Below are 72,089 nucleotides of genomic sequence, written 5' to 3' on the forward strand. Positions count from 1 at the left end.
ATTGACCCCCAAAACTGACTCGACTTACCCACGGGTCAATGTCAGTATTGTATCTTAATTCGTAAAGGAAGGAACCATCTCCTGGTGAAAAGCAAGAGTATAATATGCGCAGCACCGACCCCCTCTAGTCTCTCATCCATCCAGTTTTAAGAGAAAGCACAAGGAGTTATGTCTGCTGGAATTTTATAAGGTCTTTGACACTGTTTTGCTTGGCTTCATCCTTTAGGTCCTTTATCATATGCCCCTAAATTTTACCCTCGCCTTATCCACGGGTCATAGCAAAATCCATATGTTTGGCCCCAAAACTCACCCTCACTTATAGATGAGGTCGACTTATAGTCGCATATATAAGGTAGTCATCCATTGACCAGCTTTCTCTTCTCCATTAACCTGATCATCATTTACAGCATCAGTTATCTTCTCAGGACTTCAGCTGAACCTTTTTGCATGTACAGTTGGCCCTCCTTATCGACAGATTTTTTATCCACGGATTCAAGCATCCACGGCTTGAAAATATTCCCCAAAATATATAAATACCAATAAGCAAATTTGGATTTTGCCGTTTTACTGTGCCATGAAATATAATGGGACTTGAGCATCCACCGATTTTGTTTTCCACGGGAGATTCTGGAACCAAAACCCAGGGGATACCAAGGGCCCACTGTACTATTTGATTTGTTTTTTGTTTGTTTGCAAGATTTCTGTCTCAGCAACAATAATTTGCACTAAATGCATCTGAGGAAGTAGACTTTGGTCTACGAAAGCTCATGCACATGCCAAGATAGCCAGAATAACCACTGTGATGTGAGCAGGACAAGGAGACAAAAACCCTTGCTTACCTACTGCAAACCACTTACAAATCTACAACCAAAACCTGTTTTATATTCTGCAAAGCCCTGTCAATATCTCTCCCGCTGATAATGTTTTGTATGCAAAAGAGCCTTGAGATTTTCCTCCTATTAATGTTTAATGGTAACTGGATATAGGAAAACTGTTATGCACATATTTGGCTTTCTCCATAGGCTAAAGACTCCGGCGTCAAGTGTAACCGCAAGCATAAAACCTTCCTAAATGCTTTCTTGGAAAAGAACGCATTCCTGAAATAGAGCATTAATGAGAATTCTGGGTAGCAAGGACTATGGCAGTAAATCAGAGGGAGACTGGAATATGAAGGGAGGATTAAATGTCCATTAACCGGTGACATCATTGATAATGAAGCTGATGCAGTGAAGAAATGTAGCTTGAAGAAAGTATCGATGAATCCGGTTGGGCCTCTCGGAGCAAGCCTTTACCTCAAGGTAGAAAGGGGGAAAGGAGAAATAAAAACAATTAGTTAGTAGCCTTAGAATAGGGAAGGTGCATTTCAAGGAAGAGATGATGATATTAATAATGATATGATGATGAAATAATAAAATAATAATCTTTTTTTTATCCCGCCTACTTCGACTAGGGCCGAAGTGGCTTACAGTAAAACAGTCCAATACAACAATAAAATAAAAATACACAACTACACCCCTCCTTAAAATAACGATTAAATCACAATACATTAAAGGATTCATACTAAAAAAATTGTCAACTAAAACCAGAAGGATGGGGGGTGAGATAATTGATGGAATAGACTGCACAATAGTCAATTCAATGGGTGCTGAAAACTATGATTATTATTATTATTATTATTATTATTATTATTATTATTCCAGAAAGGCCTGCTGGACAAGTAGTTTTGGGATTTTCAACCCAAGTATTGCAGGAAAGAAAGTAAATGGACACAATTGTATGGGTTTTTCGTTCTTGGTTAGTTAAATGTGGTATGGTGGTATGAACATTGGACTATGACCCTGGAGACCAGGATTTGAATCCCAGTTTGCCCATGTAATCCGGCTAGTCACACTCTCTCAGCCTCAGAGGAGGCCAATAGCAAACCTCCTTTGAAGAAACCTGGCATGAAAACCCCACAACAGATTGGCCTTAAAATTCACCATAAGCTGGAAATGACTTGAAAGCATACAACAAAACAATAATGGTAAGTGTGGTTCAACAATGGAACCAATGACCTAGTTGTGGTGTCTCTGTCTTTGGATATTTTGCAAATATTGGAAATAGGATATTGGATATTGGGAATGCTCTAGTTGCGGTTACTTCAATGGTGTGTGTGTGTTTGACTTGATGTGTTATTGGGACCTCTTCCAGCTCTATGATTCAATCACTATTTTTGTAGTCCTTGATCCCTATGTTTCAAGATCCTCCCTTTCCTTTGGGTGCAATTGAATGTGGATCCATCACAATTGCCCACCCCTAGTACAAATGCTGGGTTTCCTTTAGAAATGTCTCTGCTGAGTTGATGTCACAGCCAGTGTTGTGTTCAAGTCTCTGACTCCAAGTCTCAAGATGAGTCTGGAAACCAACTTTTAACAGAAAAAAAGGAGGTGGGTGGCATTTCTCACAGGGGAACAGCAAGTGTTTTGAGCAGTGGGCTTGAGGGGTTGAAGTCGGCTTGGCAGCCTGTCTGGGCACCACAGTTCAAAAGGATGTTGAGACGCTGGAGCGTGTCCAGAAGAGGGCAACCAAAATGGTGAAGGATCTGGAAACCATGCCTTATGAGGAGAGACTTAGAGAGCTGGGGATGTTTAGCTTGGAGAAGAGAAGGTTAAGAGGTGACATGATAGCCTTGTTTAAATACTTGAAGGGATGTCATATTGAGGATGGAACAAGCTTGTTTTCTGCTGCTCCAGAGAATAGGACTCAAAACAATGGATGCAAGCCAGAGGAAACAAGATTTTACCTCAACATTGGGAAGAACTTCCTGACAGTAAGGGCTGTTCGACAGTGGAATATGCTCCCTTGGAGGGTGGTGGAGTGTCCTTCTTTGGAAGCTTTTGAACAGAGGCTGGATGGCCATCTGTCAGGGATGCTTTCACTGAGAGTTCCTGCATGGCAGAAAGGGGTTGGACTGGATGGTCCTTGGGGTCTCTTCCAACTCTTTGATTCTATAATTCTAGTGGTTTTTTTTTTAATTTGAGGTTTTTTCCACATTCACGGTCCTTCACCCTTAACCTCAGTGAATATGGATGGACCACTGTAAAGTCTAAGGGTATGGACTATATGGGGAGAGAGTGTGTCAGAGAGCCTGGACATATAGGGCTTTTCAGGGGATAACCTGCAGTTTGGATTGTGCCTGGAAACAAACCAGGAGAGCTATGCATGGGACTGGGAGCAGAGCATGGGAGTGGGGAGCAATAGGAAAGGCAAAATGCGAACATAATGCAAACCCAAGTTACTGTAAATTAAAATGCAGGAAATACAAAGAATTATTTATGTGTCTCACAGGAAAACAAAATGACCCTGTCAGTACTAGAAGGCAATAACATGGGTGGGAGGAAAGCAAAGAGCAGGCCAGAGCAGTTGCCTATCTAGCAGCTATTATCTCTGCTCCCAATTCCCACAGCCCACTCATAAAACGGCCTGAGATTCTAGGTTCAGTTTTATTGCAACCAGTTGCTGCAAACGCTGGGATGGGCAGAACCCTTCTTTTGAAACAAGAAGTCCAAATTGCTGAGCTTCTGATAAAGTCGCCACACATTTTGCTAAAAAGACAGACCTTGTCATTCATCCCATGGCTACGTGTGCGCATATTTCTCAACGCCCACAACGCACAGATCTTTTGGAATCATATAGCTGTGTTACAATGTATTATGGTTAGTTGAATAAAACATGTAGTTCTTCCCGAGATATTCTAATAAACAACATAGCAACAGCCTGTAGGTTGTACCCAGATTTACAACTGTGATCACTGTCTGTGAACAAAGAGAAAAAAATCTTTTCCTGAACCATGTGGTGCACCAGATTGTTCCATCGTTCTTGCCAATGTTACAAAAGAAGGGGGAAACTGAGAGGTCCATGCAGCGTCTTGTTGTTGCGTTACTTGCGAGCTTCTTCTGCGATGCTCTAAATGTCAAAGGAAATGGTAAAGAAAAGCAAAGGCTTAAAGCAAAGTACTAGTCCCAACAACAATAAGCTCACTGAAGCAACAGGTTTTATCTAAATGCAGGGCCTCATTCACACTAACAAACCGATTTTCGTGCTGGATCGTTTCAAATCGACGAAGCGATTCAACACCGAATAGATGTTCAGACTTTGATTGCCGCGATCGATCCTGTTGGTTTCAATTTAACCCACTTCATATTCACATTAACAATTGGATCAATTCAAAATGGACTCCCTATGTGTGACATCTCAGGGATGGTTGCGTCATAAGGAACCAAATCCAATCGACAATGTGTTTGCACTTGCGTTGAATCGAATCATTTAAAAAGATGTCGTGAATGCCTCAGATTTCACTGGGTTGAGCACTGGCCCCCGGCAAACTGCATCAGAGAAATTGGGCGCCAGTGCAAGCAAGGACCCTTTAAAGTGGTTCAAACTGGTTTGAAAACCAGTTTATTATGTAGTGTGAATGCAGCCCTGGTTTACTATTTGGGAACTGATTCAATAGATCTACTTTAGTTGAGATTAGCCATTACATTTCCAGACCCTTCAACATTTCACAGATGAAGACCTGGACATGTGTGGATAGGAGCTTTATCACATTACCACAGTACACTGGTATGCTGGTGTGAAAGCACCGGCAGCAAGCCCGCTGTACTGCATGATGCTATATGCGTCTTGGTGTCATACTGTTGTACCATTGTGGCAAATCCACATTTTTGCATGTTGCAAAACGTTAATGGCTATCTCTTGTGCTTTAAAACAGTAGTTTTTTGGATGTTGAACTCTGATCCCGCTTTCTCCCATGAGAATCCTATGACTGGGTGGGATGTGGATGGTTTGGGAGTGTGGCGGTCAGCTAGGACCTCCTTGGGAATTCCCCAGGAGATATGAGCTGGTGATACACAGATGTCTGGTTACTGTGCCAGCAAGATCACGTTGGTATGTTTAAATCCCCACAATGGCAAAACACCGTAACACTATAACACTAAAACAGCACAACAGCAAAGCACTCCCTGAAACACTAAAGTATGCACTGTAGTTTATTTTTAAAGGAAGTTCATAGAGGCATTCTATGATGTGGCGGCTTAGTGGTTAAGATACCAGTTCTGACTATCGGAAGGTTGAAAGATTGGCAGTTCAAGGCCCGAGTGCCGCATGATGGGGTGATCCCCCGTCACTAGTCCCAGCTTCTGCCAACCTAGCAATTCAAAAGCATGCAAGTGCAAGTAGATAAATAGGTACGACTTTGGTGGGAAGATAACAGCGTTTGGTGCAGTCATGCTGGCCACATGACCACCAGAGCAGTCCTTGGACAACACTGGCTTTTCGGCTCAGTAACAGAGATGAGCACCAAGACTAGACATTCATGTCAAGGGACTACCTTTACCTTTATAGAGCCATTCTAACGAAAAGGCGAGGACATACTGTTTCACCCACACATGACGTAAACAAATGGCGGGGGCAACGTGGTCATCTTTTCTTGTTCAATCTCTTGTGATGAAACATAGGTGCTGTTATGACATCTTTCTGGTATGCTGGCATGCTGGCATATTGGGGGGGGGAGAGAGATAAAGACCAGTCATGAAGCTAAGGGGCAGAATAAGGATGAAGGCTGTGATGCCATACTCTGCCTGTACTGTGGAAGAGAAATCTCTGCGTGGAGTGTTTTAAGATTACCGCAGAAATTATGCAAGGTGCAGCACAATTTGTTTCCACCCCATGAATCTCTGCAGCGGATCTGGAGAGTATCAACACACCAGAAAAGTCTAAGCCACATCAAGAAGGCAACCGCTGTTAATGGGGAGGAACACACAACCTAGGAAAGTTTGCAGTAGTTTGCTTTTACTTGAGCCTAATGGGAAGAGCAAGGCCCTGTCCCTTTGCCTCCCTCTGAGTTAATAAACTACTTTTGCACTTTGAACTCTGTTTGCATCAAGTAAAATAAGCTTAGGAGAAAGCGGGAAATTGGGAGAAGGAGAACGAAACAGAGATATTTTAAAGGCAGCTGAAAAAATGGGATGGCAGAAGATTAATTTATTTTGCTTTATTGTAATCAATCTTAAATGTAAGATAAATCAAATTGATCCATTGCTGACAGTTTCATAACACAACTGCTTCAGAGTCCAGTATAGAACTGGCTATTTCAAGCTAAATGTGTATGTGTGTGTGTGTGTGTGTGTGTGTATATATATATATATCAAGCTAAATGTATAAAAATATACCAGGCAGAGAAAATTCTGATTTAAGAATTTTTACAGCAGAATCCTTTATCTTCTTTCCTGAAAGTAAACCCTATTGTACTAAATGGGATATCGGGGTAAATAGATATAGAAGTACACTACTGATTAATTAATTATATTAGTTTGAATCAATATGATGGTTAATCCGATGTTCATACGCACATGAGCATGAAAAGCAGAATCCCAAAACACATTTATAGGCCCTAACAGGTATTTCCACCTGCATGAGAGAAAAGAAGGGATGCCCTTGTAAGACATTTGCTTATTTTCAGTTTTGAACAGCTATTTTAAAAGAAGTGTGTGCTTTATACAGAGGTGTGCGTGTGTATTGAGAATCTGATTCTACATTATTAACTGTGATCATTTTAGTTGATTACAACTACTTTTAACAGATGAATCCATCTAAATACAGACTGCAGTCCTAAAAGTAAAGAGAGGGGATGTCTGGTTGATGGAAATATGGCTTTCTGTGTTCAAAGGAGGAACATCCCATGTGCAGCCATCTATGTAGTATGTCTGTGCAAACCTATATAATACCTCCCTAATACGAGGCATCTCCAGCTACTCACTCTTTAAGGTCACTGGGCATGGATGGATGGATGGTTGTGCGGAAATGGTATGGGGGGAAGAAATACTGCCTCGCCTACACCTTTTGGCTTCTACAAAGAAGCCGAGCCAGATGCCCAAACAAATGACTGCGGTGCCCACTTCCTCGGCTGTGACACAGGAAATGGTGGGAGAAAGAATTAATCACAAGCATGGTGCGAAAAATCTCGCTGGAGCCAAGCTGTGCTTGACTCAAAACAACTGGAGGCCCTTGTTGTTTTACTTTCCGGAGCCATGACTGTGTGTCCCCATCTGCAGATGGCAAGAAGGGCAGCCAGGGATGAATAACAAGGACCATTGCTCCCAGAGAAAGAGATAAATACCCACCAGGAGCCCAAAGGTATGCATTCTGCAAGTGGTCAAATGATTGGATTATCCTTAGGTATGGAAGGGGGGAAAATGGCAGAGGTGGAGAAAGACGAGATTGAAGTGGAGGTTCCTGGAAGCTCACACGGGTCCAAAGCGCACTGCGGAAATACTCCAGTTTGAGACCACTTTAGCTGCCCTGGCTCAGTGCTAGGGAATCCTGGGAATTGTAGTTCACTGAATGCAAGAGGAAGCAGCCAGAGCAGTAAAAGTGGAATAGCAGCACTATAAGAGGGTAGTGTGGTAATGCCATTGTTGCTGGTTATTACCTGTTTATTGCCGGGATAAGTCCTCTTTAGTCGCGACGCGTGTGAAAATCTTCATCGCGATTGCATGGTTTTCATGGGCAGATGTCCATTTAAACCCCTGCTTTCCCCCATGTGATAAAGTCCAGGGTTGCCTTAGGTTTGCTGTAAGTTGGAAACGACTTGAAGGCATACCACTACTAACCATCACAACAACAACAACAACAACAACAAGCACCTTCACCTTACTTCTGGCCTCTCCGTATGAAATAACCCTCTGACCAGAATTTCAAACATGTCTGTGTTTTAATAATATATAATATTAATATGTATATTTATATGTACCATTTTTGTATGCTTTTAATCGTAGTCCTGTTTAATGTTGCGAGTCCCAGTTTTGGGAAAAGGGTGAAATATAAATTCATAGTGAAAAAAGGACTGGCTTCCAATACTACTCTACACTTAAATTTGTCCAGACGCTAATTGTATGAACCGAGATAAGAGCGATCAAAATAAATTAAGGTAGATTTTAAATACATAGAAGGACTGTTTTAAAAAAGAAATACTTTTGAATCGAAGAAAATAACATTTAAATAGCAAAGGTTTATACAAAGTGGATGAACATAGGAAGTGTGTAGATTTGGAAAACGAAATTGGATGACTCTATTGTATGTTGTTGTTTTGTATATTACTTATTGCAATAATAATAATGATAACAATAATAAACATGTTATGTTAAAATACTTTACATGTTTATACGTTAACATTACATTTTTCACACTTTCTGCTCAAGCAGTTTAATAAACTTTGGCCTGTTACAGACAGCTGAAATAAAGCTGCTTCGAGTCACAGTGGAGGTATGGTGTTTCAATGATGCATGCATCCTAAGAGTCCAGAAGCCGCACCAAAGCCACGCTCCAGTGGAGCGTGGCTTTGGTGCGACTTCTGGACTCTTAGGATACATGCATCATTGAAACACCATACCCCCACTGTGACTCGAAGCAGCTTTATTTCGGCCGTCTGTAACAGGCCTTTATTTTAGGGAGCCTTCTTTGAAAATACAAGGAATAGATTAAGGAAAGCTGAGTGCTTCCTTCTAAGGACACAAACTACTAATGTATGTATATTGCAATCTCACCCTTGTGTAGCATTTCCCATTTGTTCCTGGCAGGGAGGAAGAATGCTGACTTTTCTACTTGGATACTACTATATGGAGTAAGTTTACTAATGCATTCAGAATCCCAACATTGCACATGATCATAACATGAAACGGCACTGAGGTGATGAATGGTCAAATCTGTATTGAGATCTGTTGCAAAATACATCCAATAATACAGCAAGATATAGCTCCTGGAAGCAGGATCTCATGCCCTTCCCTAGGACTCTATTAGCCTCAGGGACAAGGAGTTGGTTTCCAGATACAAGACTAAGGTCCAAAACACACTTCAAGTGCCCTGGCTCAGAGGCAGGGGATTCTGGGAACTGTAGTTCAGTGAGACATTACTTAGCCTTCTCTGTCAGAGAGAGCTCTGGTGCCACAATAAACTTCAACTCCCAGGATGATTCCTTAGCACTGAGGCAGGGCAGTTAAGGCGGCCTCCCTCAAACAGGGCTATTGCTACAGTGCAGATCGATCATCTATCTATGGATCATCAATAATCTACCGAACATCATCCATCTGCTTCTCTGTCTGTCGATCTATATTCAATCATCTACCAAACTTCTATCTATCTAATCAACAACCTGCCAAATATATATCCAATCTATAATCTATAATCTCTATCTCTGCCATCCACTTTCCTTGCTCTGTTCCCTTGTTATTTTGTTGCTGAGGGAGGGAGGGGAGGGAGGCGTGCGCCGCCTACGTCATCGCCCTCCGACGTCACCGCCTCCCCATCGCACGCAAGCGCTGACGTCACCCTCCTCCTCCGCCCCGCCCCCGCGCTCCTCGGAACTCCTTGCGCTGCCGCATCACCTCCTCAGCGCCGCCCTCTTTTCCTCCCCTTCTCTCGGTCTCCTTCCGCGGAGGGGATTCTCTTCTGGTATCCCTCCGCGCCTTCCTAAAATGGCGGGAGGGAGGGCGGAGGAGGGAGGTCCCGCCTCTCCGCGCCCCTCTGCTCTCCCTCCTCCCGCCATGTTTGGAGGAGGAAGGGAGGCCGGCGCATTGGGCGCAAGGCAACGCGGAGGAGCCGCCCCCGTTTGCCGGCGAGCCGCAAGAGCAGCAGCCTCTCCGCCGCGTCCTCCTCCTCCTCTTTCTCCGGCCGAGAGGATGGAGCTCTGGAAGGAGGCCTCCGCCGCTGCCGCCGCCTCTCCTCCTGGCTTCTCCTTCTCCTCGTAGGCGAGCGAGGCTGTCCCCGTCCCCTCAGAGCGAGGGGAGGGGAAGAGCATGAGCGGCTGCCCCGTCCTTCCCCGGACCAGGACCAGGAGGAGAGGAGGAGGAGGTGGCGGAGGAGACCCAGACGCCGAGGAACCGCCGCCGCCTCCGCCGCCTCGGAGGAGCCATGGTGCCCTTCGCGCCGCCCGACGAGGGCGCAGAGGAACCCCCGCCGCCGCCGCCGCCGCCTCTTCCTCCTCCTCCGCCTCCTCAGCCCCAAGAGGAGCCCTTCTGCCCCCCGATCCTCCTCCCAGACGCAGCCGGCGGCAGCGCCCTCATGGAGACCTCCTCCGGAGGAAGCAACGGAGAGGTGGGTCTCAGGGGGAAGGGAAGGGAAGGGACGGAGTGGGGAACCTGAGGGGAAAAAGGGGTTAATGGGACATCCGAGCTAAAAAAGGAAGCACCTGAGGTAAAAAAAGGTGGTCCTGGGGTAAAAAGGGGGTAAAGTTGGGGACCTGAGGGTAAAAAGGATGCCACTGAGGTAAAAAAGGGGTTAATGGGACATCTGAGGTAATAAAGGATGTTCCTGAGGTAAAAAAGTGAACTCTTGAGGTAAAAAAAAGGGGGGGGAGGTAAAGTGTGGGACCTGAGGTAAACGGACACTTTTGAGGTAAAAAGATGGTAAAGTGGGGAACCTGAGGTTAAAAAAGACACCCCTGAGGTAAAAAAGTGGGGTAATGGAACACCTGAGGTAAAAAAGGATGCTTCTGAGGTTAAAAAAAGGGGGGAAATTGGAAACCTGAGGTAAAAAAAGGATGCTTCTAAGGTAAAAAAGTGGGGTAATGGGACATGTGAGGTCAGAAAAGGATGCTCTTGAGGTAAAAGGGGTTAAAGTGGGGAGCCTGAGGTTAAAAAGGATGCCTCTTGAGGTAAAAGAGGGGGAAGTGGGGCACCTGGGATAAAAGCAGGAGGTAAAGTGAGGGAACTGAGGTTAAAAAAAGGGATGCTTCTGAGGTAAAAGGGGGTAAAGTGGGGGAACTGAGACTAAAAAAAGGACACTGAGGTTAAAAGTGGGGTACATGAGTTAAAAAATAAGAACTCTCCAGAGGTAACAATGGGGGAAAGGGGGAACTGAGGTCCAGAAAGGGTGCTTCTGACTGTGGGTGGGCCACTGGCCTCCATGGAGACCCTCCAGAGTTGGAAGAAGAAGGAGCCATGTTCCCAAAAGGGGAATCCGGAGTTTGTGGCCCCTGGGGTGGTGTGCCTTTGTGGTTGTGTGCCTTCAAGTTGTCTCCATCATGGAGTTTCCTTGGCAAGATGTGTCCAGAGGAGGTTTGCCATTGCCTTCCCCTGAGGCTGAGAGCCTGCGACTCGCCCAAGGTCCTCCAATGGGTTTCATGGCCAAGCGGAGAATCGAACCCCCGTCTCCAGGGTTGTAGTCCAACACTCAAACAACTATGGCTCTCCGTTTCTGACTAAGGGCAACCCTATGATGGGGCTTTCTGGGCAAGGTTTGTTCAGATGGTGGTGGTTTTTGAGGCTGGAAGAGTGTGACTCGCCAAAGGTTACCCAACCCTGGTCTCCAGAGCCGCAAATCTGATGCTCAAACCACTATGCCAGGCTGCTGGTAGGTAGGACTCTTGACTGTTGGAAAGGAATCTGACCTTCCTCAGCAAGGAGGCAACATTAAGGACAACCTTCTTCCAAGAAGGCCTCCACCAAAAGCATCTAAGGAAGCTTTCCAAGTTGTTCGCTCAGGTTTTCATTATAGTTATTCCCAAACGCTTGGCTCCAGGTTTTCTTGAAGGACCGAATAATCCCAAAAGCTTATCCAGAAACTTGGAACATCTTGCATGTTTGGTGGGAATGCGGGCCAAGGGTTTCTATGGCTGCTACAGTACTAGGTTCTGCAACTGTGGACTGAAGTCTAGGAAAGCTGATGCTGCCAACTCTTTTCTTTCAGTTAGTCTCAAAGCTGCTCCAAGGTCTCCCTACATACTTCTTGCTGAGGTTGAGCTCCCTCCGACCCCAGAAACAGTTTTGGGGTTTCTAGTGACACTTCTTCATATCCACTCCACTTTTGACTTCCACTTGGTCCTTCCGCTTGCCCTTGGCCTTCTCTTGTTCTTTCTCTCTCTCCAAAAATTATAATCTAGTCTTTAATGTCATTCTTCTGAGGACGGGGGCCTTGGAGATGATGTCTCTTCCAGGGAGTTGCCATGTGTCAGGATCAATCTGAGGGCAGTTAACAACAACAGCATATCTAACCCTGATATCTTGTGCCATCTTTAGACAAGTCTTCTCTAAATCCAGTGGTTCACCCAACTGGCCCTGCTCCCCTCCTAACTGTCCTTAACCAGAGAGAGCTGAGGATCTTGTCTTGCTACTTAAGGACTGGATTCCAAGCTGACCTTCAACAGATGCAGTAAAATCATAAGAACAGCTCTCCGTTCTTCTCTTACATCTTTGTCTGACTTCCTCTCTCTGCATCCAGTTCAGGCCTGTGTTCTTCAACTATAGACACCTTAAACATTTGAACCCCTCTCCCCTCAGTTCCTATTATCACTCCATTTAAAAGTCTTCTCCTTTGTTTTTTAACTCTATATATTCAGCCTGTTTCCTAAATAAATCTAGTTCTGAACTGTTGCCAGCTGCCTTCCGTCCATCCATCCATCCTTCCTTATTCATCCCAATCCATCCTGTCTTAACAGCCGCTTTCCAAGTTGTTTGCTCTGTTTTTCATTACAGTTATTCCCAAACCCTTGGCTCCAGGTTTTCTTGAAGGACCGAATAATCCCAAAAGCTTATCCAGAAATTTGGAACATCTTGCCTGTTTGGTGGGAATGCGGGCCAAGGGTTTTTATGGCTGCTACTAAGTCCTGGAACTTGCATCCAAGTGTGGCTAAACTGGGTTTATCTCTGTCACTGTTCCTTCAATACATGAAAACTTCTATATTGTGATATCGTTTGAGAAATTAACTGTCTATAAGGGAAGGGCTTTTCATAGGTTGCTGTGCTATTCTTATTACCCCCCCCCCCCATGGATACATTTTTGTATTTGATGGAGGGGCTTTCTGTTTTATTTTTTGTAAGTCGCATTGAGTCTTTGTTCTGAGGAGACAATGAAATATGATTATTAGTAGTGGTGATTATTGATGATAATAACAACACTACTAATGCACCTGTCCTAGCATATATCCTCACCACTATAGCAGTTTGGTACCAGTTAGGCTTTTGCACTGCAGAATTAAAGCAGTTTGACATGACTTTAACAACCATGATTTTATCCTACAGAACCTTGGGATTTGTAGTTTGGTGTAGTATTTAGCCTGGTCTGTTGGAGAGCTCTGGTGCCTCACCAAACTACAGATACAAATAGGATAGAGTTGTGGCAGTTAAAGCCATGTCATGCTGCCTTAATTCTGCAGTGTGGATGCACTCTTGGGGTTTGTAGTTTGGTGATGGGCTTTGAATTCTCTGCTGCAGTTCAGTGGAGTTCTCTAACAGAGGATTGTAAGTAGCTCATCTGACTACAAATTCCCCGATTCCTTAGAATGGAGCCATGGCAGTTACAGTGTCATCAGACTGCAATAATGGTTCAGTATAGCTACACTCTTAATACTTGCTGCTTTGCACACGTGTGCACATGCAACAAGGCACTGTCCCATATTATTTCTGTCTTAGGATCAAGATGTTCCCGTTTCTTGGGATTTCACAATGTGTACAAAAATTACCACTTTCTCAGTCTTGATGAGAGTAGTCCCAGCCAAACAGAGGCCCTAAGAGCACACCTTATTCTCTCATTTAACAGTTGTTAGTTTCAAGGGTAAGATCATTTATTTTACTGTAGCAGCAACTTATTTTCTGTACTGTGAGCACAGAGGGAAGCAAACTGTTTCTCTCCACTGTTTGTGCACCTGCAAAAGTGAATTCCTTTACTCTGAATTTATAATATACTGCCACTCTGAGTCACTGTGGTTTTTACCCATTTTCTTAAACCTCCCAAGGCCTTTGAATCCTTCAAAGAGTTAAGTACTTTCCCCTCCTGTTCTTGGGCCTGAGGTGTCCTCTAACTGTTCCTAATGACCTGGGCATTCCAGCCATATTCCAAGTATCAGTCCTTCAAGGTGAGGCTAGACATTCCATTTGAAAAATAGGAGGTGTCTTGAGTCTGTCAACCCCGTGATTTGATAGTGGACACAAGGACTGCTCTCTAAGTTTAAAACAAACATGAAGGATTATTGATGATGACCCTTTCTGGAGTCCTTTTCTTCGAAAGATAAACTGGTTTTGGTCTATATCAGGGTGAACAAGTTCAGCCCTCCAAATGTTGTTGGATGACAACTCTTATTGATCCTAGCCTACATAACAAGTTGTATACAAAGGGATCTTGTAGCACCTTTGAGACTAACAGAAAGAGGTTGGTAGCATGAGCTTTCGCAGAGTTGAGCCTACTTCCTCAGATGCATGTATGCCTGAATAGCAAGTTGTGAAGATTGCTTGGAACTACAATCCAGCAACATTTGGAGGACACATTTTGCCCACCCTTGTCTAGACGGTCCTGATTTGCTACTCTCGGCTAACTCAAACAACATTTTTTGTAGCTATTCATTTCATGTTTATCCTGTTAGGCTTTAGTAGATGTTAAGGTCCATATGAATTTATTAGTTTGTCTCCCATTCAGGCACTGTGTAGACCCGGACCTACTTAATTTCAGCAATGCTTATGTCTCATGTATCTACATGCAGGTTGTATTTGGAGCAGGGCTGGAGAGCTTGAGCTTCTACGGTGGTTTGGATTACACCTACCAAAATCATTTGCTATATTAGCTGAGGGCTTCTGGGAGCTGAAGATCAGAGCATCAAGTGGGAGAGGAGCAAAGGTCCCCAACCCTTATACAGAGGCCCCACACGTCCTTTAGGACTACAGTGAACTGCTCACAGTTTCTGCCTGCCATTGTTCCATCTTCACGTCTAAAAGCCATCTGCACTTGAGGCTTTACTCATCCCTTGGAGGGTTTGGGAACTTATGTAGTTACTGTTTCTAGGCCAAAGAGAAGCTGACAAACTCTTGGCCTCTCAAGGGCTCATTTATTATGAAAACAAATGGTGCAGGCTTAAGATAGAGAGAGATTCAGGGAAGTGGAACCTGATAAATTGTATGCATTGTGACATCTGTAAGTCGGCATGCCCACCTTCTCCAATGTATTGCCCAGATGTTAGATTGCCAGGATGTATTTTATTGCCAGGATGTTAGAAAATGCCATTTGGTGCCTGGATCTTCTTTATTTGCTTCTGGCCAGTTGTTCCAGTATTTGTCAGAATGGCTTTTGTTCCGTTGTTGCAAGCTGACTATTGACTGGTTTCCCTGCCCCTGACATCACCAGAGGTTTCATTAAACAAACATACCAGATGTATCCATTACTTACAGTTCCCTAACACTGTCCGGGAAGAGCTTTTTTAAAAGGTATCCAGATGTTTCATGACAAAACTAAGCAATAACCCCAGGAAGAAGTTTATATTTTCTTACTGATCAGTTTTCTTGGCGCTTTCCTAATTCTAGAGTTATTGTTGCTGGAAGTGGAGTGCATTGTACGACTGAAGGAAATTCACACTGTGAAAATGGTCCTATGCTAGAGTAGGGTGCTTTATGATATTTACAGATCTATGCTGTAATGATATAAACATGACTTTGCAGTAGACCTTAGGTTTCTGGAAACGCTGAGTGAGAGTTGGATGTGAAATATTGTAAATATGCCTTAAATGCCAATTTGCATGCTCTGTCAATGAAAGATCTAATCTAAACAACTGTTTCAGAAACTGGTTTGACTTGCCTCTGGTTGTATTGGGTTGTTTTTTTAAACATACTAATAGTCTACATCTCTTAGAGGGATCCTTTTACAGTTAGAGATTATTGTACTTCTATACTGTGAATGTATGAGGGAATTAGGTGGAAGTTTAATACTTCTTGCCTAAGCACAACCTGATCCTGGACATCTTACTTGGAAGTGCAAGAGCCCTACAGAATCCAGTGGTATTTCATTTCAAAGTAGGTATATATGTTGAATTGAAGTCTGTGGGACTGAAAGCAGCCTAAATGTGTGCAGGATTGTAACTTCAGTCTTCTAGATTGCCTCAGTTTGTGTGTCCATAGAAAGCGGTTCCTTAAGCACTGTAATTACGGTGCAGTTCTTTATTATAGCTGCATGCACTTCAAAATATTTCCGTGACTGAATACCTAATCATGGTTTATATGCCTGAGTAATTTAGGAAAATACTATAATAAAATTGCATTATTGGTTACCCAAATAAAAACATTCTGTTACCTCTAATGTGCCGAAGATTGATATTTATACTCAGAGGTGTTAAAATATAACACAGCAAGACTAGCAACAAATTCTTAATTTTTGAATTATTCCAACAAACCTCTGTGCAAGTTAATCCTCTGTTACTTTTCATTCAGAGTATTGCAGAATTGCCTAACCTTTACACAGTCCTGTTTGAGTCGAACTGTTTTCTAAAGCTGCAATCCTATGCATGCTTATTCAGGAGTAAGCCCCAGTAAACCAAAACACACTGCAGAAGTAATCCAGTGTGAGACTGCTTTAACTGCCCTGGCTCAGAGCTAAGGAACGTAGTTGTGTATGACATTTAGCCTTCTGTGTCAGAGAGCTCTGGTGCCACAATAAACAACAGTTGCCAGGATTCCCTAGCACTGAGCCAGGGCAGTTAAAGTAGTCTAAAGCTGGATTATTTCTGCAGTGCGTTTTGGACCTAGGTGAGTCTTGGGTCCAAACTGTTAAGGAAAAAGCAACATGGGTTATACAGTAAATGAAATAAAACATGTATGTGAGAGTCAGGGTGACTCAGCAGAAGCCAATTGAGAACCACACAGGTGTAAATGGTAATACAATTAACAAGTCCTGAATGCCAAGGACAAGAAATGTAAAGTGGATGATTGGACACACCTGACAATTGTTAAGTGGTCAAGGCTGAGATGATGAAATTAATTGTAGGATGAATCAAGAGAGCCAATGAGAATGATGTACACGCCTACTGGGTGGAAACAGACAACAGTGGGTGGTACCATGCATTGACTATAATAATGACTATGCATCCCAATGTATTTTGTGGGTTGTAGTAGTGGTGGATAGTGAGGAGTATAGTATTGTTGTATTGGAGTTGTGTTGGATAGTTTTGGAGCTGTATATAGTAGAATAAAGTAGATCTTTTATATAAGACTACTGAGTTGTCTGGTGTCTTGGGTGAAGCTACAAGAACCAGCTGGATCCTGAAGAAGGGTGAAGACTTCTGTGGAAGCAAGAGTGAGAAGGCTTGGAGAGTTTGTCAGGGTCTTCAGCCTATTCTCTGTAACTCTTGCTAAGCTATAACCACTGGCCAAAACTGGTCAGCGCGGTGCACAACCAGGTGGTGAGTTCGAGCCAGAGGTGAAGAGCTACAACTCCCATCATCCCTGACACAAACTGCACATTATGTAAATGGGTACAGGAATAAGCTGCCAAGCAGCAGTTGTTTCCCTGTCCCCCTGTTCCAGTGAAGGAAGGGAGAAAGCGCAATGTGGCATTTCATGCTTCTGACTCTTCCTCATTGCTCTAATTTGGTTACCTTGTTCTGTCCTGAAAGCAGAAATAGTGGAGGTGAACCATGGGGTTGCTGTAGGTCAGCAGGCCATTTGAAGTCATGCACATGCACACAGAGGGGAATTTTGCATCAAGAAAGGCTAGCCAACCTTTCAGCTCGCCTGCAACATCCTAAGCCTTGTTAGTAACTGCTTCCTGTCTCTCTCCTACTTGGGGAACCACAGATAGAGCAGTGCTGCTCAAGCTATCAGATGTGGGGACCAGCAAGTCCCTCCTCCCCAGTGGGTCAGGGACTGATAACACATTTGTGCTCATTTGCTGCAATTCTTTATTTCTTTTCCTCTTTCCCGGAAGCTCTCCAGGGACTGGCAGCAAATTACTGCAGTTGCATCTGCATTGCAGAAATAATGTCGTTTGACCCAGCTTTAACTGCCCTGGCTTAATGCTATGGAATTCTGGGACTTGTAGTTTTGTGAGATACTTAGCCTTCTCTATGTGAGAGCTCTGGTGCCAGAGCAGACTACAGATCCCAGGATTCCATAGCACTGAGCCATGGCTGTTAAAGTGGTGTCGAACTGCATTATTTCTACAGTGCAAAAGAAGCCTGGGACTGGCAGCAGCCTATGGTCCACCATTTTGAGCTAGAGGGCCAAAGTCTAAGAACCACTGATGCCTCCTGTCGCTGGCTTCAGCTTTGGTCTCTTCAGAAGCTTTGGTTCATTCAGAAGAAGTCAAGGAAATCACTTTTATTGCTGAAATCCAAGGTGTGGCCTTTCTTGTGTATGGATCCTGGTATTTCCTTGGATAATGTTTAAAAAGTTTTTGTCATTACTTGTGTTTGACTCCTGGCATTTCATGCTAAATGTTTTTAAAAGTTTCCGAAAAGGCTAAAATCAGTTGTTTAAAAACCAGGGGGTTATGGGTATGTTGACTGATGCCATATGCGTTGTTACTGCTTATGTCACATATGAAACTTGTTATCTAGGTTCTGAATACTTTCCAAATGGCTGGACATGTTTTGAAATTAAAGTGACTATAAAAAATATTGGTAATGTAGAAAAGATTTCTTGTTTTGGTTTCTAGCTTAAAGTTCTGCAGATTCACATTCATCCATAATGTCTTCCTTATCCATTCTCAAAACATTATTAGATAATTAATGGAAGTTTGGCATTTTGTTGTGTGTTTGATATGTGAATACTGTTACACACTTGGTTCTTCTTGTAATATCTTGGATATATTATAATTTAAGTAGCGAATTGTGCTGTATGGTTTGTGATCTTGTTGCTATTTCTTAACCATAGATTCAGATTTCCACTATCAGAATAGCAGATTTGTCCATGGGAAACTGTTGCTTTACTCTTTGAAGTTCATGAGGAAATCAAATGCCAGAATAACACAGTAGCCTGGAATGGAATTACTCAGCCATAACAAAAAGGATGTTTACTTAGGACAATGCTGTTGGATTTGGAGACAGCAAATATTGTCATGAATATGAATTGAACCTTGCTCTTTCTGCTGCTTTGCCAGCTCAGTGCCTCTTTTGTGTGTGCGCTTATTGTTGAATTGGTGAGAAAGAAAAGTGCATCCTTAGTTTAGCAACTGGATTGCCACATTCCTCATAGTGATGAAATCAATACTTTAAGTTGCTTTTTTATGGTTGACTTTGTTTACATTTATATTGTGAAACCTGTTTTCATTAATCTAGGTTGTCAAGTCACTAAGTACAGAATACATTTTTGGTGAACATCCCTATTGAAGGACATGTACTTTCTAAAGTGTACTGTGTGTATGTATATAAGCGAACTGCTAAGTATCATAGATAGTGTCAAACTGAATATGCAAGTAGTAGATACAGTTGGCCCTCCACATTTGCGGCTGTGACTTCTGCGGATTTGATTATTTGTGGTTTTAATTAATATGTTCCCTCTCGGACTCTCTAGGCCCTCCAGCGCAACTCTGCCAGAAGTTGACAACAGAGTTGTGCTGGAGAACCTAGGAGTTCCTAGTCAAAACACCTCTCTAGGCATTTGTAGGTCCTCCAACATGAATCTGTGACCAACCTCTGGCAGATGTTGGCCGTAGAGTTGCACTGGAGCACCTGCACATTCCTAGAAAGGCGTTGGGTCAAAATAATAAGTGTTCTTTTATTTGTGGTTTTTCCACATTCATGGGGGTCCTTCACCCTTAACCCCAGGAAATGTGGAGGGAACACTGTACTGTATTTTGGAGATTCATGTGTGTGCTAGAGATGTTCATCTGGTTTCTCTGCTACTAGTGATATTTGGGGGTTTGAGGGGGGGAAATCTTAAATGGAAATAAAAGCTTGTTCTTACTTGTTTCCGTTGCACTTTCAAGTAGAGATGAGAACATTGGATTAGCTATTGTATATCATCCTGAACTTGTTTATGGCTGATACTTCTCATGCGCATACACATTTACTGGATCACTCATGACGAGGCCTTGAAATTGAATGTGTGAAATTATTCCACACAAAGCTGTTATCTTTGAGGTGAAGTTAAAGGTAGTCATCAATCTGATATGCTTCATTTATTCAAACAGCCCAGTTATCATTATCCTAACTTCCCATCACCAGGTGTGACATGGCTTGTTGTGGGAAGCTTCAGATCCTGCAGTGTGTTTTGGGGGGGAAACCTGGAGCAGCACCACTAGTGTAATGTGAAGGGTGGGGTTATAAATGATACCGTATATATGGGGGACTTGTTTCTTTAAGAGAGGCTTATATGGCAATAGCAACTCCCTCTCCAGAAGGTTTGCTTTGTTCAGTGGGTCCTGTCTTTGGGTCAGCCTTTACGTTCCTGTTTGCTTTGTTTGTCGCTTTCACTCTTACATGCTCAACTAGTGGGGTTATGGCATGCTGCAGTACTGTACTTAACTGCTTTGGAATTTAAGGTACAAGAAAAATCCACCAATGTGCCCGTGTTTTTGAGTGACACGAGGGAGTGATCTGTGGTCTGAATTTCCATTCTTTGGGCGGTGGGTATAGGTCATAAGTGTCCTTTAAAGTTTTCCCCCCTCTTCTTCATGGGCTCTCTCTCAAAACATAATTTAATGGAAAGACTTTCTGAAGCATCTTCTGGTTTGCTTCCTCTGCTACTGGAAGAAGAAAGGGGACGTTCGTTGCATTGCTTATGTGTAAGCGAACACCTGAAAGACACTTATGCTAGCAATGAAGCTAAGGTTGGTAGGTTGGGTAAATCCCACCCCACAGACCTCTGATAATGAAAAGATAGATCAGGGGAAATACTGTATCTCAGCAATGGAAAATGCTGAAGGATTCTTGAACCACTAATGAGAGGCAAACTATACACCTCTTCATCTGCCAGAGTGTTGCTGCAGGTTTTGGCCTTTTAAAATGATGGGAAGCAACACAGAAAACTTTCTGCTGTTGATGCAGAATGTTCCTTCTTAGCTTTTTTTAAAACTCTGCCACTTTTAAAAACCTTCTTCCCCCCAAAAAACACACACACTTTAAAACAATCACTATCCCGAATAGTAAGTAATGCATGATGATTATTGGCAAATTAGCAGCTGAAAAGTACTTGTTCTGCCAGACCAATTCCATGTGTGTTAGACAGAGCAATTAAAAAGTAATGACTAAAAATAATAAGACTTTTGATTAGCTGCTAGTGCTTTCTGGCTGGCTTATTATTTGAATTTAGTAAATACTTAATTGCTTTATGTGAGCTGAAAAATACAAGAGACTTTTGAAACCTACTGTTTTATTGATAGAAACCACTTAATTTGCCCTTTTCTTTGATTGAAGAGTTCTGTTGAAAAGGATGTAATCAAGTGGTAGACTCGGTTTACAAGAAAACTCTGCATTGTCTGTGTTTTTAGTAATTTACTGCATTTTTAGATTATAAAGTCTTAATAAGGAAACCAGGGTTGGTGGCTCTCTAACACAAAAGGAAGTGAACACGCGGAACCTCCTTCAATGGGAATTAATTTCTAAAGCTTTTGAAGTAACCCAGTTCCATTAATGGTATTAAAGATAGGCAAGCTGCACATTTGTTGGGGAGAATGCAAAGATCTAGGCTCAGACTTGATGTTATAAGTGTTCCCAGTACTATTGGTAGTTTGTAATGTGGATGCCTTTTGCATGCACTCACCTTGAGTCTTAGGAAGTACAACTCACGCCTGCTTGGCTCCTTTCTGTTACAAGTGTGGTAGGTCTGTGGCTCTTTGCTGAATTTGGCTCTTAGCTGCTGTGTAACCTGCTTTAGGTTGAGTGACTTAAAAGAAAGTCAGATATGTTCTAACTTTCATTCATGCAGCAATTCTTGGTTGCAATTGAATTTTATTGTCTTATTTATTGTCAACCACCCTAAGAGCTCTTCTATAGAGCACCCTATAAATACTGATGTTAAGCAACACATCTATTTGTGGGATTCATTTCTCAGGATGTGGTTGCTGGGTATTTGCGTGTGAGTGCACTGTAAGATGGTGGAGATGTTATGATAAGGACTTGTTACTGAAAAGTATGGTAATTAATACAGCATAATTAATTTAATTAAATTTAATAATTATCTTGCCTTGTGTTTATCAGGTTTTTCAAGTTCTTGGTTAGTACAGTCTAGCCTTGTTTGTAAGGTGCAGTAGTTCAACCAAATTTAGTCGCTTGGTAGTTTGGGAGAAAAAGTTGAAGATGTCATCTGTGTAGCGTAACTTAGTGAGACCTTTAATTAAATGAAACCAATATTAGTAGAATTGTATTTGGGGGCATGCCTAACTTATACTCCTAGGTGAATACCTAGTCTTGAAACAGGTGCATGCATGTTTCTTAAACATGAAGATGCCAGTTACAGATGCAGGCAAAATGTCAGGAATAAGTTCTTCCAGAACACGGGCACATAGCCTAAAAACCCTAAAAAAATATTGTGATTCCTTGTAGTTTGAGCCATATATGCCTGTAAGAAGAAAAGCCCTCCTTCCAACCACCATCTTGAGGGGGAGAGAGGCCTGTTATGTTTTTGTTTTACTTTGTATTGTACTTCCTGTTGTACACCGCTTTGATCTAATTTGGAAAAGCAGTATATACATAAACATTATTATTATTATTATTATTATTATTATTTAAGCAGAGAGTTCCACTTCTCAAAATGATGTTTGTTTTTTCACATTTATGAACACTGTCCTTAGGATGGCATTTAAATCAGGGCAATTTAAAATAATTGGTACAACATTATTTTCAAATCAGTTTCCAGCTCTATCTCCTTTATTTGCTCATGAGGAATATTTATTTGTTTGATATTACATAGAGCTGGACCAAGAGGAGTCCTCCAGATCCTAACATCCTTTACTATTAGCTGTGTTTGCTAGGACTGATAGCAACTGCACCCCTGACAATTTAAAATGCCTTTATACTATAGTTTAAAATGTTTAATTATTACTATAATTTAAAATGCTTAATGGAAACCCATTGGGTGACCTTAGGTGAGTCGCACACTCTCAGTCCTAGAAAACCCTGAGATAGGGCCACCAAGTGAGGCACCAGTCGGTGGCAGCGACTGAATCTAGTTGGATGTTTCCTGCCCTTGTGGCCAAGTGAAGTGCCACTTGGCAGCAGTGGTCAAATCTGCTTAGATGCTTTCCTCCCTTCCCAGCTATGAGGGCTACTTTCTTAAAAGAGCAGAAACTGTGGGAAGCATTTGGGATGTCTGTTTATTACAGGGACCTTCTGTGAGCAGAGTTGCAGGAACTGAAGTCCTCCCCAGCTTCCCCCTCTTCTCTTTCCCCCTGAGGTGGAGAAAGGGCTCCTTGAGTTAAAACTCAGAGGGCACTGGATGTGTGCTTTCCCTCCATCCCTCACTCACTATATGTATGTACAGGTGCCCCTCCTAACTTGCGGATCTGAGATCCATGACTTCGACTATGCGCGGAGGGGCGAACTAATGGTGCGCATCCCTTGGCCGCACCCAATTCAAGCCCTTGAATACACACAAGCCTCCGTTTTTGCAGGGTGTGTGTATGTCAAGAATGGATCCCCTACGCAAACGAAGGGCCAACTGTATACACAAATTCCGACATTCCAAAATCAGTAAAAAAAAATATATATATATACAGTGGTACCCCGGGATACGAAATACCCACGTTACGAAATTTCCGGGTTACGAAAAAAATCCATTGAAAATAATTGTTCCGGGTTACGAAGGTTATTTCGGGTTACGAAAAAAATTTTGGTGCTTTTCGGCGCTTTTTCGCACGAAATCGCGGCTTTTCCCCATTAGCGCCTATGGCATTTCGGCTTGCGAATGCTTTTCGGGTTACGAAAGCGGCGGCGGAACGAATTAATTTCGTAACCCGAGGCACCACTGTCTGAAATACAGAACACTTCTGGTTCCAAGCATTTTGAATTAAGGGAGGTTCAATGAGATTTGGCCTTTAGTAACAGGAAGCTTGAGTAGATATTGCTTTCAAAATTCTAAAACATATCAGTAGCATTCTGCCTAGACTAAACATGGGAGGATTACAGACTATCGCTTGAAGTTTAGATTTGATCTTTAGAAATGGCACTAGGCAGTTGCCTCCTCTTGATGTTAACTGGAAATGCTGGACTTTCTACTCTTTTCCATTCATTTTTCCACAGTACAGTATTGCTCAGTATTACATAGCATTAAATTGTCATGGCTGGAAATGTGTTCTCTTATTGTCTGAATACATACACAGAATATCATGTGACCGTATCGCCTTTGGTTGGAAACTTGCAGTGCTCCGTGATCAAAATATTGTACAGATAGATACAATCTCTCCTAATCTGGAGCCAATAACTGTGACATTTTAGGTTCTTGATTAAAATAAACTAGTATGCGACAAAGTATATTATATAGTGACATTTTTGTACAAATTTGACATCTTCTTTCATTTATATAAAACAAATGCCTGATTTGTTAATATATTCTGAACAAGGTTTTATATGGTGATGCAATGCGTTATCTATGAATTGGGATACTCCACAGAAAGAGCTAATTTTAGGGCTACTTAAAGAAATGGGTATCAGCTTTTCAGATTTCGGTTTGATTAGAGAACATTGGATTACCAATAATAATGTATTGGAAGTATATTGTGTGGTTATTTGTGTTTCTAATTTCACCTCATTACTATTTTCTTCTTGCAGCTAAATGGCATTAAAATGGTAGACGAACCTATGGAAGAGGGAGAACCGTATTCCTATAATGTAAGTACTTCTATAATAAACCATAATTGTTCATAATGCCGGGAGCTGCTATAAATTAGTTTAAAATAGTTTAATCTAATTGTCATTTGTGAAGTTTATATACCCCAAACAATGCAAAGTAGTCTAGCTGGAGCAGGAGAGACCAGTCATTGCTTTCTTCTTCCTCTGCCTTTCCCCTTACGTGAATCCACAGGAGAAGATCCAGCAGGAACAGACGCCTGATGTTATCTTTGCCACCTTATGGGCAAGGCTGGGACCCAAGCCATGAACTGCTTGGTAAATAATCACCAGCACCTTGAATTAAAACATGTGTATATGGGATGTTAGTGCAACTAGAAGAAAAACTGGTTGGAAGTGATGATGATGATGCCTCACATCCATGACGAAGTGGGTAGCGGCATTTTCCAATTTGTAGCATCTGCATTGTCTTCAGGAGTGCAGTTAAGAAAGCAATTACGAAGGCAATGTGCAATTAAGAAAGCAAGTTCATAAAAGAATAGGTTAACATTGCAAGGCCTTCAGGAGGGAGAGTGGCTGACACAGCAAATAGAGTTATTATAAAGTTGTAACTGGTACCTGGATATCAGGAATAACTCTTAGATTCCAAACCTCTTCTGGTGTGGAGCTTGACAAATTTAGCTCCTGGAAAACTCAGCAAAAACTACTAATATCGCATATTATTTATCTGGATCCAACACCAGTCTGTGAGCTCTTTTTCAGGTGACCATTCTTTCAAATACTAATTTAGGAGAGACTGAGCATTTGAATGTTTAATGTCAACATAGAACTGGATATCATCAGCATTTGTAAAGGCTTGAAGGAATCATCCTCAGACCCTGGGCACTTTAATAGCTTTTGGGAAAGAAATTGGAATACATGGCTGTCCTGCAGCTTTAGTGAAAAGCAACTTTAAAGTGTGTGTGTGTGTGTGTGTGTGTGTGTGTGTGTATATAATCATAAAGTGCACTTTGAATTGTCTCTGGAAACATCAATTAACCTGTTATGTATATCATAAAACTGGTCCTAGTAAATAGTTTTGCTGTTCCTTGGGCTTTCTGAAGTTTTTGTATGCTCCTCAAGTAAAGCCTCATGTAGAGTATGTTACATTTCCAGCCGCAGGGTGTTGCAATAGGTCATGTAGTCCAACATCAGGGCAGCACAAATGGTCTGGAATGGCTTACAAGAGGTAATAAATATCCTGAAAGAAGGTTGGAATCCCCCTCCTCCATGAAAGAACTAGACAAGATCCTGAAGAGTAAAGATATACAACTGAGCACTAAAATTAGAAGAGTCCAAGGCATTGTATTCCCCATCACTGTGTACTAGACAGGGTTGCCATGAGTTGAGGTCGACTCGAGGGCAGCTAACAGCAACAAGAAACATAAGCGTCTTGGAGGGCTGAATTTGAGAGCTAAAAGGGACAGAAGATTATGGAAAGTAAACCTGGCAGGCTTGCTGTGTCACTTTTTGTGGAAAGGTATATTCTGCCAGTTGTGACTTCTGCTGTTACTGCAGTGTTGTGACATTGTAACATGGGGCAAGAAGGACAGGATTAGATTTCACATATTGATTTGAACTAAATAGGCCACTTGTCTTGCTGCAGAGTGTGAGCTTTTACATCCCATTTTAAAGCTTAATTTTAAAATGGAAGAAATCCTTGCTTCATCTTGCCCTTCTGAATTTGTTAAAAAAAAATCCCGAGACTTCATTTAATCTGTAGTGTAATCTACATGTAGTAACAGTACATGGCAAGGCAAACTACTTAAAGCAGGGCTGGGCAGATTTCAACCTTGGTTTTGACTAGAGTCATGAGATCTACCAATCTTGTGCGGAAGACATGCGCTTAAAGAACTCTGAACCCAGGACCTCACAGTGTTTCCATATAAAATCTACTCTTGATTCCCGCAGCCATTTTTAACTTCAGCTTCCTAATGTAGGGTGGCAGGGAATCATTTTCCTGTTGCAATAGTTAAATGATTGTGAGTCAGAAAACCTTGCTGATATACTGCTAGATCCAGATACTCCCTTCTACCCACTCCAGACTACAGAAAGACTGGTGTTTTTGTTAAGAGCTCAGCTGGATACAGTTCTTCAAACAAAATGTCTTGGCTTGATAGCTCACCTTTGGCTGCTGTGATGGTTGTATGGCCTTGTGTCATGCCAGTACTGCAGCCACAAGGTTGTGAGTTCAATCCTAGGGCTTCAGGGTTGACTCAGCCTTCCATTCTTTCGTAGGTCGGTAAAATGAGTACCCAGCTTGTTGGGGGCAATTGGCTTATAGATTGTAAACTGCTTAGAGAGTGCTGAGTTCACAATTAAGCTGTATAGAAATGTAAATTCTGTTGTTGTTGTTGTTGTTCTTGGCTTTATGTGAGGGTGGGTGAAGAAGAAGAAAAGAACAGTAGTGGGACCCTTTTGAATATCCAAAGCTAAATTGCTGCCACGTTCTGAGCTACACCTGTCTGCTCTTGATTTATGCTACTAATGTTCCCAGTTGTGAAGTCAGGTTGCCGCAACAGAGAAATTAAAGGAAGCTGATCAGACTTGTTAATAGAGGAACGTAGGTCTAGGAATAGGAAGTGGAAAGGTAAGAAAGACTTGGAAGGCTGTAGCAGGTCCAAAAGCCAAGGGGGAGGAGTGCTGAGTCTGAAGCAACAATTGAGTAAGAGCACTATACAGTTACCCAGCACCTGTTTCCTCTCTCCCTCGTAGTTCTGCTCTGCTTATGCCACTACTGCCCACGCTAAACAGCTGTTGAGCTTCCAAGTTCTTCTGTTACTCTGTGTGCTGCTACTCAGTATTTAGGATTCACTGGCTGTAGCTTTCCAAATTAGTGAATGTACTGAGGAATATAATTCAGTTACATGTGGGGTCTAGAGTGACTCAGCAAGCAAGTGTTTAGAGTTGTATTATAGGAGAGAGATTATATCATTTTCACTGACAATTGCATGAAAACTGTTTTCATCAAGTTCCTATTTAATTACGATGGTGTCAGTTTCCACAGAAACCAGTTGTGATGTCAGAGAAGAGTAGTTTAAGATGTGTCTTGAATATAGAAACAGGATGTGGTCGAATCTGCTTTCTGTAAATGTTCACATTTATTAAAATTTGACAATAGCATTGTTGAACGTCTTGTGTGTGGCATCAGTTAAAGACTTCATTAGTACTGATTGATATAGCTTCTGTTTTTTCCTGTCACTAGGCAACGTGAATGCCTTTTTTTCCTTAAGGGAGGCATGCATTTTTAATATGTATGAGAAAAGTACTTAGATGCCTTCTAATCTTATGTGAGAGGAGGAATAAGAGGCTCTGACGTAAGTGTTTTTATACACTGGGAATTTTGACCTTTATAGTGTTTATATCATCAGTGCATAGTTGGAGGAAGCTGGTAATTTAAGAAGAAAACAGCTTCCTATTACATGCCTTAAATTCATCCCGATTTTGAAAATACAGTCCTTGTGACTTCTCATCCCTTAACATCATGGGGAACAGGAGGACATTTTTAGAAGTCAGCGTAGAGGAATCCCCAGGTTTTTGACAACTTACTTTTTCAACACTTGCAAATTACAGACATGTTCCAATAACTCAATAAGGGGTTCTCTCTTAATGTCAATTATTCTTGCCTTAGAGACTCGCTTGGGATCACATGTGTGCACAGTCCTGAGGCTTGCATGTAGAAAGAGCAGATCCCGCCTTAAATTAATGAAACTTGTTTGTGTAATTTGCAAGTGTGGAAAGATAGGGCTTGTATCAGTTCTTTTTCCTATGGAAGTTCGCTTGCTTTGGACTGCTCACAATGCACGCTGCTTGCAAAATGAACTAAGGCGGGGGAAAGGTGCTGTTGACTATGAAGGTTTGGTACCTCCACCCCCCCCCCAGCTTAATTTGAAAGCAGCATGCATACACATGCACATGAGAACAGTCCATAACAAGCTCCGTAGCATTTCAAAGCCCCCGCCCGCCCGCCCCCCCTGCATTTGGTCCATGGTGCTTCTGAGATTGTGGGCAGTGCTCTTTCAGTTTGCGTTTGGTTGATCGTGGAGCTTTTGAGATTGTGGGCAGTATTACAGTATTACTTTACAGTATTACTGTACAGTACTTGTGCTTATAATACAGTGTGTGTGTGTGTGTATACATACACATAGTATGTTATTAAGCTTTTGCATACATTTGAATGTGATACAGAGTGTGTTTTAATGTTGTAAGCCACCCTGAGTCCCAGCCTTGGAAGAAGGGTGGGGTATTATTATTATTATTATTATTATTATTTACATTCTTCAGTGGCCAGAATTCATTTATAAGCTACAAACACCAGGGTTCCACTTTTCAACCAGTTCTACTTTCTGACAGTGCTCCGGTCCCTAACCCATCAGATAAGAAGAGACTTCTGTAAAGGAGTGATATGAGTTTATAGATTTATAAAACTGCATAGGGAGAAGGGACTCTCCTCTGCCACATCCCTTGAATATGTAGCCTTCCTCCTTTCAATAGTGAATAGCATGATTATTATTTTACTCAGAGGCCTACCTAAACATTTCTTTTTAACTTTTTGGTTAAAAAGAATTGTAAATAAAAGAATAAACCAAACGGGAGTAATCCGTGTTTGTCCCTTTTAGTGTGGCGTCAGTTATGGTTTATTTTTTATCCATCTGGACTTACCTAGATCTGGCAAAATGTGCTAGCTTCTGATATTTATTTATTTATTTATTAGTTGTAATAAAGTATTTTAGCCATTACTTCCATGTATGTGATCAGATCTCATAAGATGGCATGTTGACAGTAATGTATGTTAGAAGATAGAACAAGGGACATGTAACTGATATTTGCAGAAAGCAAAGGTAGATATGATACACATTAGAAACGTTCCAACGTTGAATATGGTTAGGGTTGCCAGATTAGTAACATTAGTAACATTCAAGGTGTTAAAAACATGTGGAAGCTGTGGTCCTACCAAATATGATTTTCCAAGTTCTGCTTTGAATAGAAGATTTTAGACACTTCCCAGCTCTATTTGTAAAGGTATGGGAAGCACTGGTTTTGCTCTATGGTGGTCCAGCCAAAGAAACCTATCCAAATACAAACAGAAATTTTCCAAACTGACTTTAATGGTAGAATTCAAAGGTACTGTATAGTTGTGTTAGTCTGTAAAATCAGTACGTAGAGAGATCTTGTAGCACCTTTGAGACTAACTGAAAGAAAGAAAAATGCTGGCAATTTAATTACTTCAAAAGAGGGTTCCCTGTTGAGATGCCAATGTACTTTAAGTTTCCTGGACTTTGAAAATCTCCCTATGGCCAGAAGGAGGAGGAGCCTGCCTGCAAAAGACATCCTCCCCAGCATACCATCTTTACTAAGGACTGAAACAACATGCAGGCATCTGACTAACATCTCCAGTTGTTGTTTTTCCTCCTGTTTAGTTTGTAACATCTTGCCTGATGAAGAAGCCCATGGAGCTTCGAAAGCTTGCAACAAGTATATTGTGCATTTCGGTTGGCCAATAAAGATATCACTGACGGATCTTTCTTTCAGTTAGTCTCAAAGGTGCTACAAGATCTTTCTATGAACTGACTTTAATGGGTTAATCTCATTAACCACTGCCTCTCACTGGCCACATTTTCCTTTTTCTCCCTAGCCAGGTTGCGAAATCCATTCTCACACCCCAAATCATCATCATTGTTATCACAAAAACAAGTTTAACTAGAAATCCTGGATCTCATAGGAAGTACCCTTTTGTTTTGCTAATGGTATTTAAAGTTCCAGGACTTTAAAATGCTAGGTCTCCCAATGCCACATGGCCAGATGGAGGAGTGGCCTGCCTGCATAGATAGCCCTCCATGCTCAGAAACCACCACCACTTTCAAAGTGCAGGCCTTTGACTAACGTAGTCATTTCCCTTCCTCCTGTATTATTTTAAATACCTTTTCCTGATGAATAACCTAGTTGGGCTTCGAAAGCTTGTGACATGTAATTTCTGCATTTTGGTTGGCCCAGTAAAGGTATCACTGTTTCGTAGATTTTGGATGTTATTGATGTTATTGAAAACACACAGCAGAAATAATCCAGTTCAAGACCAGTTTAACTGACCTGGCTCTGCGCTAGGGAGTCCTTGGAATTGTAGGTTATTGCAGCACCGGAGCTCTCTTGACAGAGAAAGTTAAATGTCTCACAAAGCTACAGTTCCCTGAATTATTCCCTAGCATTGAGCCAGGGCAGTTAAAGCGGTCTCAAACTGGATTATTTCTGCAGTGTGTTCTGGACCTAGGTGAACTAAGGGCACAAGGAGAAAAAGGATGAGAGAACGAAAGAGAAGGAGACAGGAGATTAAAACATCCATTTCAACTGCCCTTTAAAGCTATTTTAAATTAAAGTTTTAATGTGACTGTTTTTAACTTTTGTAAAAGCCATACACACAAAAGGTGTCAGGCTCAAATCTCTGGCATCTCCAGGTAAAGTTGGAAACCATGTAACCTAAAGGTAGGTAACTTTAGTGGATCTAGAAGTCAGTTTCAGTCCTTGGGATTTGCTACTGGCCATAGAAGTTGAACTCAAGTTTTTAAGAGAAGAATGAATTATAAATCATATTGCCTTTTACAGATGTATAAATAGGGACTTGTATAGGGAATAAGGATTTGTTACTACATTTTTGCTTGAATAGGACGATGAAGGAATTGTGAAAGAGATCCCTATTACTCACCATGTGAAAGAAGGATGTGAAAAAGCAGATCCTGCACAGTTTGAATTACTTAAAGTCCTTGGTCAGGGATCATTTGGAAAGGTAAGACGAAAGGAGTTTTCCTTGATTCGAAATGCTCTAAGCAGACTCATGTTTTCATTTTAACTTGTGTTTCGTTTGTTTGTTTTGTGTTGGGTTGGTATATAACAGTGCTTCACACAAACATTCATCCTTGTCCTTGATTTTTCCACAGTTTGTTGTGTTACAATTTGGGATGGAAGTGGATTTAACTGGCCTATTCTGCACCTCCACAATGTGGAGTATCTCATGTACCTTCAGTGGAAACAATGCTGGTTAAATGAGTGTCTATTCCAAATTGTAAGACAGCAAAATGTGGAAGACTCAAATAGGGATGGATGCATTTGCAGGGTATTGTATAGTTGTGTTATGTGGCACTGACTATAGTAAGTTCCTGAAACACTTCTTTACACTTCATCCACACTCACAAGGCACTTCCTTTTTAAAATGTATTTTAGTAATTTTCTTGAAATTAGAACATTTTGCATTTGATGTAACGGATACACCATCCTTGATTTGTTGAAGGTAAATGATTAGCCAACATAATTTAAAACAACTATGAAAATGTCCTTTAAACATATGTGTGTTCATCTGTTGCATCATTACTGAACATTAAAATGTGCGAAGGTTTTGGATGAGCTGCTGGTTTCTGCAAAACACAACTCAGAAGATTCTAATTGCTTTCCCCCTTTTTTCTTTTTCTTTCATGTCTCATAATATTTACGGATTTTGCTTTTACCCTGCTTTACACTTTTGAAATGTAAATGGTATAGAAATATGTTCTTGTGATTAAAAAAAAAGCATGTTATACTTACTCCTGAATTGATGGGCACAATAAATGTAATATTGTTGTGGAATGGTGATTCTAATGTTGGTATATTTGGTGCTTGAGCATGTAACCATAATTAGAAGATTAAAATTATTCTTCCTCTTTCTGTTCTTACATTCTCTTTCCCTCTCTGTTTTCATTGTTAGGTATTAGTTCATTATTATCCATGCATTTGCATGTGAATTTCAATGTTCTCTTATTTCTGAAGTATTGTTAACTTTGCCTGTGTTAATATCTAAATTGGAGTTTGAGTAAATGAAGACCAGTTTTTAACCTTGTGTAACTCCTATTCTTCTAATGATACTAATCCAAGAATGAAATAATGTTCAAAACTTCATTGGTTTTGCTTTCCTTCTGTCCTCCTTCATACCACCCTGAGATACTTGTGACCATTCATCCTTTGAGTTTGCACTTTCATAAGGAGAGGATACAAATCTACATGTTTTTGGTCTTTAGTCTGTTTTGCACAACCTATCATTTCTTACTAGTTATGGATTATATTCATTTTTATAGAATTCAGTTTAGAGAATTGAGATTAGAGGCAGTAAAGTTAATTTTACTTTCTGACTTTTACTGAGTCATTTACACCTTCCAAGCTTCCTTTTCCTCTTTCTAGCTGGAATTTATATTAGCATTTGTATTGGTGAAGGGAGGGCTGGAGAAAAGCAAATTTTCAGGGGTGGGTTGCAGCAGTGTGTCTGTAGTAAACAATTAAAGCTTGAGCTAGAAAAGAATAGGATTCTCCTCTAGCAGATCTTACTGTAGCTGCATGTGTCTGCCCATAACAGTCAAGGTAAATGGCAGCTGCTTCTAGAATCCCTTATTAAATGTGCATGACCAGCAAAACAGAAAGAAAGCGGGAAAGCAGTTTAGGCAGAATCCCATTCACCAGCTAGCATCTTACCATGTTAAGTATTGATATGTGTGACCACCAAGATGAAAATCATAAGAAAAGTGAAGGCTGGTGAAAGAAAAAGGTCATCCTTGGATGCATTTTGGAAGAAGTTTTCACGTGGTTTCTACAAGATTCAAAATGTTTGTGTTTACTCATGATAGACTTATCTGGGCATATTAGTTTTGGATGAAAAGATTGTTGAAATATGTTGACCTTTTTTTGCGATGAAGGAATCTGTCTTTATTCTTTCCATGCTATTTCTGGTACCAAATTACTGTATTCTGTTAAAGAAGTAATGGCTAGGACCGCATCTACTTCCTTAGCTGAGGTATATAGGAAATAGGAAGTAGTACTTCAGGCTTATTTTGCATACCTTTCAGGAGCTTACTGAATTAAATGTTTTGGGATTCATTGCTCTCTTAAAATTGTTTGACTTCAGTGTTGGACAACCTAGTTATACACAGTTTAGCAATTGCTTATAAAAATATTTTTCTTCTTTGCTTAGGTTTTCCTTGTAAGGAAAATTATTGGTCCCGATGCTGGGCAGCTGTATGCAATGAAAGTTCTGAAGAAAGCTTCTTTGAAAGGTATGTTTAAGAAAAGAAAAAGCTCAGTAAACTAATTGTTTTGTTGCGCATACTTGTTTAGTTGCTAAATAGTTTGTAAAAGTCATCCCTGTATTTAAGATACTTATATGGCCAATTGAAGATAGTGATACTTGAATCCTTTGGCTTTGAAGTTTTAGGCTTTGTTCCTTCAAGGCACACATCAGAAGGCTATTATGAGACCCACTTACTGTTTGCTTAAAAGTATACCATTTAATGATGGACAGAGTTGTGGTTTACCCAGCTGTTTCCTTGGGTCGAGACAGTACAGCTGGCCCTTGATATCCACTGGGGTTTGGTTCTAGGACCCCCGTGGATACCAAAATCCATGGATGCTCAAGTCCCATTAAATATAATAGTGTAGTAAGATGGTGTCCTTCATATAAAATGGCAAGATCAAAATTTGCTTTTTTAATATATATAAAGGGTGGGGGCAAGATCAAGGTGTGTGTGTGTATATATATATATTAAATTAAATTAAATTATTGTTAGTATGAGCAAATTTTTCATGATGTTTGAGTTAATGTTGGTATGTGTTTGGTGAATGCCCAGTCACTTGAATCTTTCCTGTGTCATCTCCATTGAAGAATATTAGAATGATTTTGTATAGAGACCATTATTGGTTTATGGAGAGAGAATGATATGTGGATTGTGCCTACTACAGTTTTTAGTGGTTATATAGTAACATAGAATCGACAGGCCCACATATCAACAGGAGACACTGTTTTATCCTGATTAGGATATATACATAATCAAATTATGTATTTATGTGTACAACTGTTATTTTCATTTGCAGTTCGAGATAGAGTTCGTACAAAGATGGAGAGAGATATATTAGTAGAAGTAAATCATCCATTTATTGTCAAACTGCACTATGGTGAGTATTTCTTTGTTGTTTGCAGTGTTGTGGTGTGGGTTTGTCAAACAGTATCCCACCTGTAGAATTTGAATTTCACCCCAAAATCGGTAAAAAGACTAATTATACTAATTTTAACACCTGATTATGATCCATAATGTAATTTAACCAGATAGATTAAGCCGATTTCAATGGAGGTTGAAAAAGTTCCCAATTAAGAAGCAAAACAGTCAATCTCAGGCTGTAACATCCGTTTGAAGACGGATAATTCTTTCTCATAAATGACAAAAGGTAAACCTTTTATGGGAACTGTAATTCTAAATTTAATTCTTTTCTTTCTTTTCTTTCTTTTTTTTTCTTTTGTGGTGGGGGGGCAGGTTGCCTCTAGTACGAAAAGTCTGAGGAACAGTGATTGAAGATGGCTATTTATTTCTGTAACACAACTTAAAATCATAGACTCATAGAATCGTAGAGTTGGAAGAGATCACAAGGACCATCCAGTCCAACCCCATTCTGCCATGCAGGAAATCTCAATCAAAGCATCCCCGACAGATGGCCATCCGGCCTCTGCTTAAAGACCTCCTGAGAAAGAATTATCCGTCTTCAAAAGGGTGTTACAGCTTGAGTTACTGACCGTTTTGCTTCCTAATTGGGAGTAGCAAGTCTAGGGTACTGACATGTAGAGATGCTATGCGAGTAACCAGTGGGTGGCTGCTTTGTGCTCATTAAAAATGAACCAAAATTGGAGGTTCTCTTCCAGATGAACCCAAGTCCTATTTAATCCATTATTTTCTTTCCCATCTTGGCCAGGATGATTGCGGGTGGGAAGCCTGTATATAGGAAGCATTGACCTTCTTCCTTTGCTATTGAGGCATATTGCCTCCAGTGTTAGAAATCATATTTAGCCATCAGGATTAGAGCTGTTGAAAAATGAATTAGTGGAAGAGTTCTGCTACACATTTGAAGCTGGTTGTTACCACATCTTGTGATAATGTTGCATATTGTTTAACTATGGTCTGTATGAAAAGTACCTGGAAATCTTCAACTGAACGTTTCTGGCCAAAGTTTTAAGACAGCTTTAAGCATTTCAATTAATCTCCCTGGAGTATAGCAGTTACTCTGATAATCCTCCTGATGGCAAAGTAAATACATGCCTTCTTACTACAAAAAAATAACGATATCAGAAAAATACCAGGACAGCTTATTCAATTGAAATTGAAAATACAGGATCTTTTTGCACTACTTCCACAACTGGCCTTGCTCAAAATAAGTGTAGTTTCATACGCATGTATTTAAAAAATTGCTGTTAAATGTTCAAAAGGCCCTTTGCTCAAGAGTAATTTGCATGAGTGATAGTATATGACATGCTGGTAGCCTGTCACTGGTCTCCTAAATGTTAGATGTTTACCTCAACATGACCAAATTGGGAAGTTAATTGTAATCCAGCATGAAATGTGTTTCTTGCACATATTTGCTTGTCTGTCCTAATAATGTTCAGCTGAATTCACGCTGAAGATTCTGCTTATGCGAAGTAATAGTGATACAGTCCGCTCTCCCTGTATGCGGGGGATCTGTTTTGGACTCCACTGCATATGGGGAAATGAGCATATGCTCAAGCCCCATAGGAAATAATGAGACGCATGCTCGTGGCGGTGCTAGGGTACACACCTCATTATTTCTAGTGGGGCTTGCCTTCCACGTAAGCTCAAAACCACGGAAGTCAAGCCCTCCTATGAGGAGGGCCAATTGTATTTACAAAGGACAAACAGATAATGAATTTAACTGATATATTTTTCACCTGAAAGTTCTTAAAGCAGGAGTGAGTAAAGTGTGGCCAATCGCAGCCTCCAGGACCACCGATTTTTCCCCTCCAACAAATGCGACACTCAAATGCCACAGGGTTGTGAGTGGACAGTTTTGCCACATCTGTGCTTTCTCCCTGGCCATTTTGGGCCCCAAAGAAACCTGTTTTAAAATAGGGAGGAATTTCAATGTTCACTTCTGAGTTAATTCCTTGTGTTGCGGGGGGGGGGGGGGGGCTCTTCTACATCTAAAATGGCCCAGAGAGGGCAAAAAAATTGCCCCTATGACCCCTAAGGAGCATTTGAGGCACTTTTGTGCCAAAACTTCCAGATGTGTTGGTGGATAGCCACTCCAAGGCCACCTATGGTGCGCCTGTGCAACCTCCTAACTCATGAGAGTTTCTTGTCCCTGGCTTAAAGGTTTAATAATTGGTTGCATTCAAAAACTAAATACCTTCATTTTTGCAGTAGGCCCTAAAAATCCCAAATTCCTTTGCTGGAGACTAATAGTAAAATATTCTAATGTTGTAACTGAATATAGGATGAGTATAGCATTTTGACCACTATTATTCATAAAATGGAAGAACATTAATTTATTTTGGCTGAGCAGTTTTAATATTTCAAATGCCAGGTGTGCTCTCGAAATAAGACATTATTTAACATTTCATATACCATGTGTATATAATTTTTCTATTGTCAAATAAAATTGATTCATGTCTGCTTTGTCAAATCAGCCTTTCAGACTGAAGGGAAGCTATATTTAATACTGGATTTTCTCAGGGGAGGAGATGTTTTCACAAGATTATCCAAAGAGGTATGTATTTTAGAAATTTTAAGCATGAGCGACATTTAGAGGGCAATAACATACATGCAACATTCATTTTAGAGATAGTTAGTCTGGCAGGTAAGTTTAATGTCTGGAGCAGGAACATGAGCTTGAATCTTCCATGCCCAAATCTGACGCACTGTTTTCATTCAGCCATGAAGTTTACAGGATGACTTTCAGCCATTCGCTGCCTGTCAGACTAATCTCCTGTGTAATGTTGTTGTGAAGATACTATGGAAGGGATGGGATAGTATATATGGTGCTTTGAGCTCCTCAAAAGAGCAAGTTATAAATGTAGGAAATAAATATCTGCTGTACTTCTTTAATTCTGTGAAGGATTGTGATGTTAGCTCTCATTAGCCCTACCAATGAATTCTATTTCAGTCAAATTTAAGATTACAAATTAAAATGTAAAATTATCCAATTTAATAAGCATATTAAGCACTTTGCTGTATGCTTGTAAGCATGGCTTTCTTCGCCCTTCAAAAAACACTCTGAAGTGGTTTCCTTTTATTCCTGTAACCTGAAGTCATTCCTTTAATTTGGAATTATTCTGAGTTCAAGTAAATTAAGAATATAGGTTGATAGAAAGGAATGAAGCCACAATGGGACATTTCCAATTGTGGAAGGCAAAATATTAAGATGCACCCAGTTGACTCACTTGTGTTATTGAACCATCTTTAGAAGACACTTAGGGGACAGTTTATGCTTGGGTTTCAGGACTGATGCTAAAAAAAGTGAGTTGAATATGTGAGTGTCTGGGCCTCATTAATTAACAGATCAGAGTCTCCAATAATTGGTGTGTTGCCCTTAATGAATTGCAATCTGTTCTCACTTATTTGGAAATCATTCCAGTTAAATGCAGGGGGACATATTTCTGGGTAAACATGCATAAGATTGTGCAGTAAAGTGCTTGGTGTGTGAATAGAGAAATGTAGATGTTCCATTTGTGTCTAGAACTTCTTATTCATAAAGTAAATTAATGTTCAGATATTTGTTTTTCCCCAAACCAGAGAAAATGGGATTTGGTGTTTTCTTTCTGTCCATAAACTTTTGGATATGAATTATTTGACATCTACTGAAATAGAACTTGGCATGATATATGTAGATAGATACAGATATATCAATCATACTTCAGAAATGACTTTTGAAAATGGCTGTATTTGGATCTCAATGGTTGCCAGCAGCTCAATACTGAGAGATGTTTTATTGTTTAAAGTATTTGAAATACTTGGATCCCATAGTCACATTGGATCCCCTTCCTGGAGAAAGGCAGGGTATAAAATTTGATAATTAAAAGAATAATAAATGAATCTCACTCATGTATTAACACGACAGACAATATCTGCCCTGGCTCTTGGCACGACCCATAAAGTAATAGCACTTGGAGATGTATCCCCACCCTTTTGACCACATGATCCCTGGAACAGGGGGCTTGGGATAAGGAGTGTCTGGGTTGCATTCAGACCTTCCTTTGACATGATTTGTTCATGACCTTTTCATTTTCCTTTTTTCAGCCCATTATTTTTGCCAGTCATTGGGGCAATAGCAGGAGGATTTTGTCCCTTCTCTGTAGGAGTCAACGGGATTGTTAGGTCCACTGTGATGTTTGCCTTTTTTCATGGTGTGTAAGCAGCTTGATCTCCCATCATTTATTTATTTGGAGTATTTTTACACTGTTCGACAGTGGAACACACTTCCTTGGAGAGTGGTGGAGTCTCCCTCCTTGAAGGTCTTTAAACAGAGGCTGGATGGCTATCTGTGGGGGATGCTTTGACTGAGAGTTCCTGCATGACAAGGGTTGGACTGGATGACCCTTGTGGTCTCTTCCAACTCTATGATTCTGTGATTCTTCCCTGCTCTTCTGCCACAAAGCCCTTCAGAGTGTCTTACAGATTGTTAATTTGACACTTCCCTGCCCTCAGGTTTACAATCTGAAAAGGACTCGACACAACAGCGGGGAAGGCTGATAATGTCCAGCAGATACTGCCTGTTCTTTTCTCCCTCCAAGGGCAGGATTGTAGCAGTTAAGATGGAGGGAGAGCCTTTCATCTGCCTCTGGGGCTAGGCATGGTGGTGCTGTGCCTTCATCTTCTCTCCCTCTGCTAGTGTATAGAAAGTTACCAGTACCTAGTTAATCTGCATCACAATTTTTTAAATATCAAGGGAGTTTGTAAATATCTTAAGATATATAGAAATTTAACAAGAGCAGAATGTAAATCTATATAGTTCTTATTAGGTTATGTTTACAGAGGAAGATGTGAAATTCTACCTCGCAGAACTGGCCCTTGCTTTGGATCATCTGCACAGCTTGGGAATTGTATACAGGGACCTGAAGCCAGAAAAGTAAAGTAAAATGTATTTTATCTCCTACTACAGTACTCTTCTTTAAAGCCTGATCTGCATTTTATGAGCTAGAGCTAGAATAACCTGAAAACTCAGTTTCTTTATTTTAATTTTTAATACATATATTAAAATGGACTTGTCTACTGTAAATTTGTTAATAGACTATATGCATAATATTAACATAATTCTTATTTGTTGGATTGCTACACTAAAATGTCTTTAAAATATTCCTGTTATGTGTTGGTGAATGTGAATTTTAATTTTCAGCATTTTGCTTGACGAAGCAGGACATATCAAGTTAACAGGTAGGTGGAATCTATCAATATAACAATGTTTTCTTATTTGTAGAAATTCTATAATTATTTATGAAAGCAGATTTTTAAAAAATCAATCATGTTTTTCGAAATTTTTATTGTCATTCATTTTCAGTACACTTTCAGGTGAACATGGTTTTATTCTAAGCAGTTATGCCTTCCTCTAGTGTCTGATCCAGTTGACTAGCCTATTCTCACATATCCTAGTAGACAGCACCTTTCTTAAATTTGGGCTACAATGGACATTGGCTGAACTGGATTTTGCACCAAGATATTAAAAGAAAACCCTAGCGGATTCTATTCTGTAGTTGGGACACAACTTTCCTACTGTTCCCAGCCTATTGAAAATCTTATGACAGTGATCTGGACCATTAGGAGTGGGTTTCAACAGGAACTGGTAGTTATTGAAAGTGGAGACATCACTTGCTTCCAATTGTACAATGCAACTGCAGCAGATATTGTCTGCTAACATCATGTCTGAGTCCAAAATTATGAAGCATTTATAGTCTTCATGCTTTAATCTAGTTCTTTGAATCCAGGCAAACTCTTAACATGGCTTCTTAAGCAGAAATGTAACTGAGGACATATGCTCCAGGTGGCAGATACTCCCTTTAACTTTCTTTCTTTCTTTCTTGTATACTCTTTCAAGGTATATACTGCCTTTCAGGGTATTACTGCAAGGAAGACTCACAAACATTTGATGCATAAAACTGATATAAAATCATAGCAACTCAGAATGGTACAATCTAAACAAAGCCAACATAGGAAAACAGGGTATGATGGGAATTACCTAGGCTAAAATAAACACCTTAGAGAAAGATAACCTAGAAAAATGATCAAAGAACTGTAGGATTTAAAGGTGCCTCAGCAGTCATCTGATCTCCTTAAGATATCTTGTGGAGGACTAGCAAGTTTTTTTCCTAGTGTACTGGAGACAAGTAGATATTTGTGCACTTCAGCTACAATTGTATGGACCACTACTTTGATCGTGCATGTGTGTGCACATATTTGTCTGTCGTAAGTGTCATTTACACTTACATTTTATCTGTTTTAGTACAGTTTATTTTGCCATCAAGTCTTCTAAAGCTCAAAAAAGAGTCATTTTTAACGTAATAAGGAATATATCTAATGATAGTATCCAAGCTGAAATCATATTTCTACGTTTTTCTGGCTGAAGAGTGGAGTATTATTACAGTAAACAAACAAACAAATACAGAGTTGTCTGTCTATGGCCTGTCTATCTCAAATCCTGGGAAACCTATATGAACAGTAACAATATTATATGATAAAAGCTTTGCTTTCTGCACGTTGTTATAAATTCACAGGAAACCATATGGCTTATAATTTCTTGAATTTGATCGATGCACAGTGCTCTCCATCATGGTTAATAGTGTTTTTATATCATTGTGTCTATGTTCATAATTTACGTAATAAGTGGTACAGTAAATATTACATGTACTTAATGGTCTAGCCTGTACTTTCAGAGGCAGCTGAGTGGGCTTCCCCACCTGTTTCTCAGAATCCACATAGTGGATCATCATCTGTAGATGAAATCTCTATAGAATAGGAGTTGGTGGAAGAATGTAGTAGGCTCTTGGGTTCCTCCTACCATATGAATGCAAGCCTTGGGTATAACCTATGTTTTATGTGGTTGTTAGAGAGCCAGTTGTGGCTTCTCAAAACCTCCTCTAGATGGATTTACTTTTTCATCATGTCACGTCTTGTGCCAAAGTAGCATTGGCCATTACTCTCACCACGTTAGACTACTGGGACTTCTGTCTAGGCTGACATAATCCTTCTTGTCACTTACCTATACATTCCCTACCCCCTTTCATTTTCAGAGATCACACTACAATTTAACTACAATGTGGTTAACTCAAACCACAGTTTAAAACCTAGCCATGGCTACAAAGGGCAATTTGGAGCTAACTGTGTTTGATGAAAATGCTAATAAAGGTATAATGCTGCACCATAGCTGGCTCTAAAAGTTAAAGTGGGGAGCAGGAAGTTCCATGTGACAGGAGAGGAAGAAAGATCATGTAAGCCTCTGGGTTAAGCCACCTCACCTAAGAATGCATTAGGCCAGTGAAGGCGAACCTATGGCACACCCTAGGACAAAGTTTGCCAGAGTTTCTTACTAGAAAGCCAGAGGAACGTGGCACTTTGCAATAAATAAGTGGGGTCTGGGTTGCAGTTTGGGCACTCGGTCTGTAAAAGGTTCACCATCACTACATTAGGCTTTCATGTTGGGAGAAAAACTATTGTGTGAATACCCTGAAATATTGTGTGAGTGCCCTGATTCAAAGGAGAGGCTTGCTTTCACTGCCTGTGTAAGAGAGAAAGGTGCTAGCTGGAGTGACCCTTGAGCGCGTTACAGACGGGCCCATGAGGCGCCGTCATTATGCATGAGGGGCGGCGCTTCCTGACTCACCTTGCCCCTCACACGTAATGACTTCGTCAAAATGGCGGCGGCCGATCCACATGGCCGCCGCCATTTTGACGTAGCGGACGCTCTGCGTCCGCATGCCGCACAGCAGAAGTGACGCCGCGAGTGTGTGACTAGCGCCTCACGGCGTCTCTTCCGGGGCCAAGGAAGGAGCACGATTTTCGCACTCCTTCTTTGCTGCTTCTGGGAACCACGCGGTTTGGACGCTGCGGTTCCTGGACACAGCAACCAGCAGCGGCGCAAGACTGCCCCTTCTGTGCCGTCTGTAACGCGCCTTAGTTATCACATAAAATGTTGGCTTTATCTTTGTACACTTGCAGTATTCCCTTTACTCTGTTCCTGGACACTGGAGGAAGCCATGTAAAGTTCAAAGCCATGATCCATAGAAACTTTGCAAACAATTGTGCAGGAGCCATGCCTGTAGTTTGTTCTTTCCTTGAAACTTTCACCACAGCAGCTTGAGGCAAGCCACTTTTATAGCTGAATGGTAGCATCTCTTTGTCAGCGTGAGTCACTCCAAGAGGCTCACTTATATACATTTCAACACTGTCTGACCTCCCGTCCTCGGGGGGGTGGGGGGTGACCTACACTTATCTATTCTCCTCACCTACAGGCTAGTTTCCAAAGTCAAACTGGACTTGCTACTTCATTTCCATATACAAAGAGTTTTGAATTTGAATTGGCATTCTCACATACCAATGGCATCTATATGTCTGTCCATTTCCACTCCACTAAATTTATTTGAGGAAGTAGACTGAAGTCTACGAAAGCTCATACTGCCACCTTCTTTCGTTCTGTTAGTCTCTAAGATGCTGCAAGGTCTCTCTACTACATACTGATTCTCTAGACTAACGCGGCTATATGTTTGAATTCTGCTCCAAGTATGTTTAGCTGTAGCCTTTTTGAATCATAGGCATAATTTCCTAGAGCAAGATTTCTATTAAAAAATCAGTACTTTTCAGTTGAACTGGTTACACGATTTTGCATTGCCACTGAAGACTGTGCTTCATCATTTTAACATTTTGGAAGGATTTAACAACTGATTACCGATTAACAAGAATGTATTAGTAGGAGGGCAACTAAACTCTGCTTGCTTTACAGCCATTCTTTAAACTCATGTTCAGTCATGTTGATCATATGTGTAGAAAGCTCTTTGTAATGTACATGCTACTACATTCAGCTGGTACTTTGACACTGTATAGACTCTGCCTTTAAAAACAGGCAAAAATTTAAGTTCTATGAATAGGCCAAGGAGGAGTTCACAGAGGTCCCTGAGGCTGAAGAATTTGTTTTTGTGGAAGAATATTACAAGCAAAATTTCAGTAGACAGTGCAATATGGCAAATTTAGCAAAACAGTAATGTGTCATTGTACAGTTTCGTATATTTCAGCTGAGCTAAAACAGCAGAGTTTCATTTTATTTACTCCTAGAGTTCACAAGTTAGCTGTAGTGGATCCCATCTTTACATTTGTGAAGTACAGTAGCGTGTAGTATTGTTTAGGAAGCTATGATCCTTCAGACATTGAACCACAATTTCAGTGACTTTGAACAGTTTAACATGATAGCTGGAACTAATGGATGTTGGGTTCCAAGAACAACTGGAAGACCACAATATCTCCTACTCAGTCCCTGGAATAATACATATGCATGCACTCCTAAAGAATTCATATTTTTATATTCTGTTGCCACCTTTGCACAAAGTTTCTTTACTTGGTATACCTTTATAATACTGTTTTAGATTTTGGCCTCAGTAAAGAATCCGTCGATCAAGAGAAGAAAGCCTACTCTTTCTGTGGTACTGTAGAGTACATGGCACCTGAAGTTGTAAACAGGCGAGGCCACAACCAGAGTGCAGATTGGTGGTCATTTGGTGTTCTTATGGTACTGTATATTTCATTGCCTATTTAACACGATGTGCAGATGTGATTCTTAATGTTGCTGGAAACGTAGATAAGCTGTGCACAAGTTCTTGATATTCTGGAGGACTGATACAGTATTATATTGCTTAGGACACATACTAAGAAAAGATTTTTTTTCTTTATCAAAAGTACTGTGCCTTTTTAAATTATTTTTGCAAATGTTTCCTGAAAGTGCTAAAAACAGTTAAACACAACATGTTAACAAAAATAAATAACTGGAAATGGAGGAATATTGAAAACAATATTTTGTGAAAGAAAGCTTTGGTGTAACATAGTGGTATAGCAGTGTTTTTTTATAGAGAGGTGATTGTCTGAAGATTATATTATGTTGCAAATTCATTTTTATGGTTCTAAATGCTATAAAATTCCCACAGAGATTACTTTTTGTATTTCAGAGAGTTTTGTCTAAAATATTGTTTTAACATCTGGACACACAACACACACAGAGTAATTTAAAATATTTTGGTTTTTTACAAACTCATTAGGACTGTTTAATATAAAAGCCTTCTCTGGCCATATTTTTGTTGCTTTAATGTTACACTGCTTTTTTTACTGTAATAGAATGCAAAGTAGTTAAGATAGGATAAAATGTAGTTTCAAGTACGGTACTAGTTCTGTTTTATTTGTTTTTCATTTGTAAAATACAAAATTTAAGTTGCTAAATGTTGGGTATTTGTTTATTTTCTAGTTTGAAATGCTTACTGGTACGCTACCATTTCAAGGTAAAGATCGAAATGAAACCATGAATATGATACTCAAGTAAGTGTAATTTATTAATTTTAACGTGTGTGTGTGAGAGAGAGAGAGAAAAAGAGAAAGAGACACTTGTGTGAAATAATAAAGCAAGAAAAATAAACTGTAAAAAGTGTCTGTTATGAAATGTATGTGTGCCTACATACAAATTACAGTACAAACTTCTGACACTGTTGTTATTTGCTTTTGAGTTTGCTTAAATTTAATGGAGACACTATGAATGGGAGACTTCCAGGAGACCTTGTTATGGACAGTCCTGCTGAGGTCTTGCAAACTCAGAGCCGTGGTTTTCTTCATTGAACCTATCCCTCTGTAATACTTGGTTCTTCTTTTCTTAATGTCATCTACTTTCCCCAGTGTTGCAACTTTAACATGTCTGTTTCTTTAAAATATAATATTTAAACATCTTTAAATAGGAAGTCAAATGTATAGGGAAAAGGTTTAATCCTTAAAAAGCTATGGCCTGATGCCATCGTTTACATCACTGTGTCACTGCTGTAAGTAAGATCCATACTTACTTCTCGTTTGCCACTCTAACTTTAAGGATAATTTCAAATGAGAAGTTAGTGTGAATGTTGCTTACAGCAATGACACAGTCTTGCGAACTGTGGCATTAGGCCAGCATTGCAGGAAACTTGCTCTGGGATTGTGCCAGCTGCTTGTACAAATGGTAAGCTACTTGTCATTGCCTAGTTTTTTAAAAATCTCTACAATGTCACATACGCTTTTCTTAACAGTAGGTTATTTGAAAGATTGCATTTTTTCTCTCCAGCTGTAGTGAGTTTTAAGGCTTTTGAGTATCTGTTCTTGTGACAATAGATTTTGGTGTGCAAAGAGTGGGGAATCTGCCCCTCCAAAAGCAGAGAAGGCTGTATTTGGTCAGTTATGATAATATTAGAATACCAAAAAAAGGCAAAGGTGTGTAAACCTTTGAGTTGTCTGGATTGCCTCAATAGTCATAGCTTTAAAAAAACATGAAAGGAAAAGACCTTGTCTTAAGACTTAATACTTGTGTGTCATCTTGACATGTAATAGAGCAGGGGTAGGCAACCCTTTTGAGCCGGGGGCCGGGTTGCTGTCCCTCAGACAACTGGGGGGCCGAAGCCAAAAAAAAATAAATAATTAAATAATTTAAAAAAAGATTACATAAATAAATAAACTGGGACAAATGTAGGACAAAATTTTCAAATGGAGGGCACTTTTAAAATAAAAAATGGAGAACAAGCGAAAAAATTTGCTGATTTTTAAAAAATGTTAAGATAAATGCATGTTTCTGAGGCTTCTATAGACAATTGCCCCACCATGCCCCTCGCACAAGACGCCAAAGGCCCCGGCGGCAATTAGCGGCAGGACCAGGCTGGGGTCGGTCCCAAGGCCTCGCCGGGCCACATCCGGCCCGCGGGCCGCAGGTTGCCTACCCCAGTAATAGAGGAAGGATCTGTAAACTTAAATGAGGATCCAGATGATGATGAACTGCAAGTCTGTATGCTCTTACTATTGGCCATGCTAATTGAGGCTGATGAAATATGAAATAGTCTTATCTAATTTACTGTTCACTGAGTAAATTTTGTTTTTTATTTATTTATGTATTTATTGTAGAGCAAAACTTGGAATGCCACAGTTCCTTAGTCCTGAAGCTCAAAGTCTTCTGAGGATGTTGTTCAAAAGAAATCCTTCAAATAGGTTAGGTAAGTTAATGCCTAGGCCAGACTTCCCTGATATAGGTCCCTTTACGTATTGTGGACTGGATGCCCATCAGCCACGGCTGACATGCCAAGTGATCAAGTGAGATATCAGCAGTAGTTCAAACATTTTTATCCTTCTCAGTTTGGAGAAGAAGCAACTAATGTTGCTTATTTGATCCTGTGGAATATTGTGCAATCAGCTTACCGTGTCTTAGATGAACAACTTTCATTGTTCTCAGTGCTAAGACTTTAAAATTTAAAGATGACTTTTGAGCCACAAATGTCTATGGTTACATACTAAATTCCCATTCAACAGCCCAAGTTCTGCTGTTTTAGATCTATAGCCTGACCTGTTTTGTCACTTGGGCTGCTGAATAGTTAACAATTTCTGGTTGTCTTATTAAACTTCACCACACATTTGTGAGATATGTCATTGTTCATACAATGGCGTGACTGTTATTCCAGTGGGAAAATGAGAAAGTAAGCCAACTGAGAGCCAGCATGGCATAGTAGATTGAATGTTGGACTATGACTCTAGAGACCAATGCTCAGTTAGATTTGATGGCCTCTGTAGGTATCATGGAAGCCTTGATGCATGTTCTTTTTCATCCAGGACACAGGAGATTTCTCAAGTTTGCGTATCAAGATCCACAGGGTTCACTACTAGCACTGATAGTCTCCCTCAGAGTCTTCAGAACATTGATAGTCTCAGTTGTTCATTTCCATGTGCAAAGGGTGTATATTTATCCTTATATCAGCAATTTACTAATTTATTCACCATGTCTTTAGAAGAGAAAACAGCAAGAGCTATGTATCATGGACAAAGGATATATAAGAGAAATGTCTGGGAGTTCAAACTCAGTGCCTGTTGTATGCACCAGAAGATATTACATCATACTGTTTGCTTTTCAGTAATTTCATACCCTGTATGTCCTAAAATTATAGGAGCTGGTTCTGATGGAGTTGAAGAAATAAAGAGGCATCCTTTCTTTTCAACCATTGACTGGAATGTAAGTGCATAAGAGAAATCTGTACTAAAATACTGTTTTACTAGTGACTATGAGTTAACACATCATTTTGTAAATACAGTGGTGCCTCGGGATACGAAATGATCGGGTTACGAAATTTCCGGGATACGAAAAAGTTGGATTGGCAAAAACTGTTTTGGGTTACGAAATATTTTTCGGGTTACGAAATTCATTTCGGCGCGAAATTCAAATGCTGCAAAGTGCAGCTATAGGCTTTCCAGTGCTAACGGAAAAGTGTTTCGGGTTACGAAATTTTCGGGTTACGAAAGGAATGGCGGAACGAATTAATTTCGTAACCCGAGGCACCACTGTATTACATTCTTTTAAAGAGTGAAGATGTGTCAAATAGATGAAGCAAAACCAGCCAACACACTCTTGTCATCTGTATCAAAGAGATAATAGAGAAAAGGAGTCATTTTGTGGAAGAGATGTATTAGGAGAAAGATGGTCCTATCTTTTCTTCCTCTTCATTTTGTTAGTATTGTGGATCTTAATCGAAAATACCGATGCTTTTCTTTTCTTTTTCTTTTATTTTCTTGGTAGCCAAATTCAAAGTAGAAAACCAGCTGAATTCAACATAAAAAGTACTGACTATATTTTAACTTTGTAATGTACATCTGGTGTTTGGGAGGTGAGCTCTTTGCACATGACAAATATGGTTGTATCTGTTGGTATTCTTCCACTCACAGAAGGCTCTTCTATCCAGCAAAAACCTTTGTGAATGAAAAGGTTACTTTTTGCTCTTTCTGCCTTCCCTGTAGAGCCTTCTCTGGCTCCTCCTTCTGTTCCAGAGGGTTGGTTGATCCTTACCTCCTTTTCTCTTCTGTTCATAGAAGCCTCCATTGGAGCAAAAAGCCTCACAAAAGCAGAGGTACCCAAGTGGATACAACCTGTTGTAATCTATAATAGTAAATGTTTTGTGATTCCAATTCCAGAAGTTATACAGGAGAGAGATTCAGCCCCCATTTAAACCTGCTTCTGGAAGACCAGAAGATACATTTTGTTTTGACCCAGAATTCACAGCAAAAACTCCCAAAGGTAATATTATCTAAACTAATGTAATATATTCTCTTCCCTCACCTGTATGTCTCTAACGTTCCTCTTAAAATTGGGAATAAGAGCTGCCTGATTGTAATTTGCTTTTTAAAAAGGACACCTATTCAAACATAGTTGATTCATGGCTCACTTATATCAGTCTTTATCAATAATTATTGTGAAGAAACTAGTATGTGTTATCAATCGGTAGTGAATAGAGTATATTACACAGCAAATGTATTATGGATAATCTAACATAATATGAATTTACTCATTAGATTCTCCTGGAGTTCCACCAAGTGCTAATGCACACCAGCTCTTCAAAGGCTTTAGTTTTGTTGCAACTACTGCCATCGAAGACCACAAAATCTCCCCTTTCAACAATATATTGCCAATAGTACAGGTAACTTCTCTATGCATACATAATTATTGAAACTATAAATTCTGATTTGTATAGTGTTAAGACTTATAAAAATTGCTTGCACAATTGCTTACACATAACATACTGAGTTTATGTGTTGTGATATTTGTTGTCCCTTGCCTTGATCCACAGGGAGAGGCAGAGAAGAAATAAATATTATTATGATTGTTGTTATTATTAACAGCAATTTATTGTAATTGTCTGGATTAACATTTTCTAACGATGGCAGATTTAAAGCAAGCTAGTTTCAGTAACTGATTGGGAAACAACTTATTTGATGCTAAATGTTAACAACAGTTTAGCCCCTTTCAGGTGTTTGAATAATATATGAAGGCACACTACACCTCTTCTCTATACCCCATACCCAGCCATTTCCTCAGATCCTGACCTTGCTTTGTAGCTTAGTTGCAAGATCTGTGGTTGCAGGGACTGAGGGCAACATGGTGCCAACATGTCTTCACACATCAAAAAATATTTAATGGGGCTTTAGTCAGCATGACAAATTGGTTAGAAGACAGCTCCTGAATGCCTTCTCTCTTTTGGCTTATGGCAAGAGAATAGGGATGGGAACTGCTATACCTCATTCCTGCATGTTCTTATGGTACCAAACCCAGGATGGGCAACTGTTGAGAGGGCAGTTGCTGTTTCCCCCATTCTCAATGCCTCCCCACCATCACATTTGGGTGTGCTTGAAGTAGCATAACATCACTTCCAGCTGCCATTTTGGCTGATTTTAAGCCTTTTCATGTTTTTTCAAGAGGGTTTGGGAGTGACGAGTTTGGGGTGGTGGTGTGGAAGAGGTAAACAATCATATTTGTGGCTGGTTTTGGGGTGTTTGGGGCTTAATTTTGGGTTAAATGTGGCCCCAAAATCTCTATGTAAAAAAAAAAAAAGGGAGCTGGGCTGCTCCTTGGGGTCCCAAGGGCTGCATGCAGTCCCTGGGCTACTTTTCCCATTCCGGCATTAAAGTATGATACAATATGTGAACATAGCCAGTGTCAAAAATATTTATGGGAGAGAAATATGCCCTCTCACTGCCTCACCCTCATGAACAAAGCCAAAACTTGGGCTGGCTTGTGTTTTTCAACTATTGAAAGCTTTGAACTGTCAAACGTATTTGTAGTTAATTAGGAGGAATAAACAGTTGGCCTTGTCTGTTTGCCAGAACCATGTCTTGTTTCTTCTCATTGTTCTTTCTTTTCTTCTCTGATCAAATTACTAAAGCAGCTAATTAATAATTCTAAAATATATTTGGCATATTGAGTTAGATAAAGACTAATTCATTTATTTCTCATTCATTTCAGTCCATCCACTCTGATTAAATCTGGATCCAACCCAATATGTCTGAGAATTGTTGGATCTCTTATTCCAGTGTATTAATAATACTTTTATTTTAAAAATAAAAAATAGTTTATGTTTGCTTTCAGCAACTTCATGGGAACAGTGCATTATTCACAGATGCTTATGAACTCAAGGAGGACATTGGTGTTGGCTCCTACTCAGTGTGTAAGCGTTGTATTCATATAGCTTCCAACATGGAATTTGCTGTGAAGGTATGTATTAAATTCTTCTTTTTGCTGTAGATGCTATGAATACACAATTATTTTGGTCAAAGGCCGTAAATAAATTTACAGTAACAATACTAATACACAATTTAAATATTCACAGCAACCTATGTAGAATTTACCATGTTCATGAAATGCTTTCTAGTTCCTTTAGATTTTACTTCAATAATGCAGTGATTTTAACAGTCAGCATGTATAAAACATAATCCTGTCATTTAATTGTTCTGGAGTAATCTTTTTATAAGATTGTCAGTTGTAGATTTTGCAATAAATAATTGTGTTTCATGATAAGATCAGGGGAATGTAGGGATCTTCCCAGATCTCTCAGCGGCTTTATTTGCTGTAAGGCTTTTATTTGGAATCGGCCTTTAATGACAAGAGTAGATTAAATTCATTACTGTCATTTAATAAAGTGTTTGATTTAATATTGTGTAATGTTTTCATACCATTTTCTCTTTCTAGATAATTGACAAAAGTAAGAGAGATCCCTCTGAAGAAATTGAGATTTTGATGCGTTATGGACAGCACCCAAATATTATTACTTTAAAAGATGTATGTATTATGACTGGTTTCTGAAATAGTGTGTCATCTGTTTATGCTGAGGCAGTAAAGCAATGTCTTAACATTTTCCCACTAACATATATATGTATATACACACACAGACACACACATACACAAACCCTTTCTGATAACTTTGAGGACATACTGAGTATTTCAGTGCATTTCATTGTACTTCGTTTTAGAAGGGTTCATCAGCCCTTCCTGGATAAGGAATAGTATAGTCTCATACTTGATAGTACAGGTTCAGTCTTTCTTGAGTCTCCAAAATGCTTGGGACCAGAAGTATTTTGGATTTTGGAATATTTGCATATATAATGAGATAGCTTGGAGATGGGACCCAAGTTTAAACATGAAATTAATTTATGTTTTGTATACACCTTATACACACACCCGGATGTAATTTTATACACAATATTTTTTTTTTCAAGAAACAAAATTTGTGTTCATTAAACCACCGGAAAGCAAAGGTGTCACCATTTCAGCCATCCATGTGGACAATTGTGATGTGTGGATGAGCATCCCAACCAGAAGACTAAGTTTAGAGTGTAGGCCAGTAAATCACAACTTATTTATTTCACATGCATCCCCAGTTCTTGTTTTCACATACCTTGGTTCAGAGTTACTCATGAGTGTTGCTAAACTTTGTTAAAATGAACATAGCAATGCTTCTGTACTCACTTTGAAAAACCCCAGTTACTCAACATTATTAAATTTTTCAGGTATATGATGATGGTAAATATATCTATCTTGTCACCGAATTGATGAAGGGAGGTGAGCTACTGGATCGTATTCTCAGACAAAAGTATTTTTCCGAACGGGAAGCAAGTGCTGTGTTGTATACTATCGCTAAAACAGTAGACTATCTTCATTGTCAAGGAGTAAGTTGTGCACATTCTGAGTATCCTCCCTGTTGTGAAGTAATTGTATTCCTATACATAAAATATTTTAAGGAGGATTAGTGTTTTGGTTGAATATCTAAACAACATATTACTCTGTATTATAACCAATGCTGAGTAGAATATATGCATGTGAGCAATTAAGTAACTGAAGGGTTTAAAGTTTCATAAAGCAGAAATTTTACTTCCAGATCTGTAAGTGCAACAGTATTTATTTGCTGATCACTTTAATTTGGTACAGTATTTTGAAGGAGCAGAGAACTTTTTTCTTTTTTTAAAACCTTCACTGCAATTGAACAAATTAAGCCAGGGACCTGTTAGTAAGGTTTAGATTGGATTTGCATTGTAAATTATTTGTGTCCTTTTGTTTCTGTGTTTTTAAAGGTAGTGCATCGAGATCTTAAGCCCAGTAATATTTTATATATGGATGATTCCAATAATGCTGATTCCATCAGGATTTGTGATTTTGGTTTTGCCAAACAGCTGCGAGGAGAGAACGGGCTTCTCTTAACTCCATGTTACACTGCCAACTTCGTAGCACCAGAGGTATGCAATTTCCTGTATATTTTTGAGCATGTGTTGACATCTCAAGAAAGCAGTTACATCATAAGATCTATTTCCCTTGTATGTTATCTTTTAATAGAAAAACGGAATAGTCTGCTATCTTTTCCCCACATGTTTACTTATTTACCACGTTTATACAGACCTGTTCTCATAACTCATCTTGATAAAGCTTTACAAAATAAATTGATAAGGAATAGAACATACTTTCAACATGTTGAAGCTGAAGCACATGCACAAAGCCAGATTCTAAATCATTACTGACTAAATTGAAATTGTCATGAGAGTGGGACATTGCAGAAAAGGAAGCTGCTGTGTTTAAATATAAATGTTGCATATTTCTTCAGTTTTCTCTAAATCATTTGATTTTTAGTTAGGGCTTTCCAATGATAGACTTTCAGACAGTCATCTGTACCCTTTGTTATCTAGGTTCTCATGAGACAGGGATATGATGCTGCTTGTGATATATGGAGTCTGGGTGTCCTCCTTTATACCATGTTGGCAGGGTAAGGAGTATCTTTTTACCCTGAATGTTGCTTGCATTCAGAACCTGTTATTCTTCTGTTTCCTGGCATTATCATGTTGCTTATCATTTACTATGAAATCTGACAGCTCATAACGAATAGGCTTGGCAATACTTTTTAAAAGGAGTCAAGTTTGCTATGCTGGAAAAGCAATATTGAGGTAACATTAATAGAAGGTAGTTTATTGTTTTCTCTCACACACTCTCTTTCTCTTTCTTTTTCTTTTTAACACTGAAATCCAGGTATACTCCTTTTGCCAATGGTCCCAATGACACCCCCGAGGAGATCCTGTTACGAATAGGCAGTGGAAATTTTTCTCTAAGTGGAGGCAACTGGGACACTGTTTCAGATGCAGCAAAGGTGCAAATGTACTTTATCTTATAAAGAAGGGATGGGCAGGTGCAGGAGCTGATTTTGGTCACCATGGCAGGCCACAGCCCACCATAAATCTGCTATGAAAAGGGCATTGGTTGTGACTTCTGGGATTGGCATGGCCTTTTTACAGTTTTGGGCAACACCACGGGAGGTTTGCCAAACATCATTCCCCATGTTTGGGGGTAAAAGTATTCTTTGGAAAAAATGGAGTGAGTTGAGAGGCTTTGCAAGGTGTCAAGGAAAGCCTGGGCTTTTGTGAAGAAAAAGCACCTGAGGAGCTGCTGCATGTGGGCTGCAGACAGAGAATTCCCACTGCGTAAAGTGTAAGATTCAGTTACCTTTTATATTAAAAACAGTTGAATAACGTTTCTGACCAGTTAAATTCGGAATTCAAAATCTGCAGCAAATCTGGATAAAAACGTTTAATGCCCTTCTGCACATATATTTGAAAGTTGTACCTTGAGAACCATTAAGAATCTATTTTATGATTCTTTATCTGTGCTCGACAGATCACTTTGGTTCCTCTAAATTTTGTTTTCAGAGTATTTATATGGCAGATGTGGCCAAGGAACCTGGTTTGCAATTATTGCCACCTTGAATCCCATGCCAGGAGAAAGGTGGGATTTAAATATATAAAATAAATAAATAGATAAACTCCTAGTGCACAAAGCTAAGTTTTTCAAATCATCCTAAATGTAATTTATCTTGGCCTTTAATTATTCTGTTATGTTTCTTTGACACATGATGGTTAGGTTGGTTTGTTTTTTTTTAACTCTGGAGCTATTTCTGAAATTGTATGTTTACGTTTAGACTATAGCGGCACAGTTTAAACTATAGGATTTTACAACAATGTGAAAAGTCTTACTAAAGAATAAAATAAATGCAAAGCAATGTTGGTATTAATCACATATAGAATATCCCTTTAATCTCCTTTTAAAAGGTTGCAGTTTACAACCAGCGAATGACAACCTAATTCTGAAAGAATTACACTAAATTTATGGAACTCTATTTAGACTTTAATTACCAAATCTTAAGCAGATGTAAATATTCCCAATATTATAGCTCTCATTACATTTGTACCAAACCTAAGTGGATTATAGAGATGGGCAAAAGCAATGTTGTTGTTGTATATGCATGTGACAGAGCCTCTGCAGAAGGAGCTCCTACTCACTGTGTAAAGAGGAGCTCCATTATTTGCGATGAACAAATAATGGAGCTCTGAAATGGTGGATGTTCAGTTGGTGTTAACTTCCTTTGTTGTTGAATTATTTTGGACTAACAATAGCTTGAACAGAAAATTCACTAAAGTTATTTTATGAAGAGTCAGGTTCAACTCTCCCCCTGAGATTTGGTTGTAATAGTTGTATCTGCTTAATATACTTTTGTCCAGGATTTGCTATCTCATATGCTACATGTAGATCCACATCAGCGATATACTGCAGAGCAAGTTCTTAAACATTCATGGATATCCTGCAGGGACCAGTTGCCACATTATCAGCTAAATAGACAAGATGCACCACATTTAGTAAAGGTAAAACTGATGACCGACCAGTTTTTGATTACCTGTAGAAAACCTGTTTGTGTGACTGATGGAAGGAAACATGATGATTTCTTTTGACATCCTTGTTTTCTAGGGAGCTATGGCTGCCACATATTCTGCACTGAATAACAAGACATTTCAGCCTGTGTTGGAGCCTGTCGCAGCTTCAAGCTTAGCTCAACGGCGGAGCATGAAAAAGCTAACGTCAACAGACTTATAGATCCACTGAGGCACTTGGCCAAAGTGGAGCAGGGGGGAAAATCCAATAAGTAGCTCTTTATCTGCTGGGCCTGTGATTTAAAAGGCATACACATGTTCCTTCTGCACTACTTGAATTCTGTTGAAGAAAGGAGAAAAATGTCCATAGGTTCAGATGGATTCATAATGCTTTTTGCAGGAAGTGTAAGTGGTTCATTTGAAGCAAAGCATCAGGGTACATCACAACGATCATGAGGAGTTTCTGTACACAGTCCTTTTCAGAGACCTATTACATTGTGTTAATACTTTTAAATACTGTATAGTTTTTGCCCAGTTTATTAAAAATGGTTTAGGGGACCATAGACACTGCTTCAGGTTGTAAATTTAAAACTGAAAAAAAAAAAGTCAGTGTTTAGTATTTTTGCTATTTGGCCCTATTGTAAAGAGGAAAAAAATGATTAAACTTATGTGCTATAGTTTTGTAAATCCGTTCCTTTACCAATGGACTCCATTCACTTAACTCATTGGTACAACAAGACAAAAACAACAGAAAAGGATATGCCAGTGCAAAACGTACAAGTGCTGAAATGGAAAACCTAGAGCTGCCTGGTGCTAGGCAATTGAAGAAAGTGTACAAAAGGAATTGGCTGTGAACCTGCACTTCAGTTATAGTATGAAAGCCATCATTAGAACTGTAGGGTTGGTTGGATGGGGAGTGCCTTCTTTTTAAGGCTGTTGCGTGGTGGTGGTAGTTAGGATAATAACTAGTTATATTTTTTATCATATGTGTGGTATCTCCATACCTGGAGGTATCAGGACAAGGGTGAGTAAATGTCCATTGGGTATGCTATAGGTATAGAGTAAGACATTTAGGTATAGAATATCGTAGGGCTGTGAGTTGATTTAGATGAGTCCCCTACAACAATATGAACCTTCTGTGATAAGGGATTAGATGTGTTCCATTACTGGTGTACATTTCCGTAACATGAGCTGTGCCCTTTTCATTTACTGTAGAAGGGCTAAAATTATGTCTGCACTGAGATTTTGAACATAAGCCCTCCAGAGTGAGAACCTAAAGAATGACTGATATTACTTAAGTTTGGCAATTGAAGCCACCTTAGTAATTCACTGTGCTCTTGTTTTCCCCTTTGTTCCATGATCTGGTTACCATTGGGGCAGGGTATGTTTTTATGTTTTGTTTTTTCATATTGGGGATAGCAGTTATTTCATCCTGAATTGTAAGATACTGATGTTTTTATTACATACCATATTTCACAATGGTTTTTATTTATTCACATTTAATAGGGAAAAAATCTACGATGTCATTTTTCAGATACTTTATAAAGATTTTAAAGGTAAATGCTAATATCCATGTCTTATTTTAAACCCTTCTAACTGCTTGACATAAATACCTTTGCTGATTCGAAGAGAAGAGCTTGTCTCAGTGGGAGGAAGAAGAAAAGAGTCCTACTGGTGTTTTTTGTCTCCATCCACCATCACAGACCATAAATACTGTGGCATTTTTTTAGGACAGTCTAGGACAGCCTTCCCCAGTATGGTGCCCTCCAAATGTTTTGGACAGCAGCTCCACTCAGCCTCAGCTGGCATGGCCAGTAGGCAAGGAGAGGACCAGCCTAAGATTTTTGGCTGCCAAGTCAAGGAATGCAATGGCACACCACCCCAAGTAGAAAGTTCACTAGAAGGGCAGTTGAATAGTCAACAGTGCCAAAGGAACTGTGCCTCCACCGCACTGGAAAAGCTAGCCTGCTTTAGGAACGTGAGGCAGAGTGCATGACATGTAGCTGTCTCCTCTGCCATCTTGCAGCTCTCTCTCAGCATCTGCCGCCTGAGGTGTCTGCTTCAATTGGCCATGGCTGCACTCCATGGAGTCTGGAGGTGACAAAGTAGAGGAAGACTGGGCTAGGGAAACTGCAGCTGATTGAAGGAGCCCATGCTGCATTTGGATAAATTGCAAGCAGATGTGTATTCTCAGAAAAGGTCATTTTGAAAAGAAGTGACTTTCAGGCATTGATTTTAGCATGGACAGCATAATGGTTCCGCAGTATTTGGTTACAAAATATGGAAATGCACACGCCCTGAATCCAAAGGAAGTTAAAACTCCATTGTTGACTCCTAAATTATTTTGTTGCAAGATGAGTTCCGATGATTATTGCTTATCAGAACCTTCATGTTGAAAATATATCATCACCTTTTTTATTGTGATCTTCTGGAAATAACCACTAATGCAAGGAAGAAGAGAAAGTCATTGAATACATGCAATGAAAAATGAAGACCTTATTGCATATTGAGTGTTATTATACATTTCCATTTTTGTTGTTGATACCTTAGTTGCACGTGGCAAAATAGCTGAAGCTAATGGTTTGCAGCAGAATGGCATTTTTAAAGTGTATCAGGATGTACGCAGGTTCTGAGCATGAAGGATGTGGGGGGGGGGGGGGAATACAGTATTGTTTCTATCAATTTTTTTGTCCTAATTAAATATGTAACTTTTTGTTTCTCATCCTAGCTTTTCTGTGAGGAACTTGGAACACTATGGTGTCCCATCTCCATGTCTTTATATAGTAAAGAAGCCTAATATGAGACGATTTCTCCACCCATCCCAGTATTGTCTATCCAGTACCTATCTACCAGCCAGAGTTGCACTTAGAAAGTCTTTCATGACACCTACTACGTACTCTTTTTAATTGGACATAAAACTAATGGAATTAAATAAGAGAGGCTGGGAAACAGTGATGGGTTATGAATGGGTCTTTTAATTGAAGGCTCCCAGGCCCTACCTTTGTTATGAATAAAGACTAAACTTTCAACGTTTGCTGATGATATATATAGCTGTGCCTGTGGCTGGCCAAAAGGTGAAATAACATTTTGTTACACTGGAACAGCAGGGCATGGGTTAGCTTGTTCATGGCTAAATGATTCACATTTGTGAATATGCTTACCTAGGACAGATGCTTACCTAGTACAAATACAGAACAGGCTGTGCCACGGGGAAATGATGTTGGGCATTTATAGAAGACCATGAAAGTGACAGTTTGCCACCAAAAGCCTAACTAGTTCTTATGAGTTGACTATTTCATTTTGTTCTAGTGTTGATGCTGGAGACTAAGAGTGCATTGTATCTTTTCTGAACCAAGTTCTGCTGGTTATATAAGCATGTGGTAAGCAATTTGAAAATAAATATTTTTAATGTAGCAGTGCTATACTTTTGAAAACCAAAGTAGGATAAATTAATAATAACAGAAATAATAAATGGTATTGCATCTTCCAACTTGAATGATCATACAGTTCTGATAACTTGATAATTTGGTGAGATGCGGGTGAAATTGGAGTAAAGCAGGAAAAGATAGTGGCTTCCATGCAAAGCAAAGTGAGGTACTGATAATTTCCCCTCGTTTTTATTTTAAAATACAGAACAGGCTACAGGATAAAATGCCGATTCTGTTGAAGTGACCTCAACACATGTCTACAAATTTTTAGTCTTCAAGTAGACATTTTTTGTTTGTTTGTTTCTGTGTTTGGGGCAACAAATGCCCATTCTGTTGAATCCCCCCCCCCCCCGAGAGCACATTAATGAAAATTGGGAACATTTTGCTCTAAAGAATTGATTTATTAGGATGACCATCCAGATGTGTTTTGTTACCTTGCATTTCTACTGTCATAAGGTAGGAGAAAGGATGCCAGAGAATAATGCTGAGTCTGTCTTTTTAGTACACTTAAACATGCGGATTTAGGTATTTACAGACCACTATTCAATGTTTCAATGAACATTGGCCCGATTTGAATAAAATTCTTAATTCTGCTTAAAGTGTGAAGTGCCTTATCCAAATTCTTGACAGTTTTAGAGATGGCTGCCACAAAAGAAATAGAACATGCATAAGATCTGCATTGATTGTCGTACATTAATATAGTAGGCCCTTGGTATCTGCTGGGGTTTGGTTCAAGGACCCCCCATGGATACCAAAATCCATGGATGTTCAAGTCCCATTAAATACTATGGCACAGTAAAATGATGCCCCTCACATAAAATGGCAAAATCGAGGTTTGCTGTTTGGTTTTTTCAAGCTGTGGATGCTTGAATCCGTGGATTCAAAAATTTGAACAGTCATACCCTGTTCTCATTTTGCGTTGCTCAACAATGTCTGCACTCAAGGCGCACTGTGCAAGTTACAGTTGTAATGACTATTCCCCTTTATGTTGAGGTGAGTTCTTGTAGGTTGCACTACTTGTTCAGAAGTAACCTGGTGGGGCTCCTTGGCATTTCCATGATGGTCACCAGCTAAGCTGAACTGGCTCCAATTTAATAGTGAAGACGTTTTATGAGAACCAGTCCTAATTAAATGCTTTTGACTATGTATTCCAACTCCTTTGCGCCTGTGCAGTCAACTTTCTTTCCCTCTCGATTTTGCCTTTTTACGTTGGTTATTCCGCATTTGCTGGGCTTAGGGGTGAAGGACCCCTTGAATGTGGGAAAACCGCAAATAAAGAAAAACCTAAAAGTTTTAAACCTAAAAGAATACTTCTCTAGGAATCTCCAGGATCTCCAGTGCCATTGTGGAGGTTATTGCAATGGCCTAACAAGGTTTCCAAGTAATCTTTACTCAACTAGCTATTGGAGAACATAAGTTGTCAAAACAAACTATTTGACTTGTTCCCCACCTTCCCCCAATAGTGCTACTTTCCTCCGGTAAGGGTAAATGATAAAATACTTTTACACTTATGGGGCATGTGCATTTCACTTGCAAGTTAGTGTCCTAGTGCCATCATGAAATTTTTCAGGCATAACATTACATGGGGGCAGAAACCGTGGTTTTGGTTTGTATGGATTGCTGCCATTTTAAAATCTTCTAAATGTGGCTTACTACAGAGAGGTGGCAGTGAAGTTTTTGGATGCATCATATGAGGGGAAATAATAACTTCTTGAATGATTTTAAGATGGCTAAATAAACCAAATTATGAGTGTCTAGGCTATAGCACATGTTGAGCCTGTCCAGCTTAAAATGGCAGTGCATCTTCTTTTAAGCAAGAAGTTTGTATAATGCATAAATGCATTCTTTAAAAATTGTCTTCTAATTGGAGGAGGTTAAATAAAGGGATTATTCTTATGCTATCCAACAGCTGGTATAGTTGAATTTAGAGTAGTTTCATTCATTAAAAAGTGTTAACTGTACCTCTACAAATCTGTATTCAGCTGCATATAATAGTGCGCACCTTTCCGAGTTGCATACTAAGAGATGTCTTCTGCCCAAGGCTAAGTATAGTTAAGATTCTCCAGCAAGGTCTCTTTTCCACAAGTTGTCTAAAATGAGTGCCAGTTGTGACCATCCATTTGAGTCCTTGCTATCTTTTTATTTAGGAATAAAAAGATGGCAAGGACATTCCCAATGGGCTTTGGCTCCAGATCTCCTGTGAGGAATTTCGGATAGTTGCTCCTACACTACAGTACTGTTAGTCGAAAATGAAAATGCTATTAATGTTATATCAACATTAGGTAGAACTAGTGATACTGAATAGCTGAAGTGAATTGATAAATAATATCTAATTGAAGTCAAAAGGCATCTCCCACCCCTTCATCTTTTAGGGGGAAGGTGTAAACTAAGTTTTAAATTCCAATTCAGCAATTTCAGGGGCTTACCTTCCCCCCAGGTCCAGTTCTAGTACAGCCTTTTCAAAGCGTTTCATCAGGTTGCTATAAATATACTGTATAAGCAAAAATTATTTCTGTCTTTTTTCCTGTATGATAGATTTTTTTTCATTCGTTTTTACGCTGCATTCTTCCAGTTTTTCCAAGCACTTTTGGCACCTTTGCACTGAATGTCAAGGTTTGGACAGATCTTTCCTTGGCTTGCTCATACGTACTCCTTCCTTCCTTCCTTCCTTCCTTCCTTCTCAGTGCATGATATGATGGAAGACTACTTAAGTTTCACCATAATTTTCTATGATGAAACTTCCATTGTCAAAATGGGAAGCATTTGCCGGGATCAGAACAGGAGAAGCTCCAAAATGACCATTTGAAGTCTTGCTCTGATCCTGGTAACTATAATTTCCCTCTTTGGTAATAACAACCTATGGTTTATTCAGGAACTCTTCAATTGTGGTACACCAAGTAGGGAAGGGACAATATTCTTGGGCAAAATAAGTTTTGTGTACTTCAGTTTTATAAGCTGAGAAAAGGTTGCATCTAAAGTAGGCCATGGGCTTGTTTCCATCTCTCAGACTCTTATGGCATGCGACTGGCCCTAAGTCTCAAAACCCATGAAAGCATTTCAGGAAACCCATTTGCACATTTCTAATTACATGCAATTTGGAGGGACAACTTCTTCAAAGATTTCAGATCTACCACTTCAACCCTGTTGTCAATAGTGTAACTATCCTCTCAAAACATGTTGTGAATTTGTATCATATTGTATTTATTCTGTTCAGGTTTTTTTTCTTTTTCCTTTTCTTTAAAAAAGATTTTCATTAAGGATCTGTATATATTGACATTAAAGTTTACATTGTACTATATTGCCCTATGGGTGTGGTTAATAATGTATTACATAGCTGGTGGCTTCGTTTTGGTAGAAGAGTGGAGCCTCCAGGTTGCATTCAGAGTCACTTCCTCATAAATGAGAATCGTTTAACCTTCACCTAACTAGAGCAGGCTTGAGGATTTTGTGGCTCTTCTGAGACTGAATTACAACTCCCAGCATTCGTCACCACTAGATACCTGGATAGGGCAGCTGGAACTTGCAATCCACCAACATTTGGAGAACCACTTGTTTTACACACGTTGATCCAACCTCTAGATCAGTGGTTCCCAATCTTTGGTCCTCCAGATGTTTTGGGATTCAGCTCCCAGAGTTTCTGACTGTTGGCCAAAGTGGCCAAGGCTTGTGGGAGTTCAAGTCCAAAACCCTTGCAGGACCAAAGTTTGGGAATCACTGCTAGATAAAGAGTTACTGCTGGAGCCCTAATCATGCACTCCTATTCATTGGTGCTGCTTGTGCTTGTGGAGATGGAAGAGTCCAGGAACTCTTGCTTCTTCCCTACTATGGATGTTATCCTTCAGAGATCTTCATCTGGAGCAAATCGAATCCTTTCCTCCAAATGGCTTGGCTCCCTGGCCCAATTCTTGCCTTAGTTTGTGGGCATGCAGCATCAGAATGAATTTTGCCCTCTGTGTGACACCAAGGGAGAATTGAATTTGGATGCCCTTGTTCTGAAACCTATTAATAGTCCCCTTGACATAAATAGAAGAGGAGCCAGGATGGCAACCCCTGAATAAGCAGAATGAAGAAAGGCAAGATCACACTGGCTGTGCTTAGTCTCTCTAAACTGAATCAATTGCCCTGAATAAAAGCTGTGCAACATTCTTGATTTTATTTCATCTCAATTCCTGCAGCAATTACGCTTGAGTGCAAATCCTCCATAACGCTGGCCTAGCTATACATAATGAGGTTTTAAACATTATTCTGCTATACTGTATTTTGGCTCACTATGATTTCTGTTTTTCATTTATACATTCCCTCTTTTAGTCAGAAGATGGAGCCCTTGCCCAGTATATGCAATTGATGCTCTACTTAATAGTATGGCACTCAGGCTAAGAACAAGGATGGACAGACTTGTGTCATGTAGGTTCAATTTATTTATTATTTAAATTGAATCCTGAGATCCAGCAGCCAGGGTCGTAGGCAGATCATAAATCAGTTGAGGAGACATTGCTTGCCATTCAGGATCTGAGCTTGTATAAACATCTCAGCTTTAGAGTTTGTTTTCCACACCAAAACTGCTCTCATAGTCCTTTGCTGCATCTTTCTACTCCTTTCCTCGAAACTTTATTCATTGCAACTGCCCCTTCACCACAAATTTGTCAGCTTTCTTCACTTGGGCCATCTCATGCTGTATGCACTCCCTCCAATATTTCATAGAGGAATACTGGAACACATGTGGCCAAGCAACATCTGAGTGATCAAGATGGGAAACATTAAAGGGAAGAGCCAAACTCGCAGAGGCTGCAGTAGTTGGCTTTTGCCTAAGCCTACTGGAAAGGGCAAAAGTCATCTCTCTTTTCTCTTCACTGCTGAGTTAAGTGAGTGCAATTTGCTTTGGCAAGCAATTTTGCAGCAGTGGAAGAAAGACAAGGGTAAAGAAAGAAAGTGGGAAGACGAGAGAGAAACTGACATTTTTAAAGCAACTGAAAATGCGGGATGACAAGAGGATTAATCTGAATTCTCCTTGCCAGATCAGGATGGTTGGATGCTATGGTTCCCATGTCTGGTAAGTATTACATCAGTTTGCTTGCTGAAAGGATCATTGCTGATGGGGTCAGGAAGGCAGAAGAGGGATCCCCAAATTCCAACACTTTGCAAAATGTAACATTATATTGTTATGCCAAGCCATGGTTTGTTGGTGGTTGTGTTTTTGCAAGTTGTTTCAGACTTATGGCAGCCCTAAGCCTATCATGAGTTTTCTCAGCAAGATTCTTCAGAGGGGGTTTGCCATTGCCTTCCTCTGAGGAGAGAGTGTGATGGACCCCAAGTGGGTTTACATAGACCTAAGCAAAGCTGAATACTTTGTAAACTGACCCATCTGCATATTGCTGGCATTTGGTTTTGAACAAGGGTTGGGTAGATCTCTTAATACAGGGCTTCACCAAGCTAAGAGAAGGGGAAATCTAGCACCTTGGGTTGACCTAAGGGGACATTGGACAGTTAATTCTCTCATTGTCACTGATTTTAAATATCAGCTTGCCCATAAAAGGAGGCTTGTAGTTTAGGATATCTGGTGAGCATAAGGAGGACATCAATTTAGGTTATCTGAAAAAAAAAAGAAGACTGCAAAAGAAGTAATCAACATTATTGTTGGTGTGAAAAGAAAATTGCAAACTGTTCTATACCTAAGCGTGCCTGTAATTTATCCTCAAAATGTCAAAATGGAGAATAAAGCTTGGAGTAATATCAACTCTTCAAGATTCCCCAGTATATTGCCGCATTTGTAGCTAGTTAAAAATATCATTTTTAAAAAATGCACGGGGGGTATGATTGGAAGAAATAATGCAGTTATGAAGTCTCATAAAAGCACATTTTGGAAGATTAGTTATGGCTGGAGGTTGCTGACAAACTCTTCTTCCCGACACACGCAAGTGATACACGTTTCCATTCAGATTAATTAATGAAAGCCAATGTGTTAAGTGCTAGAGGCCAAATTAATATTTCAGAATTTGTTGCTGTTTATTACTTGGCTTCAGTGCCACAAATTATTATTATTATTATTAACCTTTATTTATAAAGCGCTGTAAGTTTACACAGCGCTGTACATCAATTTTTTAGTCAGACGGTTCCCTGCCCTCAGGCTTACAATCTAAAAGACACGACACAAAAGGAGAAGGGAGTGGTGGTGGGGAATAGGATCAGGTCCAGCAGATCTTTTCCACCTCTGAGGCCTGGACCAAGGCAGATGGACTGGAGGAAGGGCTTGGCTTCTTGATGGATGGTTAGAAGGAGGCTTCCTGGGTCAGAGAGGGGCTCACCTCTGGGAATGCTTCTCTAAACAATATAGTCTTTAATTCAGTTTTGAAACTGGGCAGAGAAGTGATGAGGTGTGCATGTGGGGGAAGAAGGTTCCAGGAGTAAGGGGCAGCAAGGGAGAAGGGACGAATTCGGGAGGGGGCAGTGGTAGTCCTACACTGTGACAGGAGACCCTGACTACCAGAGCGGAGGGTGCAAGTAGGAATGTAAGGAGAAAGAAGGTCAGATAAGTAAGGAGGGGCCAACCCATGGAGGGCTTTGAAAGTGAGTAACAAAAGCTTGTACCGGATGCGAAAGGGGAAGGGGAGCCAATGAAGGGAGGATAAAAGAGGAGAAACATGGTCAAAGCGGCGAGCGGATGTGACAATACGGGCAGCTGAATACTGGACAGATATTAAAGGATGGAGGTGTGAAAGAGGAAGCCCTGTTAGAAGGAGGTTACAATAATCTAGTCGCGAAACCACTAGGGCATGGACTAGAGTCTTGGCAGTAGAGATTGAGAGGAATGGACGGATCTTGGCAATGTTGTGGAGAAAGAATCTACAGGTCTTTGCGGTGGCCTGGATCTGGGGAATAAATGACAGGGAAGAGTCAAAAATGAAGCCAAGACTGCGGGCTTGATGAACCGGTTGAATAGAAGTGTCGTCGACAGAAGCAGAAAAGGAATAATGAAGGGTGGGTTTAGGTGGAAAGACGAGAAGCTCAGTCTTAGACATGTTGAGCTTCAAGCGCCGAAGCCGCATCCACTGAGAGATGGCAGTCAGACAAGAAGAAACTTGCTGTTCAAGCCCCGTCGAAAGGTCAGGGGTGGAGAGATACAGCTGAGTGTCGTCGGCATACAAATGATAGGAGAAACCAAAAGAACTGATGAGTTTACCTAGAGACAGTGTGTATAGAGAGAACAGAAGGGGACCCAAGACAGAGCCCTGGGGAACTCCAACAGATAGCGGAACAGAGGATGAAGTCTGACCACCCGTGACCACTGCAAAAGATCTATCTGACAAGTAAGATTTAAACCAGTCGAGAGCAGAGTCGGCGAACCCAAGGTCAGAAAGTAAATCGACCAGGAGACAGTGATCAACAGTGTCAAAGACTGCAGACAAATCGAGAAGAATGAGAATAGAGTAGAGGCCGTTTGCCTTGGCCCGCAAGAGATCATTTGAGATCTTGGTGAGGGCTGTCTCTGTAGAGTGCCGTGGGCGGAAGCCAGATTGGAAGGGGTCTAGGATGGAGTTGGCTTCAAGAAACTTAATACAGCGAGAATAAACGACCCGTTCTAGGACCTTAGAAAGAAAAGGAAGAAGAGAAATTGGACGATAGCTAGACAAAGAAGAGGGGTCGAGAGAGGGTTTCTTCAGAATTGGGGAAACGAGAGCATGTTTGAAGTCAGAAGGGAAGGAACCCAAAGAGAGAGAGAGATTAAAGATATAGAGGAGCGAGGGCAGAAGAGAAGGGGCTATAGAGATTAGGAGACGGGAGGGAATAGGATCAAGAGAACAGGTAGTAGGTTTGGAAGAATTTAGCAGCTTAGAGAGTTCATCCAGAGAAACAGGGGGAAACACAGAGAGTTTATTAGTAGAAGGTACCAGGAGGTTAGTGGTAGGGGGCAAGTCGGGAGGAACTATTTCAGATCGAATAGTAGTGACTTTTGTGATGAAGTAGTTGGTGAAGTCAGTGGGGGAAAAAGATGAGAAGACAGGGGGAGAGGAAGGTTTGAGTAGTGTATTGAAGCAGGAGAACAAACGCTGCGGGCGCTTCTCATTAGCGCAGATCAGTGATTTAAAATAGTTCTGTTTTGCCATAGACAGAGCGCGTGAAAAAGATAAAAGGATGAATTTATAATGAATGAAATCGGCTAGTTCCCTAGACTTTTTCCAAAGACGTTCAGCCGCTCGAGAGCAGGACCGGAGGTACCTGATAGTGGGAGTGAGCCAGGGCTGAGGCCTAGTCATGGGGGAAGACACACGTACAGATATAGGAGCAAAGCTGTCAAGAGTTGAAGAAAGAGTGGAATTAAATAAAGTCATTGCTGAATCAGCAGAGTCCCCAAGATCAAGAGAAGAGAGAGATGAATTCAAAGTCTGACTGAGAGGGTCAGAGTTAACAGACTGAAGGTCGCGGAAATGGCGCTGGACAGTATGACGAGGAGGTGGGATATAAGTAAGAGTAAAAGAAATTAAATGATGGTCAGACAATGGAAAATCAGATGCCAGGTAGTCGGAAATGACACACTTAGCAGCAAGAATTAGGTCGAGACAGTGACCAGAGGAATGGGTTGAGGAGTTAGAATGAGGCTGAAGGCCACAAATATCATTTGAGCTTTGAGCAGCTGGGCGTTTTAATGCCTTTAAGGTGATTCACTGAATTAGGGAGCCATTTTCAGCAGAAAATACGGATCTTACAAACTTATAAACTTTGGGTTGTTTTTTTTACCCCCACAAAATAATTTTTTAAAATACTCACAACCCTTTACTTGAGTTTGAAGCTGTGAGCTGTGGTTTATAAATGAAGGAAATGTTAACCCTGATTTTCCAGTAAAATAAATTCATATGTTACTTTCCAATTCCCCCCCCCCCTCTTTCTCTGGAAGTCTTCAGTAAGAGGCTAGAGATCTACCTGCTGGGGATGTTGTAGCTGGATTTCCTATACTGAGCAAGGGGTCTATGAGGCCCCTTCCAAATTTATGATTCTATGACCTAATGAACCATGGGAACATAGGATGAGGATTCAGACCAAGAGCCAATAGTAGTAGTATGGTGTTGTCTGTGTATCTTACCCTTATAAAATCTCCAAGCCCTCTTCCTGTGACCTCACAAGAGGGCGATCCCTAGGTCTCACAAGTTTGACTCACTATTTCTATGCATGTTGCACTTGTATAAGTCCAGCATATGTAGGGTTGCCATAAGTCAGGACCTCCAAACCGGGACAAACGTAGGACAATATTTTCAAATGTAGGACACTTTTTTTAAAAAAAATGGAGGACGTGAGGAGGCCGGCTGCGATCACGGCGGGCCCTCGCGCTCCTTCCCTGCCTCTGCGGAGGCTTCGGCCCCCACAGAGGCCAGGAAGGAGGGAGGAGGCTGTGGGGAGGCGGGTGCAGCCACGTGCAGGAGGCGCTGCCTACACCTCACCTCTGCGCGGCCATGCGCGGTGGAGGAGGAGGAGGGCAGCGAGGTCCCGCAGGCCGCAGCCAACTCGGCTGCAACCGGGGTTGTCCCGGTTTTTGGCAGCACCCGGGACAGGAGGGGCCCGGTTGCAGCCGGAATATGGCAACCCTAAGCATACCAAAAAGCCCGGGAAAAACAAGTGCTCTGCCACTGAGCTATTATCCCCTATGTATATAAATTGCTAATCACAGATTGCTTTGGTGGAGATGATTTATTTGTTAGCTTTAAATAAAAGGAATTGCTGTGCCTTGATTCCAGTTGCTGCTTGAAGGATTTCCAGAGAAGGGAGATGGTGGGACTGGAAAATAATCCTTGGTTTCCTCTTAGAAAAAGAATTTGTGAACCCATTTTGCTCCAGGCTGGAGAGGGAGGGAAAAAGATACAAGGCATTTAAAATCTATGATAGATAGATAGATAGATAGATAGATAGGAAGGAAGGAAGGAAGGAAGGAAGGAAGGAAGGAAGGAAGGAAGGAAGGAAGGATCAGGGAGCTTGGGCAACCAATGGGCAAAATTTCTAATTTCTAATTTTAGTTTAGAAAACAGCCTGCCTGATTCACTCTTTTGCTTTTAAGCCCTTTGGATAAAAGAGAACATTTCTAGATCCATAGGCTTAAAACTTGAACACCACATGGTTAAATCTAGGGCAGTGGTTCCCTAAGTTTGGTCCTCCAGGTGTTTTGGACTTCAGTTTCCAGAAGCCCCAGCCAGCTTGGCTAACAGTATGGAATTCTGGGAGCTGAAACTTCCAAAACATCTGGAGGACCAAACTTTGGGAACTACCGATCTAGGGGATGCTACTAAACACTGCCATCCATTTTGAGAATGTTGGCATGAGAGTGTTCTCAATTGCCACCTTGGATACAACTCACTTCTGTTTTCTGACTGCAATGGAAGAAGGTGGGAGCGGAAACATTTTGCTAATTCATTGATTAAGGCTTCTGTTTGAAAATTATAGGTGCAAGCATGTGGCAGAGGCTATCTTGCAAAATGCTACCCTTCTGCTACAAGGGAGGCCTTCTTTGGGGATTCTGTTGAGCCACACAAACTCCAAGTACAATTTAACTTCTTCCTGAGCAAGTGACAGAAGGAACAATTGTCCAAGCTCTTCCCTTCAGCCAAGCTATCAGCCAAGTTGTCAGCCTGCCTTGCTGTTCAAGGTAGAGGAAGGGGAAAGGCATTAACAAAGTCTACATTTCAGTGAAACATACAGATCAAATAAGACAGCGAGAGTAGATCTTTCTACTGAAGTCAATGGCCTGATAAATGAAGTGTGAAGAGAACCTTTACTGATATTCCTCTCGGAGCCTGGAAACTTTACTTTATCTGGACTCTTAATTCCCAGAGAAGCCGTTTGGCCATGCTAGCTGGGGATTGTGCAAGTTCGGGGATGGGCCATATGCGGACTGCTAGAGCCATTTTTGTCCCCAAATGCACCCCCAATACACTCTAGGGAGAGCGTGGAGGTATTTTCTCCATGTTTTTGCTCCTCCGGACCATTTTAGATCCATGAGAGGCCTTTTTGGAGTGACTTGCTGTCACTTCCCATAGTTAAGGCCTTTTGGGGGAGAAAAATTGTCCAGGAGTGCCTAAAAACATGAAGAAAATGCCCCCCTTAGAGGGGATTTGGAGGCAAAAATTGGTTTTTCTGACAGGGGATGCAGTGGGGGAGCCCTCAGATGCACTTTCTAAGGTCAAACGAGGGGCCAATGTGTTCCCCATCCTCCCACAATTGACCAGCTTTGTTATAATTCAATGAAAGAGCCTGTCCACATGAAGCAAATGACAACTCACGCACTAGTGGTGCAGCTTTTCTTCTGTCTGACAGTGCCTCTGGAAAATGTCTGGTCGCTCCTGTTTCTCCATCGGAGCCTTCCATGATGATATCCCGAAGCCTGCTCTTTCTGGTTAACGCCGGTGAGGGGGTTTTCGGTTCAGGAGACAGAGTGGGTAAAGGAACATCTTCCACGTAGACTTGACCTGTGGGTGGTTCTGGTGGGATTTTCTCATCTTGCGATGAGCTGGTGTCCTTTGCAGGTGACTTTTTCTGAATAGTTGGGGGTCTGGCCAGAGGTTCACCTTTGGCTTCTTTTTTTGCTTTCCCAGAATCTTTTTCAGACTCTTCTTTTTCAGAGCTTTTTTCTTCTGTTTTTTGTGACGGTGCGCCAGCTGGCAATTGAGACGAGGGTCCAGCCAGAGGTTCATCTTTGGCTTCTTTTTTGGCTGTCCCAGAATCTTTCTCAAGCTCTTCTTTTTCTTTTTCTTTTTCAGAACTTTTTTTCTCAGTTTTTCGGGACGGTGCGCTAGCTCTGGCAAAGAGGTGCGCTCGCCTCTGATTTCTGAGAGATGTGAAGGGGACGGAATCGGTCTCTTCTTGGAACTGATAGACTGGCGGTGGTGATGGTGATGTGGGCACCATTTTCTCTGAAGGCACTTGAGGCTTGCTGGTCTTGGCTGTGGGTGAAGTTTGCTGGTCTGTAGAGTAAGGAGAAGGGGGCTTAGGGGGTGTTGCTCCTGGAGCTTTTATAGTTTTAGGGACAACTTCTTCCTGGCTTTTGGGGGGATCTTCTGCAGTAACACTTTGCAATGGTGCACCAGTGGAGGGAACTGGAGGCCTGGGGACCTGGGATTTAACGGACGTAACGGTAGAAGGCCCCTCTTTGTGGATGTCTTTGGCTGGTGACTCAGGAGCGCTCCCCTCACCAGACGGTTGAATCGCATGGTCTTTAGTTTCCGATGACATCTCCTGACTTTGAAAATGAGTAGTCGACTGTTTTCGCGAAAGGGCCTCAGGAGGCTTTTCCTCTTTCTTTTCTGGTGGTAAGATAATAGAAACCGATTTGCCAACTTGCACTTTTTCTTCTGAGGTTTTCAAAATCCCTTTGGGTGGTTTGGAGGGCTCCTGATCATGGGCCCCAGGGGGTTGTTGGGAGGCTTTGAATATGGAATATATTGACTTTGGCTCGGTTGTGTCGGGTGGCTGAGTCTGTCTGCCATTTTTCTTATTTGTGAGTTTTTGCTTGTTTTCTCTTTTTGGAGAGTCAGGGGATAATGATGGAGGAACTGTGGTGACGACGCGTGATGCGCCGACGTAGCGTGTTGTTCCTTCAGGTAAAACAGATTCCTCAGATCCCTTAGATTCCTCAGATGCCTCAGATCGCTCAGATTGCACAGTTTCAGAATGAACGGATTTCGTAGATTCATCGGTTTCTGATTTGGGAGCCTTCTTCTTTTTGTTCAAACATGGACATGGACATGAACACAGAGCTTTTATTTTGTCTCGAAAGGATGACTTTTCCCCCTTCTTTGATGCATCAGGGCCTTCTGCCTCTGAGGTAGACATCTCATCTGGTTCTTCAAGTGATTCACTAGGGGCCGTTTGGAAAAAGACGCTAGGCATGCTTGGTTCAGCCATGGAAGTGAAATAGGATTTCTCCATCTCAAGTCTCTGAAAGAGGCAATGACCAAATGGCTTGTTAATCAGTACAGCAAGGGCCAAATAGAGGTAGAAATAAGGACCATAGAAGTTTGAGTTGGTTCAAAGTACACCTTGGGAATCATTGCACACAGTAAGCATTTAGATGCAATTACAGTCTCAAGTAGTTAAAAGAGTTAAACTGCAGTTTCAAATAAAAAGTAGTGAAATATCAGTATATGTTGGGTTTTTCAAAAAAGGTAAATTTGCTTTCTTGCTCTTCACAAGTAAACAAGTAGTTGGTTATAGCTGCTTTTTAAATAAAGTCTCAGGATATAAAGCCACTGGTGTAGTAGTGCAAAATGCAGAGAATTAGTATAAACATCCTTCAGCTAAAATAGTTACCCTGTTCCCTCACTGGACGAATGGAGACATAAAGTGATGGAGATTTGTGAAATGCAAAAACTAACGTCATACTTAAATGAAAATACATTGGATAAATACTACAATGTGTGGATCCCATGGAAGAAATATATACAAAGAGAAAAAAAAGAATGTAATTTATTTGAACTTTGAGAAAGAATTGAGAAGAAATATGGTGGTAAAGGATAATCAGCAACTGTATAGACAGAGATTATTTACTCAATGTAAAGTATTTATCTAGGAACTGTTATCATCTAATATAAGATCTAATGG

The 72,089-nt window shown here is 40.5% G+C and overlaps 1 protein-coding gene and 1 long non-coding RNA gene across 4 annotated transcripts in view; both read left to right on the top strand.

Moving 5' to 3' along the window:
- The first annotated feature begins 9,945 nt into the window (after positions 1–9,945).
- Positions 9,946–55,760, top strand: RPS6KA6 (ribosomal protein S6 kinase A6). Of its 3 annotated transcripts, none has more exons than XM_042480486.1 (22): positions 9,946–10,128; positions 24,494–24,553; positions 31,209–31,328; positions 33,534–33,615; positions 34,430–34,510; positions 37,026–37,105; positions 39,357–39,463; positions 39,731–39,768; positions 43,956–44,104; positions 44,831–44,901; positions 46,495–46,583; positions 47,526–47,590; positions 48,544–48,646; positions 48,922–49,046; positions 50,492–50,617; positions 51,092–51,181; positions 51,910–52,068; positions 52,471–52,632; positions 53,077–53,153; positions 53,414–53,531; positions 54,937–55,077; positions 55,181–55,760. In XM_042480486.1, exons 1-22 carry the CDS (start codon positions 9,946–9,948, stop codon positions 55,304–55,306), a joined length of 2,352 nt encoding a protein of 783 aa, XP_042336420.1. In that variant the 3' UTR covers positions 55,307–55,760. The 3 variants fall into 3 exon arrangements, 2 of the variants coding, with proteins under 2 accessions (XP_042336420.1, XP_042336421.1); XM_042480487.1 differs by having other exon boundaries at positions 43,962–44,104; XR_006105108.1 differs by lacking the exons at positions 53,077–53,153; positions 55,181–55,760 and having other exon boundaries at positions 54,937–55,073.
- Positions 55,761–68,465: 12,705 nt separating this feature from the next.
- The window catches only part of LOC121937351, a 14,050-nt gene continuing 10,426 nt past the window's right edge, over positions 68,466–72,089 (top strand). Inside the window, exon 1 of the long non-coding RNA XR_006105109.1 lies at positions 68,466–71,313. This is a non-coding gene — a long non-coding RNA (uncharacterized LOC121937351). The remainder of the gene's footprint in view (positions 71,314–72,089) is intronic.

The sequence above is a fragment of the Sceloporus undulatus genome, chromosome 7 (genome assembly GCF_019175285.1).
Source record: "Sceloporus undulatus isolate JIND9_A2432 ecotype Alabama chromosome 7, SceUnd_v1.1, whole genome shotgun sequence".
Lineage (NCBI taxonomy): Eukaryota > Metazoa > Chordata > Lepidosauria > Squamata > Phrynosomatidae > Sceloporus > Sceloporus undulatus.

What these genes read in the sequence shown, in the direction of transcription:
- RPS6KA6 (XM_042480486.1), top strand. Translation starts at nt 9,946, where the DNA reads ATGGTGCCCTTCGCGCCGCCCGACGAGGGCGCAGAGGAACCCCCGCCG. An exon ending in TATTGTCAAACTGCACTATG is followed by an intron (nt 34,511 to 37,025) that starts GTGAGTATTTCT and finishes TTGTCAAATCAG; the next exon opens with CCTTTCAGACTGAAGGGAAG. An exon ending in GGTCATTTGGTGTTCTTATG is followed by an intron (nt 44,105 to 44,830) that starts GTACTGTATATT and finishes TTTATTTTCTAG; the next exon opens with TTTGAAATGCTTACTGGTAC.